Genomic DNA, 71,149 nt, shown 5'->3' on the forward strand with positions numbered 1-71,149 from the left:
AGGGCCACGCGCTTTTGAATAGAACCACGTTGAAAATGCTTCGTTTTTGATTGCTACATAAAAATATATATATTTGAAATCATGAATAACTCACATGTTGTATTGCGGGGCCTTAAAACTGAATTCCCGTTTTATTGTGTGCAACTGGGGGAAACCCTGCTATTGTGCGGCTATGGAAAGTCCTCCTCTTGTCACAGTGAACGCAGCACGTTGCGCGTCACAGCGTGTGCAAGCGACCTCAAACGCACCAAGTGACAGCAACGCTGTCACTTGTGCGTCGCTGTCACTTGTGTTTTGTTATGTTCGTTGTTGCACACAATTTGAATGTGTGTGTGTGGGGGGCGCTCATATGTCTGCTGAAGCCGCGCATGCGCACCGGGTGGGAAGCGCAATTGAAAACGAGCAGCTATGCCGCGCCAGGCAGAAACGATTCCGGAGGCTTTGAACAACAGCCGAGACAGCGGAGGACTGATCCGGGGACGGCTGCACCGCGAGGCGGCTGGTGGTCGTTAAGTGCTTCTCGTCCCCCACCCCACATGAGGTTAAGCGAACCTCCTCCTGAGAACGCAGTGTGGGCTGTTGACTGTACTCGCTGCTTGTCCTCCACCATCCCTTCCGCGATGCATCAACAATGTTGCCGCTCGCCGTCTGAGGATTGATGACTCCCACCTCCGGCTTGTTCGTGGGGACTGCGAGTCAAACTTGAACCGAGAGACAAAGAGCGACAAGCAGCGGCGCTCACTATGGTTTTATTGACTGTGCGCAGAAGGAGATGTGTGCGGAGCTGCTGGATGGGGACGATATGCCTTCAGTTGTTGCTGTGGATTTTATGTGCCGTGAACGGAGAGGAGCAGCCGTTCAGCGTGGAGGTAAGAAACGGGACATCACCTGATGTCAAAAGAAAAATGTAGTCTTGTCAAAAAGGATCATGTCAACAGCACCGTCCTTATTCAATCCCCCCGGTCCAAATCGGGAACTTTTGTCTGCCCTGACGTCGAACAAACACGCTTCATTGTGTTTGTTTCAACAATGGGCTCGTTGTGCGAGAGCTCATCCTATTTTTTGCACTTCTGAGTTGAGTAATTGGCATTTATTGTCGACCAAAAATTATCTTACCGTTACTCAGTCCTAAATTATAAGAGCTTTTTATAGAATAGCAACATGCAGTCTTTATCCACAATCCATATCCCGGCGTAATGATTATTCAAAGTAGAAATTGATATTAAACTCAACTGAACAGTGGGAATTCACGGTGGGAATCTCAAATGACATTTAATATGATTGTCATAACAGGCTTTGAGCGGCATAGTGATGACATCAGAGCAACCTAAATGCATGCCTCGTAAGTGCTCTCATCTTTCATTGGTACCTCAAGTCTGTTGCCTTCCTGTCCACTATTTCAGATGTTGAGGGATGCAAAAATCCAACATTTGCAAACTGACCAGCGTTGAAGGCACACGGTTAACGAGTGATTTGTATGTCTGCCTCGGGTTAAGATCGTGCATGGATTATTTTAGGTGCCCCATGATCCTAATTGAAGTCTCTACTGCAGTGGTTCTTAACCTTGTTAGAGGTACCGAACCCAACCGGTTCATATGCACATTCACCAAACCCTTCATTAGTGAAGAAAAAAAAAAACAAGTATGATTTTTTACAAATTGGTCGGTTTCCCACAATATCTGAGGACCGTTCAAAAGTGTCAGTCAGAAGAAGGACACAAAATAATTTCCAAGTTGTTGAATATACCTTAGAACACAAGTAAAGACATCATCAAGTGGCAAGCGATGGCACAACCGTGACATTCGCAAGAGCTGGCCAGTACTCCCAAATCGCTCAAAAACATCACAAAACTGGTCCAGGAGGTGGTCAAGGGACGGAGAGCAACATTGAATGAGCTGCACGAATTTCTGAAATGACCCAAATGCAAATGCACTTGAAAGGAGTTTTGTCAGAGTTCATATGGCGTGACTCCTCGTGACTCTCTTCAATGATGAGCTCATTCACAAAGAATTGACTTGGTCCTGACAATTTTGGATTCTGTTCTTTGAAAAACATTTACTTGAGCGGAAATGATTTTTTTTTTCTCCCATTCACCTCTCATCACGATATCCTCAGTCATCGTTCCAGGTGTCTCTCAGCTGCTGTCTTAAAAGATGCAAAGTGTGCCCGGGTGGATAAATCACATTGCGCGTGCTAAATGAGTCTTTTTGCATCGACGCCACCCAGCATTTTCTCTGTTTGCGTAGAAACACATCAAATGAATTGCGTGGCGTTATTGCTCGTTTCGGCTGAGGCAAACCTGAGTGCGCCCAGTCGGTCGCTCAGCTTCCACATCTTGTTGGTCGCGTGTGCTAATTTTGGGATGTACCAGCCAAACCCGGTCATCTTCAGGAAGAGCTTTGCCCCTCACTTGTCTCACAGCAGAAGGCCCCATTGAGGGCCCGCATTGCTGCAATCAGAAAGCCTTTTACGGCCACAAAGAGGATGACTGACTGATGCTTCTGGAAAGCTCTCGGAGTGGAATTTGGCTGTAACCGTGCTCTCCCTCTAGTCAAAGACACTCCTATATTGTTGTAAAATAGTCTTTGCAATTGCATTTGATTGTTATTGAGATGTCAGATTTAAATCTTACCTAATTCTGACATGTTTTTTTTTTTGTCAGTGCTGTGTGTCATTTGGCTTGTGTAAGAGCAGATTATGTCGCCACTGGGGTGTCTACGTCAGTCTGTTGTCCACGTATGTCTCGCCTCGAGACGTATACAACACCTGTGTAGATTCATAGCGTGAGTCCGACACACAGATCAACTCATTGTTGGTGTGGTGTTTCTCTTCCATCTGCGGCTGAACGGAGTACGACACTCATCCTTTTTGCAGAGGCTTTGAAAATATAGATCATATTTCAAACTTGGTTTCGTTCAAATCCTGAAGAAGACCCCAGAAGAATACGCTCCTTCCCAAAAGGCGCTAACCACTGATCAGTATGTTGGATCAGACTGTGACATTTGTGGGTGACATTTTTGTGACATTTTGTCCTAATGGGGCCACTGAGGTAAGCATGGCATGCATTAAGTATTGTGTGCGTGCGTGTGTGTGTGTGTCCTTGTCCAGATGCGTATTGGCTCACAAGAAGGTGATTATGTACCCTTTAAAAATTTGGAGTGCCCGCAGTGCATCACATGGCAAATCTCAGCTTGTAGTTTTGTCCAACTTCCGTTTGCGCTTCGGAAGGGATTTCGGGAGGAACGGAGCAGTTAGATTCCGTGTTTACGTGTGGGTTTGCGGTCACTGGTGTGGGCAGGAAGGCTGTGGTTTCCTTGACAACCCTGGCACACTCGCCAGTGGTTGTTGGTGTGATGAATAATTTAGAGTGGTCAGATCTGGCATGCTTTGAGAGTGGACCTTGGCGAAGTTCCAATGCCTCACCTGTACCAAGAGCCCACTTACCTCCTCGTATCTGTAAATATTGCAGTTTGCACTGTTGCATGGGTAGTTACCCGTTTTACCTAGCAACAGATGTTTAACCAGCTCAAAGCGGCCTCATCTGCATTTTACACATGTGAAGGGACCGCGGTCAATAAAGGCTTTCCCACCCAGCACAAGTGAACTCTTGGCCTGTGTGTCCATTCTTTTTCCTCTTTCAAAGTCACTTTCATCCTCCCATCTTTTCTGCGAAGTTCATCTGTCATGTCTCGAGCTCAGACGCACATGTGGGCTGAAGCAAAACATGGCTTGCTGTCCCCGTGACCCGAGGGACCAGACTCATGTCAGCTAATCTGTCGGCAGTGGCAACATCAACAGTCGCCACATGCTCCGAATGTGCTGCGATGCCAGCTGGGCTCCCTGACGTACACCTCATCCATAATGGAGTAATTCCGTCGCCTTACGCGTTGGCCTTTTGATGGCACCCATGGTCGTGATTAGGCCACCTTCTGCTTGTCCGCTGCGGTCTGAGCTTAAGAGGGAGAGTTGGCCTGGGGTTCACATCAGCTCCCTCTCTTTGTCAAGCTCGTGGAAGGGGCTGGAAGGGGGAGTGATCATTGACGAAAGGAGGCTGTCGAGCTGGCGCTGACTTTCAAGGATCCTCAAATCGCCACGGAAAGTGAATCGATAACAGGGGAAATAGTTAAACAGAACAGAACAAACTAATGAAGGAAACGGATGGTGATAAAGGCAGAAAGACGCAAAGCAACCTTGGACTCGATGAAGCCGGATAGCTTTGGAATTGACGTCTGATTCTTAACAAAAGTTGGGCCACGACTAACAGACTGGCAGACAGCCAAAGCAGCCCCATAAAGTTATTTTGTGTAGGCTTTGACTTTCTCTCGACTTGCATTTTCACGTTCGCCATTTGCCGATGTGCTATTAAAGCCGCATTTCCATGGGTTAACTTGACACTACCCGAACAAGCCTTGGCTGCTCCTGCAAAGTACCTTCAAAGAACATTAAAATACCGTATCACATTTGTTTCACCGGCATGGGATTTCATATTCTTCCATTTGCCGTTGTGCAGTAGTACACATGCTGACTTTCCTGCTGTCATTGTGGGATAGATTTCCCCTCGCCCATCTACAATTCGGCTAAAAGTGACACGAGCACATTGAAAACCTATTGCCAAAGTTAACTGGGATAAACTCCAGCACTCATCGAAACACTGAACAGGGTTGAAAATGTTGGAATGAATTTATTATTTAAAAAATGGCATAAGAAAAAGAGCCTTGTGTGTTTCTTTTTTTTTTCTTTTTCTTTTTTTAATGCACCATGCCTTTTTTCTGATCATCTCACTGAGGCAGTGGTCAGGGGCAAAGCCAAATAAGGCTGTGATTTCAAAGAGGAGACGCCAAGGAAGAACAGATGATTACAGGACATGAAAAGGGAGAGCATGCATTAGAAGTAAAAAATATAGCAGTAGAGACGAGAGTGATGTTACAAAATGAGATCTGAGAGCACTGGAAACAATTTCGGATATTCTTTGAGATGCCGTCGAGCTATGTGAAAGCTCTCAGTGCTTTTGGACCACGCGAATAAATTGGAGGACAAATTGGTCTTGAAATGAACCTTTTCTCTTTAATGCGCAAATTACCAAACTCCTTTTGGAATAGAGGAATTGTCCTCATCAAAAAGTGATACTTTTTGCCGTTTTCATGTGACTTGTGCCGTTTAAATGAAACCATTTTCCTTGTGTGTTGGGCATTTTCTGTCTTATGATGTGACACAAAGCGGATGTTACTGTTTATGCAGTCATGACCTCACATTTGCTCCGCTGAGTGACGGTTTAGCCTTCACTGGATACTGCTTTCACACTGCCCAGGCCACGCATTCATGCCTGTTTGGGAAATGTCATCGTATGTATAACACTCCACATACCTGTAAACGGCCTAACGATACTCTAGTATATGGTAGAATAATACTCACGTTTTGCTAGCGAGCTCAGCAGCATGAAGGCTAATTGGGGGAAGCTTGCTGCCAGGCAGTTTTATGAGGCTTTGGATTCCCAGTCTCACTTGGCGTGTTTATGTTTCCGTGTCGTCGTACACATTGCAAATGCGTACAATGCATTGGTTCTTTTTATTGGTAGGTTTTATTTGTGTCACAAAAATGCAGACGTCGGCTGTTCTGTTTACCGTTTTGATGATGAGGAATACAGAGCGTCTGGGACGAGCCAAATCCCAAAAGCTCTTCCGTGGGAAAGCCCGACCGACACCCCCCCCCCCCCCCCCCTCCCCCCTCCCAAGATCTGAGCAGTGATTCCCTTTGGCAGGATTTTATAGCGACACCGCAAGCTCTATTTTGGCAATTTCTTTTCCTGACAAGCCAAACGACACGATAAAAGACTCCATTCTGCTCTCTACACCTGACATAGATTCTATTTTTTTCCTGCCGATTTCCCCTTCATGAGGAACATTTCCTCCAAAACTGCTAACTCGTCTGTGCTTTTCGGATCTTATAACAATGAGATGTGGAACAGAAACTCAACACTTATTTATTCATAAAGGTTACTGAACTCTTCGTTTGAAATGTTTCAAAGCTATGGCACGAGTCCACAGTAAATGATGATGACAGTTAACCGGTCTTAATCTGTTCATTAGAAATTCTTGGACAAATCTTCCAATCATTGTTTACAGTGAGCACAATTCTGCCATATTCACCTAAAGCAAAGACAACAACTTGATTGTTCAAGGCATTCTGTTTTTGCTCTACACGCATGATAACAATTCTTTGATCTTACTGTCCGCACAGGAGTGAATAAGACTATTACTCAAAAACCAACCTATATAAAAAAAACAACCCCCCCCCCCCCCCCCCCAAAACCCTTCACCAGACTATGATGTGTCTCACTCTCTCTACCCTCCCTAATTTGTGTTTCTTTGTCCGTAGACATGGCTCCAAAGGTATGGCTACCTCCCTCCTGCAGACCCCAGAATGTCAGTGCTACGTTCTTCCAGAGTCATGCAGTCCGCTATCGCTGCCATGCAGCGCCGCTACGGCCTCAATGTTACAGGAGCTCTGGACAGCACCACCATCGAGTGAGTTACACATGCTTAGCAAATTCTGTGTGTGTGGGGGTGGGGGGGGGGGGGGGTGACAAAGGGTGGAACATTTCCTGGTCAATTCCCAGAAATGTTCTGATCAGTTTCCATGGGACCTTAAACTTGGGAATTTTCTGAGAGCATTACTGTATTATCATTGTATATACTTAAAAAAAAAGAAAAATCATTTTGGTGGTGGGCGTGTCAGTAAATTTGTCAGTAAATGGTCGGTCATTCATCACTCTCCAGCAGGTGAAGTGGCACTTTATAAACTGGATGAACATCTGATTGACAGTAAAAGACTATGCTGTACTTTTTAGTAGTTTACTAACATCTACAAAAAAAACCCCTCTTTGCAACAAAACACTGTCTGGAAAAAGATACATAAACACAATCGCGTGTATCGTTAGAAATTCAAGTGCTGGTAAATCTTTTGAAAGTTGTCATCGATCCCTGACACATTGTAAGAAGACTTTTTACCTAGCACGTAACTAAAACGGTGTTGGCTGACATTTGTCCCCAGCGACGCTGAAATGCCATCCGTGCTACCAAACGGCAATGAGCTCAATTTGGTCGCTGAACTGTAACGTGGTAATGTGTCCGCCAGCCGAGTGACTGCTATCTAAGCGGTGGACTGAAACCGGGTGAAATGTGACCAGCTAACGGTGTGCCTGTTTTTCTATTTCCCCATTGCTTCTCTCTGTGCAGCAGTAACACACTAAGGTGAGGTGCCCTTTGAGCGTAATGTGTCTTTTGATTAGATAACGCCTACTGGGGAAATGTGTGAATTGAGAAAGATGTGCATGTTGTGTTTAGCCCTCCGAATAAAAGCTTTTTGTGTCGTGTATTCATGCATGTTGTACTTATTGTTTGTCTATGCTCCGTATTTTTTTTTGGGGGGGGGGGGGGTGGATAGATACAGCTCCGTAAAACTTCTGCCATATCATCATTGAGAATGTTGCCAGTTATAACAACACCGCTCGACTGTCTCTTGCAGGTGGATGAAGAAGCCCAGATGTGGCGTTCCGGACCAGATAGCAGGCGTCTCAAAATTCAACGTCAGGAAACGGCGGTACGCCCTCACGGGGCAAAAGTGGCAACACAAGCATATCACGTACAGGTGAGGGCCTCCGACATCTCGCAATGCAAAAATTCCCTTGCGCATTCTTGCCCGTAGCACGAAAGAACGTCTGATTGGAGCGGATCATGATGTGAACGTCTGTCACGGCAAAGAAGGTGGGAAACGTGCTGGTCATCATAAACTCTGTGTTGCTTTCAGCTGAGATTGAAGTTTGTAATGTGTAAAATCGCTTCTATCTGTCATGTGGCTTGCTCTCTGACTTTATGGCTCATGGGACAATCCTTAAATGCTTTCTTTTTGTCTACTTTGGCGTGGCGAATATGAAATTAGACGCGCAGCTGTTTTGGGACTTAAGCTAATACCACGCAAACAAGGATGTTTTCACATTCACAGGACGGGGAGTGGAAAACCCGAGTAAAGCCTCGGATTTAAAAAATGGCTGCCATTTACTGTACTTTAAGATCAGATGTGAGCATCGAGCAGGACAAATTTGACAAAACTGCAGTTCAGTAAGATGCCTGGGAGGCACATGGCCAGGCTCAGTATAGGTCGGCGTTATGCGGAGATGAGAGGGAAGAAGGAAGGAGAACCGGCAGCAGAAAGAAATGAGTTGCACGTAGAGGAGAGGAACCCCCAGTGGAAAGTTGGGGATAGATTGTGGTTACGTAATGGGATCGAAGGATTTTGGGAGTGCATTTGCTCTTGTGCGCATATTGGTGAAGAGGTCTACATGGTGGTGGGCTTGGCTTATGCTGCAATGGTACTCGTGGATGCGGTGAATTGCATTTCGACTTCTCCCGTCAGTGGGAAATGCTTTGCCGCCAAGCAGGACAGTCCCGTCGTCTCACATAAAGTTATCATAACCAGGCTCGCCTGCTAATAAGGCCACAAAAGAAAGGTGACACATTAAATAATAGACAACTGAATATTGTAAAGTGAACATTCTTTTTTTTTTTTTTCTTACTATTGGGCTGCTGACGACGAAACCAGGAAATATGCTTTTCTGCAACTGAATCTTTCATGTCTTTTCAGCTGTCTCAATCTGGATTCCAGCTTTGGTCATGGTCTCGTCACCCCCTTAAAATTTCCATCTTTTATTTTGAAATTCGTTAGATAGTCATTAATAAACAAAGCTGGGGTTTGAGAAAGCATAATTAATGCAAGGCCGCCCAGTGTGTGCTCGCTTCCACATAGCCGCATAGAGTCGGTGCTGTTGGGAGGCCCTAATTAGCTTTGGCATCCCGACTGTTTTCCCCGCGTGCAAGTACTATCATAGCGCATGGGATGCATCCAGAGTAATTATCACCTCACACCATGCAGTTCAATATTTGATATGGCCTGAGAAGGACTTGCATTCTTCCATTTGTCAATTAGCAGCTGCTTGTGTCTTAGAAATGGCTCGAAATGAGGCGCACGTGTGGGTTTGCAATCGGCCGAGCCAACTTATTCTGCCATTTGTCGCTCTACGGTAATCTTTGCCCATACCGCTACTCTCAAAATATTAACAAAAAGTCATGTTCGTAGTACAACAGCGGGCGGACATCTCTTCTCACAAGCTGCTGGCAACAAACCCGAAGTGAAACCAAATTTGAATACCGTGACAAATATTTTCAGAGTTATAGCGAGCAGAGAGGTTTTCCTTCCATGACTAACCAGACTTGGGCTTTCAGAAGGCAGTGGGCTGTTGATAAGCTTTAATTAGAAAGTCGATTTGCGAGGTCGAAAATTGTCCAATCCTCCCCACACCTGCAACATATTAGAGCTGGCAGGATGGAATCGGCTGCCCTCGTTCACAAATCGCGCAGTGGACTGTGGAAGCACGCCTCAATAAACATAAATGGCAGAATCTTATTTTTGACTTTGTATTATTGTAGTGCGGGCTCTCTGTGTACTTCAATCATGCAGCCGAGGGATTGAAGTTGACCACGTTTACCAATTCATGGCAAGAATACTCCAGAAAAAAAGCAAAATAAGTGCATCCTTAATTTTGGCTGTCTTTTCAACGTTTTGCCTTCATAAGATACATGCTGGGCGGTGTGGTGGGCGAGTGGTCAGTACCTCCACTTCAGAGTTCGGAGGTTGGGGGATTTGAATCCAGGCTACGGCTTCCCTGAATGCGGTTCTCTCCATATACAACAACTTCAACAAAGTCTACAGAGAAAGTGCCCAAAATACAATAGAAAGACTCCAATGTCACATTTTATGGTGCGGATTCAGCAAAAGTTGAGGTTATAAAAACATAAAAGGAAGGTAATGGAGAGAGCCAGAAAGACGGACAGCGACGAACAGACAACCGTTTCCTATTCAATGTTGCCAAAGTGAATTTGTGTGTGTGTGTGTGTATTACACAAACCCACTTTAACACACATTTAAAGAATGCTGTTATTTCCCCTCTCGAGGGCATCCAAGTAGCTTGAAATACGTGGAAACTGCAAACTCCTTCACCGCCTCAACCTTCCATCGGAAATTTGGAATGCGTTCGGTGTGACTAGTTGGTTGCTGACAAGTCGAGGGTGTACCTCGCCTCTTGCCCAAAGGCTCCAGCGCACCCCGTGACTAGAATATGCATAAGCCGCATATGAAGGCTGCTTTAAGAACCTCGTTTAACGCCTCCATTTTGCGTTGTATCCGTACAGCATAAAGAACGTGACACCCAAAGTCGGCGCCGAGGAGACCCACGATGCCATCCGACGAGCCTTTGATGTTTGGCAAAACGTGACGCCGCTGCGCTTCGAAGCTGTGCCGTACAGTGAACTGGAACGAACCAAGAAAGACGTGGACATCACAATCATCTTTGCCTCGGGTTTCCACGGCGACAGCTCACCGTTTGACGGCGAAGGTGGCTTCCTAGCCCACGCCTACTTCCCAGGGCCAGGAATTGGAGGAGACACACACTTTGACTCGGATGAGCCGTGGACACTGGGCAACCCCAACCATGATGGTAAGTCTTGCTTTGGGCTTCTTATGGTTTGAGCCATCTGGAGGTATGCGCGTGTCAGTCAATCGGTGGAAAGCAGGGGCCCTCCAAATGCGCAGGCTCTTCCTGGGCGATCAAAGGGCTTTCTTAATCTTTGTTTACAGTCGATGAACAGGTATGATTGAAAAAGTTAGATCAAGTTCAAATCTCTTTTGAACAGCGAGATCTGTTTTTCTCATTAAATCCAAAGGGCCAAGTCTTCCCTGTGGTCCACAGAGACAACTCGAAGGCAGAATCATCATTCTGGTTACTGAGTCATGAGTCAAAACAATGACACAGATGACGGAGCCGCAGAGTGCCCAAGTCAAATTCAATTTAAATAAAAAAATAAAAATAAAATAAAATAATAATAATAATAAGCAAGAACGTGCCAATGACTAGAAGGCATCAGAGGTAAGAGGTGGTGAAGAGGTAGGGAGGATAACGGAGAATGGCACAATTTCTCAAGACAAATATTCTAGCTTCACGAGCTCACCAAAGAGAGAGGGAGAGCCCGAGGAAGCCCCATAGCAAAAGGTAAAGACAATTCCCAGAGGAAATGGCTGAGAAGTGAGAACAGGAGATGAGTTGAGCGCAATGCGATTGAAGAAGCGGCGACGTTTCTGTTTAAAACAGGATTCTGGAAGCCGCGTAACCTTGCAGGCTCAGGTGTCGCTGGCTATATTTCAACAATCCATGCGTGCACTTTGATGGAATTAGCTCGCTCAGGTTGAGTATCGCAATGGCAGACAAGGGCCCAAAAGTGATACGACTGTTTGCTGTTTACTTTCCTGAAGGGCAGTAGGCGGTACCAGGAAATGGACAGAAATAATCTTTTAGCTTTGTTTTTACACGCACACGCACACACACACACACACACACACAAGCACACACACACGCACACTGGCTAATGAGTTGCTGTCCAGTAAGCTGCCAGTCTGTCATAGCTAATCCCTCGCACCGTTGACGAGAAGGACCAGTTGGCGCTGTGGTTGTTGGCACCAGAGGACTGTGGATGTAACTGTTGTTATTGTTTTGGATGACGAGGCCACCAGTGAACACCAGAGAATTAATCCTTGGTCTGCTGAGAGATAAACGCATGCATGCATGCGACTTAAGTGCGCACACAGCTATTCCATCTTCGACGTTTACACGTGACGTTACGTCTGAACCTTTACCCGGCAACACAGACACGTGTGAACAGATTACTCAAACATAACATCCAATGAGGAACCCTCTGCTACATGATGTAGTACGTAAATATTCGTATACTCCAAGCTGACACTACTTTGCATACATGTTTACCAGCACTCGATTATGCTCTTGCTTCAGACATCCGTTTTATCAACGGGCATATGGCTGTCTGATGTTAGTCCAGTGACTATGCTCAGCTTGATGGCGCAACGGCTGGACGACCTTCAAAAGACGATACACAATTCACAAAAGTTGTAGAGTTCATTCACACTCCTCAACCTCAATCCGTGAGTCTTTGGAAACTGTATTTTGGCAAAGGAACATAAACAAGAATATGGTACACGGTGTCCTGCGATTGCAATGATTGTGGACACGCCAGCCTGGGCTGTTCGCATACGCTTCAGTTCGCCCTAAGTGAGTCTGTACTGAACCAAATGAGCATAATGATGACTTTCCTTTAGTGTGGTCAGTGATGCACTTTTTTCAACTTAGACTTTTGTCAGAACTAAGCATTTTTTTGTAATGACCAGTTACTAGGTTGGCAACACCTAGTTGTTCCTCCTACTCGCTTCTATCGCCAATATGTGCATATCTAAATACAAGCAATCTTTTCAAAATAAAAGTACTGTGTATTTAACGCTTGATTTCATAAAGACACTGGACTCGCCGGCGACTGCGGCTAAGGCAGATGTGGCCTGCAGGGCTGTACTTTGCGCAGGTCTGACTCGTTTTTGGATGCATTCCCTTTTTTGTGTCTGCTTTCATTGCGGAGGCTGCTGTGATTTCTTGGAGTGGGGGGGCAGGGGGGGGGATGAAAAACCAAAATGAAACAAGCAACAACACAAGAGAAATGCCATTTTGACTTTCAGTCACACAGAAACGATTGCGTTGTTGCACCAATGGGGCAAAATCAACCACGAACACAGCTCATACAGTTTGATGCAAAGACAATCAGACTCACTCGAGAGTGACTCATAACTCCCACTATGTGCTCAAAGACCTCCATAAATTTCAACGTCCCATAGCGCCGCACTTGAATAGGTGAACACACAGGAAATAAGACGTTTTTGCTCTTCTGCAGAGGTGACGGACTGGAGTAACGGCTGGCCCGAACGCTGATGAATGACAAGTGACGGAATGGTCAAATTTACTGACCCGCTCACCTCTGCTATACAGTGTTGGCGTCACATATTGGTTTTCTGTGTGTGTGTTTTATTTTATTATATTTTATTTTTTGTGCGTGTGAAAATGTCTCTGTGGGTTATACGGTCTTATCCAATTACGAATGTCACAACCTGTAGCTTTGCATTCACGACACTTGGGAGGAAAATAATGTCACGAAAGGAAGCAGAAATGTTACCACGTGTTTCTGCCCACCAGGCTCTTACTCGAAATAGACAGCCACCTACTGACAGCAGCATCAACTTCCACATGGGCGGTGGGGCTCACTTCCGCCCACGCACGTGTGAGAGCGCGCGCACGCGCACGCACACACATACACATGCAGAGCGCACCGGAGGAGGCGTCCTTCTCTCACGAGTCAGCCATATGTCCTAATAAGATCATACCCATAATGCTTAACAAACAAATTAATTAATGCTGTGTTGGTGGTTGCCATTTTTCTCAGGACATCGTTATAGACGGATATGATTCATCCAATCAGATTGATTCTTCCAGATCTTCCCGCATTTTTCCTCATTGCTATTATATATTCACATTCGCATCAACAATGAAGGCACAAGTACATTCTTCACTGAGATCTCGGTTGGGCGATTTGAGACCCTTGAGTGATTCTTTTTCTGTTCACGACACCAGCAACCTAATTGCCGATGATGCGCAAAGCATCTGTGTGTCCATTCTCCTTCCCTGGCGTCGACAGGGTTTTCACAAACAATGTGATGCTTTTGGGTTTCCAAGGGCACCTCTGCAAACACCCTCGCTTGGAAATGTATTATTAATGATAAATGATCACAATAAAAATGTACACCAATACCCTGTCTTGCTCACAGGTGCTGCGCTGAGATAAACATGACAAGAATAAAGGATGTCCTTTCCTCGGCAGCATTAATTCCATGCTCTGTGCTGGTTTATTTACCTCAAGTCCGCGGGAGCCGCTGATATCCGAGTCCTTGGCAAGATTCCAAATTCCGAATTTCGCTCAGTTGCAGTTTCTGGAAATAGATAATGACCCCCGCCGCAGATTACGCGCTACGTTGCTATGTTGGAGTTCAGTTCTCAAAAGTTGGTGAATAGTCCATTCAATGACAATTTTATATATACCTGCATATGCACACGTTTGCATGGTGCTGGTCTCGACTGGAGCAGGTTGTCAGCAGAGTTTGAAATGCAATGCCACGCAGATGCCCACCATTCCCACACATTTGGGGTAAGGTCAATCAAGCAAACATTTATGCAGTGGCTGGCTTCCCCAAATTTATAAAGTGATACGTTTCTCTTGCACCCAATTTTTTTTTGCCGTCTTCCACTAACTGTTTCTATTCCATCTCTTTAAACCTGATTTTGTGCTTAAAAATTCTCTCACCAATTTTCCATTGTGAAAGCCATCCATCCGTTTCCTATCGTGTAAAACCTGCCATTAAAATCCTGCACCCCTCACCCCACCCACTGCATTTACACCTGTTGCCAACAGCGCACGCAATCTGTTCAAATGAGTTAGCACACAATTTAGCGCCCGCCATTTGGGATCTTCGTAAATTAGGCCCACAGTGTTTGTTTCCGTCAAGAAGCTATTGTATAGCTTCACTGTCCTGCGGGGCACAACTTTTTAATGACACAAAACAACACGGGAATGCAATTACCCGCCTTTGGTGCTTATAGAGTTGTTTTCAAGACCAATTCTAAACCCAAATTGTCAGTCACTTCGGGGAATTGTTGAAGCCTAACACCGGGAAACAATTTAGCACCCACACCCCCTAACTTTGGGCTTTGTGTTCGATCAACTGACATTTCTCCACATCGAAGACGCAATTGCGATTCCCTCAAACACTTTCAGTTACATGAAGTGCGATCTTATATATTACCTATGAGAGCAAAAAGGTCTTGCTATATGGTTGCAGATATGCGGCGTGACACCAAAAATCATTGAGGAGACTGTCGGCTCTTATTTACAACCGAGGATTACAGGCTGACCATCTTAATTGCTGACTTGGTCAGGCTGCATCGCCGCGGCCCCACTATCTAATTTGGAGACCCGTGGGTGTTTTTCTTGTCCGTGTTTATGTCAGGACCTTGTATTCCCACGTCAGCAGATGGGCTGCGGCATGTGTAGGGACCTCGTAAATTACGGCAAAAGAGCAAGCAGAGGACTCACAACCTGTTGACTTTCCTGCAACCACTGGGAGGGAAGACAGAACATTTTGCCTGCTCATCAGTCTATTCATGAACTCCCCATAGGTGTTGCCTATTCTGCTTTTTTTGTTTGGTTTTACTTAAAACATATCTAGATACTTTTAAGTGCAGCCATGGTATGGATGTCTTTGCATTATTGATAAAATGCTCCGCTGGGAGCTGCTTCTGCTTCTACGATCAAATTTCTGTCTATTTTTTGTTTGTTTAGACTTATCTACGACAGTAAAGCCCCAACATTAAAAATAAATAAATAAACGGAGTAATTGATGCCACTCGTAAAAATGTTTACAAATGTCTACATTAATAGTCAAAACTGTATCCTGTAATGTACCACAAAACTATGATCAATAGCACTTTAATATCATTTCAAACTCATCCTTCAAAATAAATAGCTGACAGAGCTTTTCAATCGCCACTCATCTGTGAATTTGTGAAGCGCAAACCATGAATAGACGGGGTTCACTTCAGCCTTTTTTGGGGGGTTTTTTATGTCGCTGAAAGTGTTTTTTTCTTGTCACCTTATTTCTTTTTCACCTTTCACACAACCCTCTTTTTCTCCATCCGTCTCACAGCTGTCTTGTATCTTTACCGTTGGCGAGGCTGGAACCAAGTCGCCTTTGCTTTGTTTATGTCTCAACGCAAAGCCAACGGGACATCGCTGTCTTGCGCGGCGTGAATTAAAGGGGACACCACTCACCTCAAATGCCCCCGAGAGGTCAAAGAGTTGAGGGTTGAGAATGAGGGATTGCAAAAATCCCATTTTGTAGTTATCCAAGTAGGAGGACTAAATGGTGGTATAAGCAAACTATATAAGTTGCTTATGTTGTCTCCAGGATGGAAATGGTGGACTTGCTCTCCTCTCATCTGATTAAGTGTTACAATTGACTTTTGATTGCCTAGCAACACACTGGGGGAAAAAAAAGTATTCTCTAAGAAATCAAACATTTCCATGACACTAATAATCTTATATTTGTTTCTCTTTAGGTTTGCAGGTAAAAATTTGGGATGAGGATTATTGTAACGGCATTTGTCGTGCGTCAGAGTAAGCATCTTGCGAAAGGGCCTTCAGAATTGTCTTTGGCTGCTGAGCAGTGTAGCATTTCCTGCAAAGCTAATTCTAAAATCAATGAGCCATTTTGCTTTCTTCTTTATCTCCTTTTCTCTCCCTGTCTTTCTTTATTTGCTTTAAACTTAATCCCTGGACACTTGTTCCGTGTTACAAGCTTGAATAAAATTTCCTCTGATCTCGCTGTAAAAATCTCAACTTTTAAAAGCCTTGACTTTGTTTGAAAGAATGCCAAGCCTTTTTAGTGAATCATTTTGGAGAATGCAGGCAGCGTTGGGCGTGACATTCATCTTACAAAGAGGCTGCTGACATTTCGATCACCGCAATCAGTCTGTGACTCTCTAAATAGGATTTGTCAGTGATGGTCTGCTTTGTACAATAAATTCTTAAACATGATACGCTTCTTTAGCTGCTAAGCGTGACCTTCATTGCCGTCTGGATTTGCGGAGCAATAAGTCATGAGACAGACACCCTTTAAACCATAGAAGTATATCTTGTGGAATTTTACTGTCAGGATAGTGGCATGTACCTATATATATATATATATATATATATATATATATATATATACTTTTTTTTTTAATAAGACTGAAATAACAACAACAAAAAAAAAGAGTTTGCTGTTAGACTGCGAGACCGAATCAGTTGCTCTAAGATGTTTGAATCACACAATGTCTGATTTCTCTGTCCTGCTTTTCTCCATTAAATTTTCAGGGAATGATTTGTTCCTGGTGGCAGTCCACGAGCTGGGCCACGCACTTGGGCTGGAACACTCCAACGACCCCACAGCGATCATGGCTCCTTTCTATCAATACATGGACACTGAGAACTTCAAACTGCCCGTGGACGATCTGCTGGGCATCCAAAAGATTTATGGTGAGGCTGCTTCTTTGATAGCAGCACTTTTGTCCTCTCTTAAAGCTGGTGTAACCTTAGGGTGGCCGTATCAAATACATACTGAACATAAAATGTACAGGAACCTTGATGAAAAGCGCCATTTTCTGAATACTCTTTTGAAACCCCCCCCCCCCCCCCCCCCATCAGATCTAAGTCACCCTGTTGATTGACAGGTGATGTATTTGGGTGGAAACCCTTAAATGACACATTTTTACAGTTTTTGTCATCTCGTCCTCAGTTTCTCATCCGAGTTGGTGGGAAGTAACTGTTGAGACTGTAAGCCAGTTACACTCCAACGCGATGACAGCGGGCTGTCACACGAATGGATGCACTCTCTCTCTCTCTCTCTCTCTCTCTCTCTTACACACACACGCACACACCCGTTACCTACCATCTGTTTACATGACTTGGGTATGTACCTTTGGGAGTGACAAACCTGGGCAAGGGATCAAATCTCTCTTCATGCCTCTTGTGTTTTACTCCTCTGCCTCCACCTCTCTCTTATACTCAGAGTTGAAGGGCAGGACAAATGGCAGCAGCTCCTCTCACGAATAACCCTCCTCTGTTCTCCCAGAAATTGCCCCCCCCACCCCCCCCCCCCCCCCCAACACTCAGTAACACTCAGTGTTGAATCTAAATACGGTTGGTGGTGCGACCTTCAGAGTTTAGATCAATGGGAAGTTGAGACAGAGTTGGAAAATTGGTCAAACAAAAGTAATGAGGCATGGGCAGTCGGGAGAAGAAGAATGGCTGGGTATGGAAATCCGTGACTCAGACGGAAGGAACATGGGGAGAAATTGCGCAAAATTGCATTTTGTGAAATTGCGTTGGGGTTACTGGAATCAGATTTGGCTGGCGAACAGTCCAGGTTGTACTCTGCACTCACCCAGTCCTCTGTGTTAAGCTCCAGCAACTCAGCCGTGACTCTAATGAGGCTTAGTGATATAGAAAGTGCCTAATGGATGGATAGTTCAATCAGATTTGGGTCAATTAGCCTGCCATGCATGTTTTTGGAATATGGGAGGAATCCGGAATACCCAGAGAAAACCCACGCAGGCCCGAGGAGGCCATGCAAAGTCCACACAGGAAGGCCAGGGCTAGAATCAAACGCCACACCTCTGCACTGTGAGGCGGACGTGCTAACCGGTCGTCCACTGTGCCGGGTTACGCCTGTCACCTAATCGAGTGTTAGCGTGGGCTCAATAATGATGAAGAACACATTTTAATATCATGTTGGACTTATGAAGCCGATGTCATTAGGCAGCGAACATATCGAGAAGCAGACTACAGTACATGTTCATAGCAAATGTAATTAAGACGTAAGCGCTTTTGTCACACACAGCGTTGAGATAACAAATTGTGGCCTCTGGCTTGGCGCTCATTTCCATCTTCCACCCACCAAGTGAGCAGTACAAAAACCTTGTTGAAAAAAAAAATGTCACCGCTCCCCTCAACCAGCCAATGACTATATTTATGTTATAGCCAACAAAAATAGTTGCGTATAACACATGTTGGAGTCATGTCTGATTTAATTTGCAAAACGAGCCCTTCAGGCTCTTTCCACACGACGAGGGTTTCTGTTTATTTCTGTTTGACTGCCATGAGCGACGTGTATTCATGCGTTCGTCTCGCTAAACAGTTGTGTCTTATCTTGATCGCGAGAAAATACACCTCGAGACTTGCCTTTTGGCATATGTTGCTAAAACCAAGCTTGGACTGATAGCATTTTTTTTTGTTGTTGTTGTTCTTCGGGGAAACAAAACAAAACAAAACCGACTCAGCCTCAGTTGCCTCAGGGTGTACTTAATCACATGAGTGAAAATTTGCTTTCTGGTGTATTCTTCCCTTGTGGTTTTGTTTATGATACGAATACACGGCGGACCAAAAATTCCATCTCGTATTTAGCTTGGTGCAGTTTTTACCTTGTCGTGGCGCAGTGATGTTGCCTGTTTATGGCTTGGAGCGTCCAGCTGACCGTGATCTCCGCCCCCTTGCTTACATAACTGCAGAGCGCTTTGCCGCCACTAATCTGGGATGTATTTCACAGGATTGAATTCAGTCAGTGAAAGGAATCCCTCTCATGTAAAAACTCGATCATCAGTTCTGTGGACTGCAAGATGCCTGCGCGCGCCTCTTAATCCTCTGATCGGCCTGCCATTCAATTACTTTGAGATATACTGTAGATACATATAGATATCTGTATCGATCTATCTATATATACAGTATATGTAGATAGATAGATAGATGCACGTACACGTCCATTCCCTGTGGACTGCCTCCTTCCCTTAGACAGTTTCTCTTTCAGTTCCTGAATCTGCTTTTCGGTCTTTCATTCCAATTTGAATCATCCGATCTGTCTTACATTCACTTGAAAGGTCGACGGTAACTTTATCGGCAATTTCTCATGGTTCAGTGGACGGAAGGGGATATTTCTAGTTCTATTTGCTTCTGCCATATTAATAATATCGTCAACGGCCACTTCTTTTGAACCCGGGTCAACGTCATCTCCTCTTCTTCACATTCGCAGGGAATGTTATCTCTGCACCACCATGTGATCAATTATTTACGCTTGCAACCCACTCACGGGCCTCCTTTCTACCGCTCTCTTTGTACTCTGCGGATTTATGTTCTTCAGTCGACTCATGTTATTCATGAATATTAAGTGCAAGTGTGAGAGATAGCGAGAGGAATGTGCACACTGTGCCTGCTCTTGTTCCGTTCGGGTTTTCCCAGTGTCATTTTTTTGCCGTTGAATATATGTTTAGGAGAGGCAGTCGTCGTGAACAGTTTTGCACACGTGCCGCATCTCATCTTTTTGTTGACATTTACACCATTGCGGTCAAATAAAAATCTCCTGACAATTTGACTTTCTTATTTTCTGTAGGGCCTCCTGACAAGCTCCCACAGCCCACCAAGCCTTTGCCAACGGTGCCGCCCGCTCGCTCCAACCCGCCGTCGGATCCGCGCAAACCGGACCGGCAGACCAGACCTCCGAGGCTGCCTCCCGGTGACAGACCGTCCCATCCCAATTCTAAGCCCAACATCTGCGACGGAAGTTTCAACACCTTGGCAATACTAAGGAGAGAGATGTTTGTGTTTAAGGTAAACGAGAGTGACTGTTGATTTGAACCTCGGGTCAGTTTTTATGCCCCCTCTTGCATTGAACAATACTGACCCGGTTGTACTTGAGTCGAAGACGTGCTAACAGCAACAACGGAGGAGAACAAGGGTCTTCCGTATTCACTTACGATATTGTCATGTGGCCAATTACATTTCTGCACCTCATCCACATCGTGATGATTTTGCTCACCCGAAAAAAAAACCCAAATCCAAATTCGTATCATTTAAACCTCTAATGCCAACGTAAACAAGCTATTTTTCAGATGACTTGGATCCACTTGACAAAGCCCTTGACAAAATCGGCACTTTTGACGAGATGCCCACCTTAGTCAAAAGGAGCACTTGCGTGCGCTCGAGCGGCGAGGTTTTAACCCCAGCGCGAGAGAAAAAACACCCGTCCCCGAATGCGTCCTTCTCCCTTGGCCGAAGCTGGTGAGCACAAGACCGCAGCGCCGAGCAGCAAAACCTTGGGGCGGCACACAAAGCGGCCCTGTGTTCTGCACACAGAGGATAAAGCGCGCCTCTCATGCTTTATGTGTGACAGTTTTTTTGAGGGGTGGTTATAAATAGTATTAACGGGTTCAATAAGAGTCTTGTGGCGTTGAGGGGAGAAGAGAAGACGTTGTTTTCCCATCTCCCTCCTCACCCCGCCTCATTTTTTTATGCCCCAAAGATCAATCTGTTTTTGAAGCTAGAGGATATTACAATGGCTGAATGCACACAGGCGGTCCGAAGTGATCATCTTCATACACTGCATTATAAATTTCGAGGGCAGCTGCTTGCTTTGATTGGGTGATGAGAATCGCGGGACTTAGGCGGCCCTCCGATGATTTCGGGAAAGAAAAGCCGAGTGAATCTGATGGAACAAAAAAAAACAAAAAAACATTGGTTTCTGCAAAACGAGAAGATTTTTAATTCATGTGCTCATGAGATGTACAGTATTGGGATTTTACCAAAATGAGCCAATCTCTATTTTCTTAATTGTTCCAAATGTACTCTGACTTCAGCTTTGAGTGAATAATCCTCCACTAACAAACTGGCTGATGAAATGGTTTGCGGCTTTCTTGACTGAGCCTCCTTTTCCTAGCGGGAGTATAGGATGTTTGGGTGGGGAAAAGCCCTTTTTTTTTCTCTCTTTTATGAAGTCAAACGGATTGAGAAAGGTTCAGATTTCAGAGTTAAATCTGTTTTCGCTTATTTTTCTGTTCCTTATATAAAAGAAAATGCGAAGCGGTTGCCATGTCGACTGTGAGGGGGGGGGGGGGGGTTAAAGCGACTGAAGCGAAGCAACTGAGAAGGTTAGGGAGAAAGGGGAGAATTGTCCAGACCGGCGGAGTGCAGAATCCAAGGAAACAATTGGATTACATGCTGAGAGAAAAAGAGGAGCAGAGACACTTGGTTTAATCAGCTATTGACAGAGCCCTGATTGTGTGTGTGTGTATCCACCTCCAAATCTCTTTTTGTCCCCAATGTACGTATCATGTGTGCAGAAGATGTGATGGAGTGTTTTCTGCCAAAGGGTGGGACTTCTCGAGCGAGTCCAAATGGCTTTCAGAGCGAGGTCTCTCTCTCCCCCCGGCTCTCGATTTGGCATCAAATTTCCAATCCCTCATCAAAAAGACGCACCTTCCTTTCCTTGAGGACATTTGAGATGTTGAAATTCCAAACACACCCGACATGCACATGCGACATGTGACTCGATGCCCCCGCCCCTCCCGCCATACGTTTGTCAACTTCTGCGCGCGTTGCAACAGATGTTCTCGCTCTCCAGGAAATCTCAGAATGCATGTGAAGGATCCAAAGTGGACTTTGATGTTGCAAGTGAAACAATCGGGCCTAATACAAAACCCTCACGGAACATCAGATCAGATTTTTTTTTTTTAATGTGGAAATGAAGTTGCACCCCCCCGCCCCCCCAAAAAAGTCATGCAAAAGAGCATAACTTTCTGCTTTTAAATATTTGTCTTTTAGGACCACTGGTTTTGGCGAGTAAGAGATAACGCAGTGATGCCTGGATACCCCATGCTCATCAGTGTTTTCTGGAGGGGGCTGCCACCTAAAATTGATGCGGTCTATGAGAACAGTGAGGGCAAGTTTGTTTTCTTCAAAGGTAAGGCATTTTTTTTTGTTTGATTTCTTGACTACCACCACTGTTTTCATCTCTAGCGTGTGTGTGTGTGTGTGTCTTGTTTACGTCAAGGGCCCCATGTTGTCCAAACGGAGTTTTCATATGACTTTGGGGAGATTTTGGTCTTTGGAACTTCATGGCGGTCCATATGTGTCTCTTAAAAAAAAAAAAAAAAACCCTTGTCTGCTTTTTTTTGTATGCACCTTTGATCTTTGTTATCACTGAGGAAACTCCCTTAATCTGATGGAACTGTAAATCTGAAAGCACTAAAGTAAGGTTTTGCTCACTTGGTTGGAAAATCCAACTTAATCCTCGAGCTTTGACTTTTAATAATGTTGATACTGAATTTAGTGCGAGCGGTATTAATGTCTCGCTCAACAGTAAATCTTGAACTGTAGATCAAATGAATGCCGTCTTGGAAACGTTAGACGTATATATTTGGTTTTTTTTTTGTTTTTGTTTTTTTGTCTGTATCGATATGTAGGCATTGAAAGCACACTGGCAAACAAACAAAAACCCTACAAATCTTCACTCAACCTCATTTCTGTTTTCAAAACCCAACAATTCCTGGAAGCGCACACTTCTTAGGCAGTGTGCGCCAAAAGCGCGTGTGCCTTTTCTCCACCCTGCTATCTTCCCTGACTTTCTAACGCCAGGATTGCTACATTTACTCTAATGCGTGGTCTTGATTCACTTGAAACACACGAGTGATTTCCCAGGAGTCCTTCTTCCGCTGAGGAAAAGCTCATCCAGAATGCCAAATGCAACCCTGCGATTCCTCACGTTGACAAATATTGAAAATGAACTTGTGTTGTGAAGTCTCGAATGTGCACCATCGCACCTTAAATGCAACGATGCAGCCTTTATTCTATTCTTCTACTGCTTACGTCTGGCCTTGAACTGGCAAAACATTTTGGGGGCGGGGGTAATGAATTTAATCTTAGGGTGCGGTGTGGTTTTTTTTTTTATTTGTGTCAGGGTCAGAGGAAGTGAGACATGGATGGAGTGGGTCTTTGTCAGGGAAGGAGGTTAAATGGATTTCCTCTCCGCAAAGAGGCCACCGCTGCTCTCTCTGTGTCTCGCAAATACCACTCGTTCATTTACTCTTTTGGGGTTGTAATCATTGCAGCCAACATTTTATCGCGGATAGTCATCCGGTATACTACAAGTAAGATACAAAATACGTCATTTGTTAATTCCTCCCGCTACCGCGATCAATTTTGTATCCAATTTTCCGCTCCCACTTCCTCCTGTTCAACCCGCCACCTCCACGAGTGACGAAGAAAAGCACTTCTTGGGGTCGCGTTGCCAGAAGTGTGCAGTTTCATCTAATTACTCCCCAGGAAGGAGAGTTCACAACAGAGAGAAGAGGGTCAAAAGGAGGGGAATAGAAAATTGAAGAGAAAACAAGTCCATGTCACGTGTGTAAATCAGCGAGCATTTAACTGGCGCGTAGTTTTCTCAATGCCATAAGTCTATGCAAGATGAATGGACAGATGCTGCTGTCGGATTATTTCTTTCTTTCTTTTTCAAAATCGGGCCATCGTTTAGAATGTGCTGCTGATTTTATTTTGGGGTATATTAGCAAATAGTTCAAACAAAAAAGCAAACTAATGAACTGAGAGTTATTTCTTTCATCAATTTGAAAGTCTGTCATCGACATGCCGTCTATACTGTATGAGAACATCCATCCATCCATTTTCCGAACCGCTTGATCCTCACTAGGGTCGCGGGGGGTGCTGGAGCCTATCCCAGCCATCTCCGGGCAGTAGGCGGGGGACACCCTGAATCAGTTGCCAGCCAATCGCAGGGCACACAGAGACGAACAACCATCCACGCCCACACTCACACCTAGGGACAATTTAGAGCGTCCAATCAGCCTGACATGCATGTTTTTGGAATGTGGGAGGAAACCGGAGCACCCGGAGAAAACCCACGCAGGCCCAGGGAGAACATGCAAACTCCACACAGGGAGGCCGGAGCTGGAATCGAACCCGGTACCTCTGCACTGTGAAGCCGACGTGCTAACCACTGGACTACCGGGCCGCCTGTATGAGAACATATGGCACATAATTGAGCTTTTCACAGCGGATTCTCATTCATGTCGTCGTTATTCCAACTCTGAACACATCTGGGCTGTTGATTTCTTGATTTTTTTTCTTTTTTTTTAATCTCCTCACACTTTTTTTTTTACCAGCAATTCCCATAGTATCTCAAAGCAACGGCAGGAGGAACTTTCTATTTCAAATGAGGGAAACATCGAATACACAAGGGCAACAGGTTTACTGCTTGGTATTTACGCCAAAGCTTGTTCTCGCTGTCCTTGTAAATTTGCCCTCCTGCTGTATCGCACCTGGCGGGTAAACCCGCACATTTACTTGTCCCTCAATATGTTTCTTCTTTTATTTTTTTCTTTTGCAGGGAAGCAATTCTGGGTGTTTAAGGACACGGTGTTGCAGGCCGGATACCCGAAAGACATCACCCAGTATGGCCACGGCATGCCGGCTCAGAGCATAGAGACGGCCGTGTGGTGGGAGGATGTGGCGAAGACCTACTTCTTCAAAGGCGACAGGTAACCAGTCCCCGTGGACGTCCTTGAAATACGTAGAAAAGCATTTTGGGCAATCGTATGCTGTGCGTGTGTGTCAACGGTTGTGCAGCTTGAATTTCAGTCTGGACATTTTCTGGGTAGTATGCTCGTGCAGCCGCTGCGTTCCGCTTCCTTCCACATTTCAAAACCGTTCATGCTACTTTCATGAAGAGTGGTGGGTCTACTGTTGAGATGAAAGGTTGTTTTTCGACGATTGTGTGTGAATGATTCAAGCTTTGAGCAGAAGGTACCATCTGTTGTTGTCAGCTTTAAAATGTGACCGTCAACGCAACACACCTTCCCGCTTTTGTTCATTTCTTCATCTTTTGCTCGTTTTCAGGTACTGGCGCTACAACGAGGAAATGAGGACCATGGACCCCGGCTATCCCAAACCCATCACCGTGTGGAGAGGTGTGCCTGAATCGCCACAGGGGGCCTTTGTGGATAAAGCCAACGGTAGGATTTGTCCTCGCCGGCACTCGAATTGTGACAGCAGCCGTGACTGTTGCTGTGCCAGCTTGTATTGATTTCAGCTGGTCACCGCAGGCAGCAAATCGGGGCGGTATGAATTTGAGATTTGCCCCCGTTATTTTTACATCGCTCTACATGGTGTTGTTATGGGTGTCCTCGCATTTGACAAGAAGAAACTTTTTTTGCAGGGGCATGCAAAGCAAGCATTGAGAATATTGCTCGTGGCATATGAAAATAGGTCACCTACTCAAGATTTTTTTTTTTTTATCCCCCGAATTCATTTGTTCGCCAATCTGGACCGCTTTGCTCAGTTGGAGCAGGAGGAACAAGACCACCACTGGGATCTTCCAGTTTTAGCCGGATGGCCCGAATCACGTACGGGGAGGTGATGCATAACTTTCAAAGTGGTCACCTGTCGAGGCGCTGGATTGTGAAAATCTTTCCTCGTCGAGCTTATCCCGCCAGGTGGGCTCGGGCCCGGATTTGGCAAGCACCTTGGTCGGAAAAAGCGGGGCAGGTGGTGCCGAACGCTCGGGCCATCTGTCCTGTGGGTCGGCCGCCAGATCCGTAGCCCAATATTTTTCCGCCACCGAGGCCGGGAGGAGCGTGAAGGGTGGGCGGCGTGGCTGATTGAGACCCACACTCATCACGTGCGCCGTAGGTTCGCTTTTGACGCAGGTTGGTGTGCGGTCACGCGCGTCTGAGATCGACCCAGATAAAGTGGCATCGTTTGCCGTGCGTCCGCGCGTGCGTGTCTGCGCACATAAGAGTGTGAGAGGAGGTTTCATATCATGGCGGCCTGGAGTCATCCAATCCTGACACGAAGTTTGTCTGGGAGTCGATCGCGACGGCATGTTTGCTGCGCAGGTTGCAGATGCGGTAGTAAGTTGAAAGAGAAACTGTGTCACCTGTCCACCATTTTTACGAAATCTCGCGTCCAATCTCGCTCATTCTCTTGACATTTCGAGTATTTCAGTGCTCATTTTCCCCCGAAAACAGCAGGCATGAATAATGAACAGCAAGCCAAGCTGTCCCATGCCGGGGAAGAGCCCAGTTTTACATGACACATTTTCAGGGATGTCCTGGAGTCACCCTAAAAATACATGAAAATGAATTCTATCGGGCATCAAAACCTCCCCATCGCTCATTTGGACCAAACCTGATTTGGCATTAAAACAATTCTAGTCATATTCAAATGTGCGCTGTAATGCATATCCTCTATGTGCGGTGTCCACAGAAAGAAATGTCCCTTTTATCTTCACTCAACATTTGCATCGCTGTCTTCACAAATAATCCCACAGAGGGGCAAGTGTTTCCAAGTGAATTGTTCCTCCAGGGGCTTGGAATCAAAGATGAACACTGACTTGTTGTGACAATGTTTGCGTGACACCCAGGACAATTGCCCACTCATTCTTGAAAAAAAAAAAAAACAACAACAAAATTGCAAAACACCAGAGAAGCTTGTTCTGGGTGACATTTATCGTGCTTCGGTGTGATATTAGCTTTGGGGTTTGACTGTTTTTTTTATTTTTTTTAATGAGCTTTTTTAATTAATCTCCCGAGACAATCCTGCTTAACTACGCTGCTGACAAGTGCACTGTGGCTCAGCTGCAAAATCACACACAATTCACTTTTTGGTGAAATTTAACTTTAATTATTTTTAAATACTGAGAAAATAGTGCAGGACAAATTTGGACACATGACTTAAAAACTCATGACTGCTGTGAATTTCACATCAGGAAATTCTGACGGGCGCTCGTTTCTCTGCCGACTGAGAGAAACGCGCACGGCGTGTCTCCTGCATGTTTGTTGGCCTTGGGTGAATACATTTCATGAGGTCCGAAGTTCGAATCTCAGTTCAGGCTTTGTTCTGGGAAATGCACGTTTTGAGATTCTCTCATGACCATCCGGCGTTCATGTTTGTGCAGGAAGGTGTGCGTATGTGGCGGAAAAACACACTCAGTTCAACGGTGATTCAAGCGCCCTCCGCACTTTTGACACGTGTGGTTCTTCTCGCCGCCTCAGGTTTCACCTACTTCTACAAGGGGAAGGAGTACTGGAAGTTCAATAACCAGTTCCTCAGAGTGGAGCCGGGCTACCCGCGTTCCATCCTCAAAGACTTCATGGGCTGCGACTTGATGCCGGTGGACCCGGGGCGCCCGCCCGCCGGCGACGGCAACACGGACGTGGTCATCGAGCTGGACAACGAGGCCAACACGGTGAAAGCGGTCGCCATCGTCATCCCGTGCGTGCTGGCACTCTGTCTGCTGGTGCTGGTCTATACGGTCGTGCAGTTCAAGAGGAAGGGTACGCCGCGCCACATACTTTACTGCAAACGCTCCATGCAGGAATGGGTTTGAAACATGAAAGGAAGAGACGGCACGCTATCACTTGAAGGACGACGTGGACGTTTGAGGCCACGTCCTCTTTTGTCGGGCGATCTGAACCACCAATGGGCCTTGACGATTGGCCCGTAAAACTCAAGGCATGACCTTTTCGGGACAAGATGATTTCTGAATCAGCCTTTATCACCAACAAGGGGAGCAAAGGGACACTTTGCGGGGAATGTTTCCTCTAAAATGACCTTCAGAAAGTTAGGAGAAAAAAACAAAACAAAACAACAACAACAACTTGAGGTCCGTTTTCTTTTGTATCTCTTTTGCCGGACTGCTCTTAATCACAATCAGGGGAGGACTTTCAGCGGGACACACTCTTCCCACAGGCAAGTCATTGTCATCTGTCATATCAGGTGTTAGGACCCCCCCAAAAAAATTATGTGCCCCCCCGCCCCCCCACCAAAAGATAATCACACTTCTTTTTGTTTTAGTTTTCCAATTTCGTTTGGATTCTTTAAGGAGGTTGGCACTGTTCCCTTTAAAATATTCCCGAGGAAGAGACCAAACTAAACCAAATAAAATCTCTCCAAAGAGGATCACTTATCCTTTTTTTTATTTTTATTTTATTTTTTGGGGGATATTCATTCACTTCAACATCAATTGATCCGTCCCCTGGATCCATGCAGCGATTAAGAGTGGGAGCTCTGACTGTTGTGGCAGTCTGTTTGAGACACAGGGGCCAAAACATTTTGCAATATTTTAACTCGCCTTAATTCTACTTAATATTTCTTGTGCTTGGTTTTACTCTGCTGTTGTGTTGTTTTTTGTTAGTTTTTTTTCTATACTGCTCTTTGGTTTTTGTTTATTTTGTATGAGAAGCAGCTTTAAAAGCTTCTTGTAATTTGGTATTTCTGAATTTTATTACATGACCCAGAATGCTCAGCACTGGCTTGCTGAGCCCTTCTGGGCAATAAGAGTCGGCTTGTAATGTTATTCTATGGAGGAGGTTCCAGGAGTAAAGCCACTATTTTGTGTTTTACATTTGTTGCTGTTAAAGTTTTATTTCCCTGTGGCAGATTTATCGTGTCTTGAACATCTTTGGATTTATTGGTTATGTATTTCTTTTATTGCCTGATGTCTTAATGACCTTTTTTTTGTCCATCTAAATATCCGTCTCTGTGGTTTTTGTGAATGGATTTCTTTTTTTTTTTTTTTTGAAAGAAATCCTGTCTACTGCCTTTTTTTTTTTTTTTTTTTGCGAACTCTCACACATCCCAGAATACTGTTTTCTTTCTGTCCGAGGACCTGAAAAGTCAAGCTCAGTGCCTGTGTCAGCATGCACACAAGGTTTTACAACCGCACCTCTGCTCAACGTGGCTTTCTTTTCCTTAAAAGCTCGGGGGCCTTTTTTTTAACCTTTGTTTATAATGCCGAACTCCCACCCGAAAGGTACACCCGCCATCCAATAGGATCAAATAGGTACATCTGAGAAAATATTGGACAGTCTATCCAGTCGGTCTCATCGGCAGATCAACTTTTTAATGTCCTCTCTGAATGTCGTTTTTCATCAGAGCAGTCTTCTTTTCTTGTTGAAAGAAATGAATCATCTCACATTTGTTTTTCGTGTAAGACGTCAGGACAATGAAGAAAAAATGTCCCGACACAATGAATAAATTGATCAATACATGATGAGAAGCTTGCCTTGAAACTGGTCATCTTCTTTTAATGGTATCAAACGTATCACTATAAAGGGGGTCCTTGATTTTTAGGGTTACCGCTCGATTACTGAGACTTGTTTGCGCAGCTTCGTAAGAGACGTAAGTCACCATCCAGCACAAGAAGGTATGCTGTATTTTCCATTGGAATATTAATATTTTGAATCTAGAAGTATTGTGTAATCTGAAAATGTACAATAATGCGTACTAATATGTACATATGTCTCGTTGTCTCATCGTCCATCTAGCCCTTTTGATTGTCCTTAACGATGACTCCGGCTGGAGGGAATGTGTGTGTGTGGGGGGGGGGGGGGGGGGGGACACACGCAGCATCCAAATGTATATTCTATTTGTAACATAGATGCTGCAACATGTTTCCAGCTTCATTTCTGCTCCATTACAAACTAGCCTAACATTTTCATAAATTCCTGTAAATCCATTCACCTATCAGTGGTTTATCACACTTTGCAAGTATATACAGCAAGGGACTGGAATCTGGGCTAAAAATGACATACTTCCCCGTCAATACTTTCCTGTGTATCAACGCGTGTCGTTCTGTGTATCCTGTTGTGTTGCATTTCGACCGAGTTTGTGCATGTAAGGCGCAATGCAGGGCCCAGCTGCTTGCGCTGACTCACACTGGCCAGGCATGTTATTCTATGGTGCTATTTTGGTCAGACCTCCTCCTTCTGCTCTTCCTCCTGCTGCCGCCATTGGCCTAGAAATTGAGTGATTACACCAGGAACCGAAGGAATACATTTTCATTTAACCCAAGTCCTTCCGACGCCCTGCTGAATGTCCCCTCTTAGGTTAAGCACCATTTATCCCAGGGTGGCTATTAGCGCCGCTCAGTGCAGCCCCTCGGAGAGTCTGGTTGAAGGTTAGCTGGGGTCAAGCTGTCGCCGCGGCCTGTCAGAAGAAGAAGAAAATACACAATGCGGAGAGATGAATTATTGTTTAACTCATTCAGTACCAGCCAATTCTAGACCAAGTCTGAAAAGACGTTTAAAAACGTCTTTGGGAGTGAATGAGTTAAGTGCGCTGTGTCAGTAGCTGGAAAACTCGGAGATCATCATTCTTCATGTATGACGTCATCAGGTCGCTTCCGACAAATGCTTGTCTTTTTCACATCGAGTGAGACGACTCTCACTGTCAACGTGTCTCAGCACACACATGTGTACAGGTCACAAGAGACGTGTTTTGCTTGTTGACTGGAACCGAGCCCTATTTTTTTCCATGACCAGCCAATCACAGGAAGGGGAAAATGATGATGTCATGAAGCACTTGTGCTTGTGACATCGGATGAATTGAAAATGCGATTGGTTAAAGAAGCCGTCTCCCCAGCATCACCATTAGATCAGCGGCAGACATTTCATTTTTTGTTCAATTTGTCAACATGGCAGTGTTTTGGACGGGGTTTGGTGATATGTGTCCGGCTGTCCGCTATACCGGCTGCACCACATGCGCACGTTCGCACGGGAATTGACAAATTGAATTTGCCGCTTGCTTCTTCCTGCACAAGGGACAAAAGAATTTCTTGTCGACTGCTTATTTTACATTCGGGGCTCATGTTTTACGGGTCCGACCTTGTAAACTTCAAGTAGGATATTTGCGACTTCCCCGTTTCTCTGAATGCAGCAGAAGTGCATAAATCTACTCTCTGCTCGACTCCTGACTCCCTCTTTTTATGTTGTTGATTCACACGGTTGCTTTGTTTGCCAATTTTTCCCGCTGCGCACTGCATTGTCCTTTGCGATTGCTTCCACATCCGCATTCTAATGCTTAAAGATTTAATATCGATAGCATAGGATATTCGTGACACGTAACCAAACGTCACCTTTCACATCATCCCTTCGTTTCAGCTCGAGAGAGATCATTCTGTATCTTTTCTTCTTTTGTGTACAGAAATGGCGTGTGACGGATGAAATTCATCTTCCCATCTCCCCAAGTTGCATCCATTGGCTCCCAGCTTACCTCCTCACCGCACATAATAGACGGCATTCATGCAGCTGTAAAGCACCTTTGAAGAGACCCAAGAATGAAACGCTGCACTATCCGTGTTGAATGAGAGGGAGCGAACAAATACACGAGGCCACGGCGCACCCCCCCTTCTAATAGTTTTGTACAATGAGCTGTTAGCATCGGACATGTGAGAAAAAAGCCTTTCCAATTCGACCGTTTTTTCAGCGGCCTGCGCATGCACCTTCTTGCTTAAAAATCGGCTTCGACTGAACCGTCAGTGCATATAAAAACACACCAAGGGTGTGCGTCCTGCATTCCAGACACATTTTGCTTTTGTTGAACATATTTCTGCACAAGCAGCACTGCCCCCCCCCCACCCCCCATCTACGATTTCTCCAATTGCCGACACTTTGTTTAACCTTGCTGCCATGTTTTGACTGAAAGCTTTCTCCTTTCATTTCCCCGGCTTTCTCCTGCAGAGCTGTTATGTGTCCTTTGTTCACGCCACGAGCGGTCTGGCGCTGATGAATCCAGACAGAATGTAACGGCGGTCTAATGCAGAACAGACCCAAATGAATTCAATTAAAAACGCTCTTCAAAGCGTGCGCGCTCCTGGCAAACGTGTTTTGACAATCTCCAATCAGGATGATGGAGTCGGAGGTGTAGGGATTTTTATTTTAGGTTGAGGCTGAATGAAAAGGAAAGGTCGCGCTCCCAAACACTCGAGCGCTTCTTGAAACACTTCTACGACCCGTCGACGGAAAGCATAACCTTCACGTGAAGGTGTTTAGTTTGAGACGTAAACGCAAATCTATCAGCTCATGTGAGCGCTGCAGTTCTCAGCGATGAAATGGCACCGCTTTGCCACTACAAAGAGTCGTAATGGCCGCGGTATTTACGCGCAATGTACTTTATTGTAATCGTTTCCGTATCTTCGCTTTTACTTTCTAGGCTTCGAAGAGTCATGTCGCATGTCTGTTGGGTGACTGGATCAACGCTGCACAAAAGTGCCTTTTGTGGCCAGCTCAAGGTTGAAATACTGGGAGGCGCCCATCAAAGGTAAATACCGCACTCTTTGGGAAGTGTAAAAATGTGGTGGCTCAGCGGTTAATGGTGAGAACTGACGCCGCCGCAAAATTATCCTAAGCGCCCCAGTGGGCCTTTTTTTTTTGTTTTCTTTTTTTCTTTCTTGAAATGGTCAAAAGTTCAGATTTTGTCAGGGTCGTACCGAGACAAACATTCCTCCTGAGGGTTCTAGTGTGATCTTTTTGTTTCAGTTCAAGGTGAAGGACAACAAAAACATTGGGTGGTAATTACGAACTGAGGTTAAGCTCTAGCGAGTCCCGTGTTTTGATTTCCATAGGTGTAAATTTGCCACGATCACGTTTTCGAATGCCTGACTTCCGCGCAGGCTGCCCGGGTTGGGTTTCCCACTCTGATTGTGAGCGGCCGCCTGTCTCGATATGCGTTCTAGGACACACTGCTGCTTGCTTATTTACGGAGGAAAAGAAAAAAAAAAACGGAAATATTTGTCCAGCAGTATAGCGCAGTCTTTCACATAGCAGACACGGCGCTGAAGGACACTGTGTGTATGTTGTGAGATGCAGATAGCATCTCTGCAGTCCGCGATGCCTATTCTTACCTTCCTCTGTCCCCTGTGTCTGTGTGAGCTTCTCATTAGATGGCTGAACACAGTGTCCACTTTCCACAAACTCCGCGCTCGCTTCCACCTGGACAGGATAAAGGAGGAGATGATGAGAGGGAAGTAATGATCCACGGCGTCCAGGTAAAATTAGCTCCATTCATCACATCATTGATTGGTACTCCCTGTTGTTTGTGTGCTAGTTATGGAAAAAAAAATATGTGTGGAAAAATATGTGTTCATCTGGGGACGCTTGTTTTATTTGGAGTGACGGTTCCTGGAAATAAGCACGGAAAAGTCCTCGTCTCACTCAAAGAAGTCATTCAATTTGCAACTTCCCCAAGCAATTAAAGTATTGGACATATGATCTTGTCTTACCAGGCATTTGTTTGTGTCTCTGAAGAAAATATAATCATAATATAATTCTAGAACATTGCTCCAGACACTGAATATTGTGGGTGAACATTCATATTCATATGGGGGAATTTTGGGGAGGAACATTTCGATCTCCTGCTTCGATATGCTTGAATGCTAATACTTGCCTGGATTCTTTCAGTCTTTCTCCAGCAAATGTAAGTGCCTGCACTTTCATGCTTGAAATCACATTGAATTTTCTGATTGAGTGGACGTCAGCCCCCGCTGGTTGAAGAAACAATGCGACTGATTTGCCAATCCGAGTGATTGCTTTCCTTGAGAAATTATCGTTCTCGATATTTTTATTGTTTAGAGCCAAGGTCTTTAAAAACACTTTGAAGGCTGATGTGTATTTTAATGATCTTGCATTTGGGTAAGTCGCATGGTTTCAGTCATGCACGATTATAATTTTGCGGCACGGCGGGCGACGGGTTAGCACGTCGGCCGTGCGGGGTTCGATTCCGGCTCTGGCCTTCCTGTGTGCAATTTGCGTGTTTTCCCCGTGCCTGTGTGGGTTTTTTCCGGGTACTCAAAAGTCACGTTGCTTTTTTTGTTAGTTTTTTTGAAACCAAAGCCTATGATATTTTATCGAGGGTGGGGCAAAAGTTGCCATGTTTATGGAGGACATTTTGTAAACGTGATGCCAAAACATTTCACGTGAACCAATACATGTAGGTGCTCATGTGATAATGTTCAATTCTGAGATACAAACCTGCTGGGGCACGCCTACTTTTGGCCCATCCTGTAGATCAACTGACAAATGTTAACAATTCCAGCACTCTTTTTGATGAATAGATATATGCTGGGACGTGTGAACTAGGATTGCAATGTTCCACTCATTGACTGGTTGAGCTTTTTTATCATGTCTCTTAGCATCCACACGCAATTGGCCTCACTGCTACTATCCAACCAAAACATGTCACTGTCCGGAACGGATGCTGACAGTTTGGAGTCTCAGTAGAATATGTAAACGACAGGAAGTGCGGAGGGGGTGATGGTTTCAAACAGATGACAGCGGGCCCTGTGAGACCAAGGGCTGTGAGAGCAAGTGAAGGCTCCATGAAGTCGTCAACTTGATGTAAATGGCCTTCTACACGCCGTGGCCTTGTAAAGCAAAGAGCGGGTTCCGTGCGATCATAAAGAGAGCAACTCCAAGGGCAATGGAGTGTATATCCACAAGTCTTCTCTCAGGCTGTGTGGTCAGTGGCCTGAATCGCATGAACATGTCTCATTGTGTAGTATTGCTGTGAAACATTTCTCAGTTTGCCCTTTTCCATGCTTGTTCGGCGCCAGGGCCACCGCTGTGCTTAGTTGGTGCTTACTAAGATCTTACGAAGAACGTGTTGGGGTGAGCCAAATAGGAGCGACGTCATTATGTCACCGTAAAGCGTTCAAATGTCACTGTTTACGTCGCGATTCATAATAATAATAATAATGCGCTGTTAGCATCTGCTAGGCAAATTAGCATAGCATTGATTATACTTGTTTGTGTACAGTTTAGTGAATCAGATTAGGATTCTGCGACCTTAATGTAGGTACCAGCGAACCATTAATGGCCCAGTGGATGTGATAAGCAAAAGCAGCCGTTTATTGAACCTCAAGTCCCCCTGCACACTACAATGTGGCAATTGGGACAAGTTCAGTGCAAACGTGCAGCCTTAACAGGCAGTCTATATTTATTGGATGTGGCGGTATTAGCGGTGAGTCGCTGTGATTCTCTGACAGTTACTTAGCGAAGCCCCTGTGGCCTCCCGCCTTTTTTTTTTCCACCCCCCCCTAGGAAAGTCATTATAGAAGTGGATTATACGCGACAGCAGAATCTCATTCCCGAACCGCTCAGGAAGCGAAGGCTGAAACATTTGGATTAAAAACACCCGGCCAAAGCTCGGTTCAAATATGCAACGTACATTTACACTCCTTTTGAAAATGCTGTGCTTGCGTTTGTTTAGCGCTCAGAATCTCCGATTCAATTGTAATCATAGTCATCTATGGAAAAAAAAACAACGACGCTACGTCACAGCATGCCATTGCATTTTACAACCTTTAACTTCTTTTGAAACTTTCAAGAATGCAGAAAGGGACATGCCAGTAGGGCATCCGTGATAAAACCTTCAGATTAGGCCCATGTCATTTGTGTGGCTTTCCGGTCGTTAATATACCACACCAGCTACTGAAGCGCTCTCACGCAAACTACACTGTGCAAAATTTCACCAGGAAGCAACACTGAGACTATATTTTTAGATTAATCACTGCACCATTATTTGTCCTCCCGCTTTGCTCCATCCGCCTTTCTTCCACTTTTCCTAATTGCAATTGTGTTCCGTGTGGCAGTAATGAAAGCGTCTCCATCTGAAGCAGGCCGTTTCTTCTCTTGAACGCTCCCCTGAGCTGTTCCCTCTCAGAGCTTGGGGAGGAAAAAAAAGTCCCTCACTCTCTCCGTCGCTTCATCAAATTCAGCTCCATATAAAGGGGATTAATTAAAAATGGTTCTAATTCTAACGCTTACTACGGGTCTTATCGGTGACAAATCTATGCCTTGCGTCAAAAGCAATTAAGGCTACCGAGTTGGCTTTTGTTCCCCAGTCGCTTCAAATAGCCGAATGAAGGTAGTATAAAAGAAAGAGAAAAGAATCGCTCGGCACACAACTCATAACTAGGAAAACGGCAATGTCTTGCTATCAAACCTGATACTGTAATTGTGTCTTTCCTACTTTGGAGTGCTGCTGCGCTTGGACTGTCAACATCATACCCAAGTGCCAAACATGATTGTCATTACGTCTTCTGAAGAAGAGAAGCTTTCACAAATAATCATCCAAGATGGTCTTTCTACTGTCCGATACTATTTTTAACGTAGCTCATCTTTACAGCCTTTGCATAATAATGCTGTATTGCTTCGAATAAATCTTATGTAGCATGCAGTGCCATGTGTTCTATGTAATTTGTATCATCTGCTCCATCTCTTAACAGCATGCTCACTCCCTTGCTCCCATTTGCTCCAAAGCCTTAATAATTCAGTGTTGGTTTTGGTCACTGTGGCCCAGAAGTGGTCCGTGATGATGATGATGATGATGATGATAATTCTTCTTCAACACTTCAAAACCCCTCGCGTGGTGGGATGCCTCCAAGTGGCGCGAGGGGGGAACGCCGGGGCTCTTGGGCCCCAGTTGCGGCTAAATGCCCATCAGCCGGCGGGGGAGGAGGTGGGGCCTCACCGGAAGGTGAGGCGCCCAGGGCTCACCCCGCTGGAACGGAGGGAAGTGGGAGTAGCCGCCCCACAACCCTCCTTAAACAAAAATCAGACGAGGGCCCTTCCGGGGCCCGCACTGAGTGTGAACCTCGCGGGGCACCAGCGAGAGTCGTACCGGGTGTGGGACCCGGGAGGGGGGGCAAGTCCCTGACGGGGGCCGATTGCCCAGGAAGGAAGGAAGGACACTTCAAAACTGCAGGCCGTGTCCAGATGGATTTCTTATGGGTGTGTCTGTATTTTGTCAAAGAGGAAGCCTTCCTTAAAGACACGAGAAATGTCAATGCGCAGAGTAGAAACAAAATTTGTTTTTGTCAAGCCGCAGCACCATTGATATGCGTGTCATGGAATGTTCTCCTCAAAGCTTTCTAGTGAAATGACTGTGAACAAGAAAATGTTTTCCACATTTGCATTTGATAGCCCAACTTTGTGCTTTGATTGCTGTTTGAGTTGCAATGGAATGTCAACGTTGGGGAATGTTTTCTTTGTGGATAATTTGTACTTTAAAGCTCAACATGGTAAGGAAGAAGTTAACAAGGTCAGAAAAAAAAATGATGAGGGAAAAATGATGGGTCATGTCAGACAAAAGAGAGAATGTGCGGAAAATGATAATAGGTCAGTGATTCTTAACCATGGGGCTGCGGCCCAGCCGCAGCTGTTGGGCCACAAAATGATTTCAATTTTGCGCTGTGGTCCATGGAGCAGCATATTTGACCAATTACATACAATGCAAATTAGCTGTCGCGTTTTCCGAGGAGATACTCGATGTTCCCAAACGAGAATGCACCGTACCAGTCGACTGTTCATGCTCACCCAAAGGGAATCATGCAGGAATGTTCAAATCGCACAGGATGTCTCCATCATAGTGCTGCTCAGCCTCTTGCAGTCAAATATCATGCGAGTTTTACATGTGAGGATGTTGCATTGTGGTCCCGCAATTTTTTTTTCTGATTTAGGAAACTTTGCAGTCAAGCCAAAATAGATTTTAAGGAAAGAAAACGCTCATGGATAAATGTCACCTTTGTTTTTTTTTTGCTCTGCTACATAAGGTCCTGAGAACACCTCCTCCTGTCCTACGTGGGTAGCAACATCTATTTTAGTCCCACTGCTAATGTTCTTGGAGCACTCCTGTTAAATGATGCAGCGTGCCCTAAAAATGAAAACCCACACTCAATGCTGTGAAACTCATCTTGCACTAAAGCGGTTTTCCTTCAAAAAAAGACATGAACACTCACAACACAATATATTGACTACTATCCCAATCGAATGAGATTTGATTCAGGTAATTGGGTCTTCTGCTGGTACCCCATCTTACTTGTTTAAACTGCTCCGTGATAAAGAATGCGTTTTTGGCCGAGACAAATAGAATGAATGTCCCATTTGTGTGTGCGCTCGCATCCAATCATTGGAACAATGCCGAGCTGACTATAAAGCGCAAGAAGGTAGATGTAGAAGTAGACACTTACAGTATGTGTGGTGACAGACAGCTGGCATTCTTCCCATGAGAGGATACAGCCCCCTTCCTGCTGTTCCAGCAAGCCTCGCCCACGAGGTCAACAACAATTTAAATTTCAATTAAAGTGGAAACCGTGGTTGATGGAGACCAAATGAATGTTGATGCATCTTCGTCTTTGGGTTCAGGTCTCAGCGGTCGATAAAGAGGGGGGGGGAAAGCATTTGACCAATTATTTCTTTATCACAAATCCCTCTGACTGCGAGCCAGGGTTGCCACTCTCTCCGAGATTAGTCGCAACCGCAATTATTCTCACAATTAGAAACCAGACAGCAGCGCTGTGGCCGGTGGGAGAGTGGGGGGGGGGGGGGGGGGGGGAAGAATGTCAATTTAAAGAGCATTATTAGAATGCTGAAGGTGAGAGAAAATTGGGGATATTGATAGGGACAGAGTGTGGGGATGTTTTCTATTCTGTTCGCAGGTGACAGCGTGCAATTAGTGCTTCAAGTCTCCAGACTGTTCCGTGGAAACTAGTTGCACTTTGAGAGAACTTTATTGACAGATTGACCTGGAATCGGTCGCTCGCTGAGCAACTGTGATGCCATCTTCATCCGAGAGCAAGTGGCAAAATGGCCGCCCCCTGAGGCAGATAAAACAGGAGGATTTTGCTGCTTTGCTCCACAAACACAATATTAATAGGAATGCAGTGTTTTGACTAGTGGGCCTGCATAGAACGTATTCTTGTGAAGAACATTTGTCAAGCTGCTTAAATAACGTCACTGATGGTATAACGGTTAACGGACTTGCTTGACTTCCGTGCAGGCAACGCGGCGTCAGTTCCCATGCAGTGACAGTGTGAAATAGGATCATCAATGGATTCCTTTTTTCAGCCTTGTAGCAGTCTCAGATAACACGTGAGAGGAAACTCACAGTGTTTGTGTACGCGCGTGTGGTCGGATGGAAATCCCCGGCAATTAACTTCAGGCTCTCCCGTTAATGTCTTACGTCCCATTCAGTGACACAGTTAAGGAGCTATTAGAGCAGACCTGCATGCACTAAAGGCTTTTTTAGAGGCAACATAATTGCACATGTGAAGAGGTGATCCCCGCTATTTGACTCCAGCGTGCAAGTGGATCCCAGTCGACAGTTTCTCTGCCGGTTCCCTTCTGCAGTGGGTAATATGTCAGTGTGAGACACTATGATGAGTGTGGAACTACATTCTGATGTGTCTCACAGCAAGGGACGACATGATATGAGATTCCTGACGTTTTTGTGGATGCATTTCCAGCAGGTATCATAATAACCATTCATCAGAAACACCAGCATCTAGGCATGCTAATGTTTGGTCGAGTAGCTTGAGAGCTAGCAAGCTTAGGTTTAATGCTATTATGGGAGCAATGAGCATCCTTTAAAGAGACTGGTTGGACGAGGGGCTTGCAGTTTTACCATAAATGGACAATTTCGTCAGAAGAGCATAGTGTGTGCCCATTGTTGTATCTCTTAAACATTGACGAATGCAAAAAGAAAGTATGTCTTAATTAAAATTAGCGATGGCCATCAATGGATGAACTGTTGTGCTTTTGATATATTTACATGTTTCTTTCAAATTGATGTGAGACTGATTCTAAATCAGGAGTTTCCAAACCAGACCGCTTACAGGGAAGACAAGGACACATCTGATCATCCTTATGCCAATGACACTTAACAACCATGTCGCAATTTAAACGTATTCGGTTTTCATTTTTAAAAAAAAATGGAAACATGAAAAATAAAAAAATACACAAATATTTGGTCAGACTTTTCATCACATAATCTGAAGAGTCCCCTTCTGAAGTTCTCCTGTTGCGTTTTAATTGGCAGTCAAACTCTGCATCAGCCATCTCACAGTCACAGCACAGCGTCAGGAAATAATCAGTCGGAGGCAATGCAGCAGGTCGACGGGCAATCAACTGCTGACTTCCTGGCTGTCTGACAGAATTGACCTTCAGCGGAAGATCTCATTTGCAGGATTTAGACATTTGTTGTTGTTGATTGAAATGCGGGGAAGAATTGATTGTGTTGAAAATAATCAACAAAAGTCGGCTCCTGGTCATAATTTTGACTTTGTGTTGATTATACAGTATGGCAGCACTTAGAGAGAAAAACATGTAGTTTATTTTTTATTTTTTTTTAACCGATCAGGCCCTTGAGATAAGTATGTCTTGCTTGTCGAACAACGGCTATTATGTGCCTAAACCTGATTGAAAATGATGCCTTCCAACTTCTCAAAGATTCATGAAGCCGTTGCGCCCCCCTAATATCGCCATCAGCCAGTTTTGAGGCCGTTGCCCAGGCTCATCACGCAAAGTGCCGCTGGCTGCAGCTGAATGCATCTCCGTGGGCTCGCACTGCAAGTCAGGAGACGGGCCGGAGGATACATCTGCCATGACACTAATGCACTGACTCAGTGCTCAGAGCTCAACACGGCATCCAGGACGAAAGCCAGAGGGGGTTTGACATTTATACTACAAGGATCCGCATCACGGTCCACTTTCAGCAAGCGCCTTGAATGCAACGCCTTCCCTCCACCTGACCTTGGCCAAAATGACATTCATTTCTTTTCCTTAGTATTTGCTTCAGACTTTCTCTCTTGTCATCATCGATAATAGCATCTTTTGTTTTACATGCGGCCTGAAACAGGAAAGCCACTCTCACTTGGGGGATTATGGGGAAAAAAGCGACGAGAGACTTCTGCGACTGCCATCCTAATAATGATGTATGGCTAAGAGGCAGGTTGAAGATGTCCTTGTCTTTGCGTGAGTGTGTCAACTGCCCCCCTGAGTATAGCGGTGCTAACACCTTTAATGGCTCAATCTCCATCATGTGCACAACAACATACACAAGTGTGTGTGCTAAAACACACCAGCCTAGTGCTCGTCAATATGCTTCAATTTCCCATGTTGCCTCCTGTGACATCCATCTCATTATTTCGACATCATCTTTGATGTCAAGGCCAACTTTAGAATCTCCCCCCCCCCCCCCCCCACCTTTCCCAGATGTTACTGTCCCAAAGCTCCATGGAAAGGGTGATGTCATGGATAAATAATCAGACGAGGTATCGAGTTAATTGAGTTGGGAACACACCCCTGGAAAGCCATGAGAACTGCAAGCCACTTGCTACCTTCAGTGCTAACAGGCTTCTCGGAGTCCTTCTCAGTTTAAATAATCTCCAAATTGGTATATTTTTGTTTCGAAGCAAATCTCTTCACTCACTTGACAGGCTGTTTAATAAAAAATAAAAAATAAAAGACGTTGCTGGTTTTCAGCTGACTATAGCTTAACTACATCACGTTCGTCTGCCATCGCAAAGACGACAGTTCCTGAAAGAAAAAAACTAGCCCCATTTAAACAACAAGAACAATGACCAAATACAATTTATATAAATGTCACAAAAAAACTGACTTTTTCTCTGATGTATACTGTGCTGTTCCACTGTGTTGTTGACACTGCTGGTGGGAAAGAAATTATTGAAAAAAGAAATAACCCATTAGAGAGTATGAGATGTAATGCAGGGGTTTTTTTTTTATGGCTCAAGAGTGGCAAACTATTCATGTGATTATTTTCTAAAATGTGCCCATAATGCATTCACTGCAGAAGCCAGGCCACCTTTAACACAAGGCCATAATGAGTCATTGCGGACCGATGGGGGAAACATGGGAACTCTGTGAAATGTGAGTGAAAGTCAATGGAATAGAATGAGTCCTATTGATCTCTGTTGAAATACACGGTGGGTGTGCAAACACGGCCTGCCAAACTGACCCCATTTAACTAGAATGTGTGTCTGCCCACTTACCGAATCCTCCCTTCCACACACAACCCCGTATTAGAGGTGCTTGATTGTTTTTGAAATACCATCTGTAAACGAGTAATACATGATTGGAATTCAGTATGAAAGGGGATGGTTTCGATGATCAAATAAAACAAATGGTATCATTATGCGGCGTTACATTCGCCACAGTGACAAATTGTTTGATTCCGGTCGTGCTCCAGTAGTTTCATTTACAGTGTATATTGGTGTCATCAACTCGTTCACACGTTGCAATTCTGGTGGTGTTTACTCAGAAATGCCGTGCATTCTTTTCCGTAGGCATTTCGTTGGCATTCTACAGTACAATTACAATGACAAGCATAGATGATGCTGGTGCAGTGATTTCAAGTTTGGATTATTACTATAGTGAAAACCCAACTCATCCACATAAATATATGAACTAGTCAATAAGTAGTAGAAATAGTCCCAAAACAACATGCAATCGTCAATCGAGATCTCTATAGCTTATATCATGCTTGCCCTTCATCCCAAACAAATAATCAAGCTGTCTGAAGACTGAAAATCGAATTTCATAGAAGGTGAAAAAACCCGTTTTTTTTTCTTCTTTTTTTGGGATTGGCACACAATCATCACACAGGTGTCTGTGCGCGCACACTCATGCTGAGATATGCTGGGTCCGTCGTTTCTCTTGCGGTGCCTTTGGGGGTCATGCTTGGCTGTCTTCGGTGACATATGTTTCTCTCTCGCAATGTCTGGTGCTGCAATCTGAAGCAGCAGGTCTGGTTACCTGAGGGGCCTCCCATGAGCTCTGAGTCCATATCAAAGTATACACTTGAACAGAGGGGTCAGGGCGGGGGGGGGGGGCGGGTTTCTCATCTCGGATGTCTGGGATGAGGGAAGAGGAGGGGTCGAGACTGCTTTACTTTATTTTGGATTCGGTCAATACAGGGCTAAGGCTTGTTCAAATAAAGAAACTTCAGTAAGTCATAAAAGATGTACGAGCAAAGAAAGGCGGGTGAGCCAAGGGGAACGCTACCGTTGGCTGAAGCTTACCGAACGGCCTTCGTGAAGAGTATAATGGGTGGAAATCAGCAGGTGTAGACGGTGGTCTGCCATTAATAAACAATGAAGAGGTGATTCATGGCCACATTCGATCACAGGCTGCAAACGAGGTTTATGTAGGGTGAACCTCTGAGGCGTATTTCTTCTTGGCATGTATCCATAGTGATCCCCTCACTATGTGCGACGGCCCTTCCTCATCGTGGCAAGACAAGAAAGGGGGGGAGGGGACAATTTAACAGAGACACCGTACCACGAAACTTCGCCGAACCACTCCCGAATCCCAACTGCCGTTAGTGCGATGAATAAACTCAGTGAATGAATTCAAGAGATTTATGGCAAAGATCCTCCCAAAGCAGCACTCTCTCAACCATGCGTGTAGTCCATTTAAACACACGCAACGGTTATTTTGTGTTCAATGAACACAGCACCCAGTTGCATTGTTTTTAACATTGTTTTTAATGTTATTAAATACACATGAAAAATAATGAAGTTATCAGAAGAATCAGAGGCAAAACTATTTTTTTTTTTTTTACTGCTACAAATGGCGTACACGTGAACTATCCCTTGAATTCATGTTCACACAGGTCTGCATATGCATTCTGACGAAATGTGGTGACCAGATGCTTTATTCTGTCGCTGCCGTCCATATTTTTTTCCCCTCATCTCCTGCTTCCTCTTTTTCATTTGTTCTGGTTTGATCCACATTGTGGTCTCTTAACATCATCGAGCTGCACCATCTGTGTGCGACTGAGCCACCGGAGGGTCATCAGAAGATCCAGACATGTTCCATTAAAAAAAAATGAAATAAAAATGTTTTAGAACAATTGGCCTTCAAGCAACCATGTTAGAAAGGATTTAGCTGAACGTCGTTGAGTGCTTTGCCACCAAAACACCAGCTGGTGTGCATTTCATAGCCCATTTGTTCTTGAGGTGTGTCTCAATTCCCTGAGCGATTAGGGTGGCGAGCAAAAGAAATAGCATCATTTGGAATGCATGGGAACAGACACCAACAACATTAAGACTAACTGAACGGTATCATGTAAAAGCGTAGACTCGCTCTGCTTTCCTCTGAAATTGCATTTGGTGTTTCACTAAAAGAGAGACAGAGAGGAGAATTTGCGGCATCAAGAAGATTGCTGTAATATGAGCATTTATAGCAAGAGGCCTGCGCCGATCCATTCCTCATCTCCCAGCAGGAATTGGAGGCATCTCGCAGACATGTATGTAATGTTGTGGAACAGACTCCTCGGTACACGCTAGCAAGCCATTTCATCTGCTCAATCTTGCAGTCAAATGCTGACAACGAGATGGATGAGGCAGCTATGGACTTTGGGTAAACAATGGGAGTTGATAAGTCGAAGGCAAATATAAGGAATAAACAAAACAAAAAAAACAACGGATATGCATCTGTGTCCAAAAAGCCCGCTGAAGGAGAATGTTTCAGCAAGATGCGTGAAAGAATAGAGACCTGTTAAATATGGTTTTGGGGGGGGGGACAGTTTGATAGCACACCTTTCAGGATGTTAGAGCAGCGTATAAAATGAGCACTCATTTCTCCTGCAGGAGCAATCCTTCTCAATTGTATTCGTTCGCCAGATGTGAAAGGACGGTCGCCGGCGTTTGACAAAGAACCAGCCGGAATGTGCATTAAAGGCGACCAGGTATTATTGAAAATGGGAGTTTGGAGAAAGAGGGATGAGAGAGAAGACTATCCTTCAGTTTAATTGCTTTAGAAAGAAAGCATTTTATTTTGGGGGGGCCACAACAATATTGAAAGGAAACAATGTCGTTATTAATGTCGTAGTAGCTATGCTGCTCTTTTCCGGATGACACCAGTCAATACTCCAGTGTCAAGTAAACGCGAGTAAGACGAAGCAAACATTTGCATCGACACCGTTTTTATTTTTATTTTCTTTAACTACCATTAAGCCGCGAATGGATGTTGACAGGATCTCGTTTGTTCATTTGCATTTAGATGCGGCAGAGCCAGAGCGACTCTAGCAAGTGAGGAATCATTTTATTTTCCTACTCAAGGCTCTTTCAGCTTTGATAATGAAAAGGGCTTCATTCTGAGAGAAGTATTGTGTTTCCCTTAACAAAATGTGAAGTTCAGCCATAGTTCATGGAATTGACTCCGTTTGTAAGCAGGTTTGCCATTAAGGCACTGACGTAGCGAGAAGAAGGTCTCAGTTTGACGTTTGACTCAAACTATAAAACAAAAGGGCCAAAGCAGGTGCATGGAATTTTTCATACTTTTTTTTTTTTTTACATGATGTCAGATTAAATTGTCGTGCAGGTTAAATTCAAGGGCCAGATCCATGAACTGTTTTGATTGAGATAAAAGTCCTTCTCCCGGGGAGAACCGAAATGAACAAAAGCGTAGTGCCTTGTACAATCAAGAAAGAAACATGTCAAGGTTGATATGATTGCAACAAGTCAGACTTTTATTTGCCTAGAGCTAAGGGGCAAGTGGCTGTTTTGGAAGCACAAAGACCATTGGGATTTGGTGGATTGACGGATTGATCAACAAAACGTCACATTGAAGAGGAATGAGGTTTGGGTCTCGTCCCCTGTCAAACACTTCGTTTTGACCTCATACGTGCAATTATAATGATCAAATTCCATACTAAAGTAGGATTTTTGACAGTTTGTCCACATATTTTTCCACGCCATCTTTCAGTGGATAAGACCATCTGGGCCATCCAAGAGCAGAACTGGGTCAGGGATATTATTTGGAGCCATTATTTCCCGAAGTGCTTAAAAGGTTCATGAGGTTCAAGTTAAGACAGCCTAATATGAATTCCCTGCTTGCTAATTATATCATGAATAATTTGTAGCGCCCCACACTGTGCATGTACTGTATGTGTAGGTGGAAAAGATAATGGAAGGGGGGGGGGCAGGTGGGGGGGGGGGGGGTTAAAGTAAAAAAAGAAAGATCAGTCTTTGAGACAGTGCCGACAAGGTTAGTGATGTTCCTGCAAGCTAAAAGGGGCCGTGAAAGATGGGCCAGTCGCTCGGCCGTACATGGTAATAAGACAAGATAATGCATAGCTTTCAAATGAAAGCTTTATGAATTTGAAACCATTCGGCCACTCGGTGCACACTTCTTTCCGTTTGTCATTTCAATTGAACTGACCAGAAAAGGACACTTTTTGAGTGAGCCCTCAAGTTGTTCTATGTTTGTACTTTGGATATTGCAAAGTATATTATTGTGCTCTGCGATGCAGCGGCGTTTAGCGTGGCACCGGTCACTTCGGCAAGCTGCCCACAAGGAACTAACTCTTCCACAGAGTGGTACAGTTCAGGGAGCCAATCGCTGAGGTTGAACACAACCCATGACGAGAGGATACACATTGACTTCTGATTTGCACGGCCAGCACAGAGAAGCTAAGATGTGAACATCCACATACTGCAAAATGCTGCTAAATGAAGAGAATACACGGTTGGGAAGAAATGACTACAATTTCAGTTGAATAGCATTTGTATAGTAAATGTGTTGGCCCTCTATTTTGCCTGCAAATTAGTTGAGGGACTAAATCGACTGAGAGCAGAATAATTTAGGAGGCAAACTGAGCTGTGAGGCAGCATCAACATTGTTGTCGTCCCTTTGGGTGTTTTTGACACGGTTGCGGACACAGTGCAATTTGTTCCCTTTCTGCCGCTATCATTTTGTCATCCATCAAATTGCATCAATGCATCCTTGCGCTTTCTTCCCTGCCACCAACATTTGACTTTAATTTTTTTTTCCTTCTCATCCTTTGGATGATTAATGGGAACTGTCTGCAAAAAAAAAATCCCTTCTTCAACTGTTGTAATGTGACATTAAATCGGTTTGGAGTTCAAAGCGACAACTTAGTCAAGTAGCTGGAGGGGTTTTGAGTTTGACTTGCAGTCCCAGTCAAACGGAAATAAAGTAGCAACATTTGAAGGATGCAATGGCTTGAGCTGACAAAATAAGAATATTATAGACAAAGGTACTGGACAAAAGGCCAACAGGAAAACGGGAGCTAAGAAATAGTGTGCCTCCACTTGTAGCCATAACAACTTCCACACCTCTGAAAAAGCACTGTACACGTTTTTAGAGTACGTCTGCCAGACCTGCCCTGACATTTTAGGCCAGTTTCATCAAGTGGCAAGCATGTGCTTGAACAATTGGGTGGTTGTCACACTTGGGTGAACATCTGCTTCATATCGCGCTGTTCAAATAGATGTTTCAGAGGAGGCTGAATGGAATGTTTTGCATTAGCGTCAAGCACAACAATAGGACTGTGACTTTGTACAAAAGGCCAAGCCAGTGTGTGGGACTGTAAGGAGGGGCCTTATTACCAAAACGTATCCTCGTTTTTTGTGCGTTTGCATGCTTTGGAGCATCCAATGTCTTCTCATGTCTCTGAGATTTGGTGGCTAAGTGACAGATCGATGCAGCGAGTAAAGGATGACAGAGGCAGATGACACCGAGGGCAAAAGACTGTGAAGTTAGCAATGGCGATGTAGCGGACAAAGCTGACAGCCCCCCCGAGGACACGCAGGCCATTGTGCCAATGAGAAGGAATATCGTGCTCACCATGAGACGAGTGGAGCGCATCAGTGACACTTGGGTAAAGAGAGATGTGGAAAAAGGAACGCATGCACGAAGAAAAGGCAGGCCTATTCTAGCGGATTAACGTAGACCGAGGAGATGATGTTGTCATCTGTCTGAGAATCGGATCAACAAAGCGAGTCCGAGGGTTGAAAGCATTTGAGGCTAGCGGATGAACACAGATTGTAACCACGCTTCTCCTACGTTAACGTTTGCGTTGGGGTCGGTCTGTCGACTTCCGTTGAGTTTATGTTCCCAAGACAGCATCACAATTTTTTTCCCAAGAAAAAAAACCAAAGCAACATGTATTTTAAGTTTTATTTCATAATCCCCCAACAAACAAAAGCAGTCCGATAGCTCAGCCTGTTTTCTGTCGGCCGGACTCCGGGATACAGTCATAAACACGCAACGGCAAAGCATTGACATCGGTCTCAGACATCACCTGCGGGTGTCACTCACCAGTCTTCACCCGCCTGGGATGTCTGCCAAATTAATCTGTGTCAAAGAGATGAGTTTGGGATGAATTCATTTTGGACGGATGATGAGCAGCTCCCATATGTTGGGCACCGTTGGGAACCTGAGAAGACGGATCCTTATTTCCCCCGAGGTGGTGGATGGTGGATCCTAGACCAAGAGAAGGCGAGGTGGAACTAAATGGAGTGGAGATAGGGAACATTGATCTGCGGAGACGGCCGAAGACACGAGCAGACGCGTGCATTATTCCCGCGCGAACACAGCTAGCAACAGTTCATATCTTTATCATGACCTATTCCTCCTCATGTTACCTGGTACTATGAAAGCTTCTTATCTTCAGTTTGCGAGGCGACGAGGAAGGCGAGGTCAGCCAAACTGAGGGAGATTACCTTGAGTTCAAACCAACAGGAGCAGAACAAAGCAGCAGACAATGTTTTCCCGCAGATGCTCCAGAAATGAAAAAAAAAAAAAAAAGAAATATGTGACATTCGATGAAGGGTTGCAAAAGTGCAAGTGCGTAGGCATCCAAGTTGCAAAAGTCTTACCACCCACCAACAAGCGACTTCACACGATAATGTGACCTTGCTCCACTTAGTTATGCATGGTCGCCCATTAGCATTACTATGAACGCAAAGTCATTTGCGACACAATAACCATCCAAAATGAACGCATCTTTATAAATGCAATTTGATACAATGAGATTGCATTACCGGGGGGCATCCATATAAACCTTTACAATGCCAATAAATGTATTCATTGATATATTTATTGCCGAAAATAATGGACTTGGAGCAGCAGACCGAGGCGCTTCCTTTCCAATTTCTCTTTACAGCTGTTTCCCAAAGACTTTGCTCACAAAGGGTGGGTGCGGATTGAGAGCTGCGCCGCAGCTGTTTACGACGACTGTATTTGTATTTTATATATCATTTCAAACATCCTGCAGCCATCAGTGACACTGACTCACGATGATATAAATAAGATGACTCTCGTCTGTTTGAGCAGGGCATGCTCAACGTCTCTGTACACTCCGAGGTTGGAAAACGGGAAAGGAATTGTATTCATCATTCAGCACTTCAAATACAGATGCGTTACTTTGCAATGGGAAAACCCCTTCACCTTTGCAAACAATAAAGCGTACCCCGTGCTCATGACAGGAGCTTTCCAATGGCAGTGCAATACATTCCGTTTTGGCTATTGCAATGTTACAGCCACGCAAAACGCTGGAAGTGAAATCATCCGCGCTTGGCTGCGAGTCACGTCTGCTTCTGCTCAGCATCTCAAAGCCATATGGAAGATATCACACATCTTCAGCCTGCATTGATGTGTGCGTGTTATTTCTTTCTTTCTTTTTTTTTTTTTTAATGAATTTTGTACTCCCCCAGCAATTAATCTTGCACTGAAAATGTGTTTCCTTGGCTCCAAAAAAATTTAGCTTTCACTATTTGGACAAAATTGCGACAACATTTCAAGGTAAATCTCATCAATGCAGTCGATCGCACAAGAACACCCAGAGGGTGCGCACGTGGGTGTGCGTGAGAGAGACTTCAACAAAATGATTTGATGGTACAGCTGGAGCGGCTCTTTGAACAATGCGTGCGAAATGTACAAAGGAAACTCACACGTATTGTTTGTTGAATGTACCATCAGATATAACGGTGAAATTTCGACCCCTTTACGAAAACAGGAAATAACGTACAGTATATGCCGCCCAAATAAAAGAACATGAAAATACTTGACAACTTTATCCAGGTTGAACTCTTATCTATCTTTCCGTATTCCGTAGCGCTTCTCCTCATTTACTTTGAGACAGCCCGTCGCAAGGAAGGTTGACTTGAAAACAGGAGAAGTATTTGTGTTGAAGATGACAGGGACTGTACTCATTTAATCAGCGGTCAAGTGGTTGCGCTTCATTTCGGTGAATGACAAACATGTGCCCGGCAGCTCTGTTCTGTTTGTCCTTTCAAGTCTCAAACGGTGTGGGAAACAAAGTCTGTCGTGGGGGGGGGGGTACCATGAAACATCCTTTCTCCAGCCAGACAAACACGACTACATTCTGTGGTGACTCGTCCGGCCGGCCCCTGAAAGTTAGCCGGTCAGCATCCAGATGATGGATTACCTGAAAAGCCGGGAAATTGATACGCTCTTGTGTTTCCTTCCATACGCTATGTTTATTATTGCACCCTGTGTGCACTCATCTGTCAGCACGCGGGCCTCAGGCTGGGTTACAGATGCAATGTGTCCACACTGGCAAGGTCCTGCTAATCTGCCTTGTAACGATACGATGTTATTTGACCTTGAAATAACAACAAGATCATTTGGATGGTAAATGGGAGTAAACCGGAGTAGCAGGAGAAACCCCACGCAGGCACGGGGACAACATGCAAATTCCACACCGGAAGGGCGAAGCTGTAATCGAACCCTGCAACTTTGCACTGTCAAGTGGACGTGCTGACGTACCGCCCACCTTACTTACATCCAAGCTAAACGTGAAGAAAAATGTCCTTTTAAAGGCAGTGTTACAACGGTGACAGTGTAAGATTGGAGCAGAATATTTCTATTTCCATCACTCTCCGTCAGCATTATGGATAGTCACAATTTGACTGTTTATAGGGAGTCTAAGATTCGGATAACGTCCCACCCTAGCTGCTCCTTACTTGTCGTTTTTGTTTTACTGACCAAAGTCGAAAGAACACATTCCCCTCACGTGACTGCAAACATTTTCATTGAGATTAATGGCTTTTGTGTGACGGGTCACGGAAACAGGGGGGGTTGCGGTAAGATGCAAACTGCCTTACGTTTGCCTTTGACTAATATCTGCCTTTCATCTACCATCTCTGCTGATTGGACCATTTCCCACCTCTGCATCAAAGCCATGACGAGAGCCGTAATTACTCGATCTTATCGGGAGGCAAAGCGCTGCTAAAACGAAACGGTGTTCACTCGCGCTGGACAGAGAAAGATAAGGGAGACGCACTTGGTTACATTTGCAGGGTATTGGGCGGTTAAAATGTCATTGTTTTGAAATGGATTTATGCGTCATCAAAACCAAGTCCGTGTGTTGCTTTAAAAAATTCTATTTTGAGTAGTGAAAAAAAAAACTGCAGATATGTTATCTATTATGGATAAAGTTCATCTTGTAGTCACCAACGATATTGAAAGATGAGACTTGATCAAATAGAGGAAAAGGCAAGCAGGTCAATCAACCTGATGGAAGAGTCACTGGCTTTGTTTTCAGTGATGGTGATGAAGGTGGATTTTTTTTTTTAATTACCCTTTCTGAGGATTGTAGGAAAAGTATCAAGTCACGGCATGGGTCAATGGGTCAAATGCCATAACGTGAACAACTGATTTTGTTCTTTAGGGTCAACGTACTCAATGAGGCACATTTCAATTGACTGGATTTTGTGTCATCGAAGCATGTTGACTCAATTTTGAGGAAGGGCTCAGTTGTTGTCAGGAGTGGGATTTGCGCCACTACACAGCAAATTAGGGTTTGGCAGGAAACCTTCCAATCCATCTGGCTTCCTTCTTGACTGAAGGCAGCATCTGTGAGACTATGTATCTAGCTATCGTCACAACTTTCGTTCCATGACGAGAGTTGAGCTGAAAATTTTACCACACGGAAGAAAATGCCCACTTCTCATTTTCAACATTGGTTTTGCCGCATGCACTGAGTTATTGTTGTGTTCAGATCGAGAGTTTAACATCTGCAAGCCTCGTGACGTTTACATTTTTTAATTCATTACAGGTGCTCAGGTACGCATTATATCTCACACTTCATCCCCTTTTCATTTTATAATATTTTTAGACTTAAATGTTAGTCTAAACACCTCACTATATATATATATATATATATATATATATATATATATATATATATATATATATATATATATATATATAAAACAACGCCTTTTAACCCATGAGTGTTATAGCCTTGCCATCTCTATGTAGAACATGAAGAATAAACAAAAAAAACGCATCGGGAGAATGCGAGAGAAAGCGGTGAGGCGATGTTACCTTAGCCATCTGTTGGGGACGTAGTTTGGATGAAAACAATAGGAAACAAATAAGCAATCATAGAGCGATTTGAAGACAGGCCACGGAGCCGCAATGATTGCGGGAATAAACAAAGGGATCAATGCGTATTACATGTTTATGAATGCAAGCGGCCTCGTCGCAGCGCCTTCAGATTGGAATCTTAGCATGCATGCCATGCCCCCATGACATGCCCAGCGCAAATAATTAGGCGGCATTGCAGGTGCACACAAATCATTATAATGACTGACAGGGGGCCCTTCAAGATACACTTCAACAGGAAGAGAAGCGGACCGTTTTGATGGGGTTCATTAGAATGAAATGAACATTATACAAGCTGTTACGAAACCTTTTCAGTTGAGCTGATCCAAATTATGTGGCTTGAAGGTAGGGATGAGTGTAATATTAGTGGGAAGAGAAAAGAATAAGCCGTTTATTAGTCCCACATTGGGTGGCTCGTGCATCAAAGACAACCATGTACTGTACTTCTTCTGTATTAGCCACTTAGGAAACCGCCCACACCCATTGCCATGTGGGCCCCACAAGCCGTAAAGTTATCCAGGTCGCGGACGGAGGACGGCAAAATAGGGTCAAGTGCCCACCTCTGTAAATATGAATGAAAAGGTCATTTTGCTCCTGTATGTCTTTTTCAGGAAACACGAGACCGAGTTTTCTGTTTTTGCTCACCAGTAATCAGTGATCTTTCCATGGGGGCGACACGAGTCATCTCGTTAATTACGATGACATCTCCCAAGTGTAGCGTGACCTCACACACTATTTACACCTGCTTTTTGGCAATTAGGTCTTTCCCATCCTTTCATCATCATTTTAATTGTCCTATCATATGAAATCACATGCAAATGGTCATCATTATTTCCTTCAGTTGTGGCCCGATGATACAGTATATGCATTCAGCAAAGTAGTCCTACCGTACATTCTGAAAATCACGATCAGGTTCGATTTTGCACATTCCGCACCATGCTGTGCGCATTCCGCTTTCTGTTTGCTTCGCATCCCCATTGCTAAAACTGCTTACTGGACAGAGAGAAACAACCGCCAACTTGCTTGATGCATTCAAATGGCTTCGGTAAATCGAATGAATAATAGATGGCGAGCGTACGTGTTTGTGTTTGGCGTGCTTGAATGACAGCAAACGTAAACTAGAAACGAGGCTGTCTGAGGCACTAGAATCCAAGCTTTCTGTTGCAGTAAAATCGGAAATGTCAAGAGACGTCACAGTGTCTGTTGACACGGCTGGACTTGAACTTGACTCCTCTGTTAACCTCATAATAAATATACAAGCTGTCCAATGAATACCAAAGCTGCAATATGGCTGCTGCGCTTGAGTTGAAATCCGAAAAAAAAAGGGCAGTTTACAGAGTCTGTGTATTCAGGAATCCATTTGTTAATATGATCCAATTGTACAGTACGGGCATAATTTTTTGGGAAAAGATCCTCAATGAAGCCTTTCCTGGAGACTGTTAGCCATTCATTTGTTTGTATCGAAGTCAAAGCGAGAGAATGACGTTATTGTCGACTTGTTGCGACTTGTTGCAGAATCGGCTGACTTAGTTGACAGACTGCAGACACCAGCAGAGTCTTCATCATATATTCACAAATAAAATCAGGCTGTAGCAAATTTTCATACAACACTTGGAAAGCAAACAATAGTTGTCCTTTGCTTTTCTCGCATTTATACTGATGGTAAATTCCACTCATTCGGGCAGAGATTTGTAATTATCGGGTGGAAAAGTTGATCTCTTTGTGAAAAGACTGAAATTATTCTGCAGTGTTCAGGATTGTTTTGAGTTGGCGGACGCATGGTCTCAAACACCCCCCCCCCCCACACACACACACACACAAACACTAAGGAGCTGAGCAAACAGAAAAGAGAATCGTGTAAGCAGTGGGGCAGATTCATTTGTTGGGTGCAACGAGTGCATGTACTGTATGGTGTGCGTGTGTGTGTTAATGTGCGAGTGGAAGAGAAAAAGTGGGGGTGTGAGCATCATTGAAGGACAGGGAGAGAGTACGTTTTGCCTGACGGGGTCGATTCTAGCTCAGTAGAGAGCTGCCTAGTGTCTTTAGATGATGTACCTCACACACACACACACACACACACACACACGCGCGTGCGCACACACACACACTCACTTACAAAACCTACAGTACGCTCAAAATCCATCATCTTCAAAGGAAAATCATGCCGGTAACGTGGTTGTCAGAAAATATTTTGATCTCCTCAATGGCCGTGTAGGTGTGGCTAATCTGTTGGCAAGTCATGATCCATCTGTCATCTTTAATCATCGCGGCGCTACCGGTTCCACCTCCACACATCCTGCTCCTCAAGCATGCTCACATGAAAGGTTCTGACGAGCGACTCTGCGGCCGTTGACTTGCTGCATATGTTCCAAATGTTGTAGAGCGGGATTATGTTCTGTCATGCTTTCGGATTCTCATTTTTCCTTGAGCAAGCCTGAGCATGCCTGGTGCGTGTGCATTGCTTTTCTTCTTGCGTCCGAGTTGGAATCCCAACATGTGTTACTCCTGCATCGGCGTCCTGTTTGTAGCTCCTGCGTGTCCGCTGGTACACAGGACGACGTGGCTGTTGACAGCAGAGGTGGGGTTCTCGTTCTGAGCCCTATAAATAAAAGCTTCTTCACATTCATAGTAACCACCTGAGTGCCTGGACCTACAATTCTTTCCGTCCACTTTGCTGATGAATATTTAACTCGTTCAAGAGCACCTGGGCATACAGAGATACGAGCAGTGCTGCTTCCTTTGTTGTGTTAATAACAAGTTTTGAAAAATAACGATAATGTTCTTCATGCAGTTATCATGTTCAGCATTCGTTTCTTAATAAGGTAGATGTGAGCGTAATGTAGTTATGTCTAACAAATACAATAGACCTGAATTCAACTACAATAAAAACGACCAGGAGAAGAGTTTGGGCGAGATTTATTAACATGTATGGAACGATGTTTAAAATGAACAACAGATTGCCCAACCCACCGTGGTTTGATTTGCAGCGAGTTCCTCTCACTATTTTTGTTTTAATCTTGGTTTCAAAAAACTGAACTAAGATGCGCCGTGTAATTTTTGATGCCCCAGGGAGCTTTCGGTCTCATCCGTGTTTCATTTGGACTGGAAACACTCCGTCGGCAGTTGTGGAGTGAGGAGTTAATGCATTTGTAATGAATGAGCTCCAAACTCCTTTGGCCTTCTGCAGAATCCTCAAATGACTCTCTAACCCAGAAAGCCCAAATAGTTTTTACAGTAAATAATATATTGTACACAGGATGTCTAGCGTGACAGTAAGTTGTGAAGGATTTCCACTTGTCCTTTCTGAGGAGGGGAAGCGAAGGTGTTCTACTCATTCCTTTGCAACGAACAACTTTGATCTGTGTTTCATTCTCATCACTTTCCTCGCTATCTGGAATTCAGGCCACGTAAATATGCTGCGGCTCCTGAGTTGGTTGCATCAATCAGGGAGACAGATGATCGAATCATTTTCACACGACACAAGGTGTCAGTCCCACCCGGAGTTCTGGCAACTCCTCTTTGTATATTTAGGAAATACTTTAATCTGCTTCAGCCAAGTGGGGCTCTGGTTTCTGGAAAACCCCAGGAAAGTTTATTGAGAAAACTGAAACTCTGGAGGGACTTGTGCTTTCGACTCCAATTTAGAGCCATTCGGTTCAGTTAGGACAGTGTGCAGAATCACATGCAAGATGCAAGGCTCTCACCCGGTGTAAAACACATTGAAATGTTTGCAATTGTCTACATTAATTGATCCAAACGCAAAGTCGCAGAAAGTTGAATTATTTCACCGGAGCATCCTCTCACTAATGAACCTGATACTGTGATTTAGTGGCTGCTCCAGTTTACTCAGACTTGTCCATCTGTTTGGCCTTACATTCGAGTCACAATCTCCAATACTTTGCGACTCTCAGCGTATCGATCACAGCTTCTGGTTCAATAGACGAGCACAGGCAAGAAGCCGGAGCAGCCGGGGTATCACGTTTTCAAATCCACTTTAACACGATGGTGCCTATCGACTGCGCTCATTCCAGTCGTAGTTGCTAATAAAGACATTGATGCTTCAGCTCCTGGTTGTGATGCAGGTCAGAGAACATGAATCGCGGCTGCAAAAACTCTCCCTTTTTGCCAGTACATAAAATAAACTTTTGATCCATGGCTCAATTCATGACACTACCAAAATCTGACAATGAGAAATGTTATGCACCAACCGCATGTCCGATTTTTTTTTAATCCATATTGAACGAGTCCTTGTTGATACACATGTTGGTGTTGGGGGTGGGGTGTTCTGATGTTCCATAGTCAAGCTGATGTCTTTTAGGTTGGTTCGATATTTAGCTCTGCTGATTGCATAAAACCACAGATAAAGCGCAAGGTGAGGCAGAAAGGACTCTGCCTCCTCACTGCGCAGCCTCCGCTGGCTGGCCCTCAGCCACACTGAAGTGGGAGTAGGAGACCGCACATGTTCACATTGGTGCCGTTCTTCTTCTTCTATGACTAGTTCGCAAGCCTGCTCTATGAACGGTGATTTCATCATAGCTCACCGATGGTGGGGAATGAAAGTATAACTCCCAGACAGCTTCTCATCGTTTTGGCTGGAAAGGATTTGATCTAAACTGTACCAGAGGGGACAAAGTTACTCCCATTTGTGTTCACTGTGACACTTAGAATGATGATTCCTTCCGAGTAGCTGGATTTTTTTTTTCCTGGCAATGTTTGCTTCCCTCATGCCGGGTACAACAATTCCTGGAAATAACATGAACGTCTGGCCAGGTCCAGGACAATCTTGCAGACGGCTTTGTGAATATATAATTCCCAGTTTTCAAGCCACCCCCCTACCCCCATCCCAAATCAATCCCTTCACAATTGGCCCAGATACATACGAAATCATTCCCCATTCTCTATCCAGGAGGCAGTCCCAAATCCCATTTTCAAGGGCTTCATTGTCAAGCCGATTAACGTATGTTGTTATTGGTATTATCTCTTAGAATCTCTTCTTCAGCAAACAGCAAGTCTTTTTCAAATTGTAGGTCAGTGACAGCCAACAGGAGTGGTCCAATCTATAGAAAAGTTGACTTGCGTGATTGTTGCTTCTCTATAGGCCATTGTTAGTTTGGTAGCTTTAGGGTCAAAATCCAATCAGGTAACATCAGAGAATGTATTTTTTTTATTTATACAACATCTCTTTTTAGACATTTGGCTTTCATTGCGGGTTATTCAGCATTTGTCCATCCTGCTTGATACGGCATGTTTTGACTCGGTGCTGTCATGTATCGCACCCATCCCCCATGCCTCGGAAACAAGCAACATCCAACATGCTTGAAGTTGGAGGGCGGGTGTCGCATCCCCTCAGGATGAAGCGGAGGGGGAGACAAAGTATGCAATTCCTGTTTGGCATGTCGTCAGTGCTGCCACGGAAAGAAGGCTCAGGAAGTGCGTGTGCGTGTGCCACGTGAATTGCTCCCTGTCGCTCTGCAAGTGAAAACCTGGTGCGGCAGTCGATGCAAGTGGAAAAGACTCCATTGTACTTGGATGTTAAATAAGGTCAGCAGCCATTTCAACACCGATTACACGTTCAATACTATTAACGATTCACCACGAGGCAGCTTTAAACTTTGATAGCTCCATAGGGCTCTTTGCATTTTATTAGCGGAGAGAGAGAATGTTCTTTTTGTTTGCTCACGTGAGCAAAAATATTTCGCTTACCTGGGACATTTTGAGGTCAGGTTTCAAAAACTTCAAGTGGTGTATTTTTATTTGACATTGCGCATACACCACGGTTAAGGAACTTTACTTGTTTTCTAGTGTTTCACTGTTCCTCGATCAAAATAAGTACTAAAGTGAAACCGGCGTTATTTATTTGTACATTGTTTTGTTCTAATATTGACAATATCGTTTGTATTGTAATATGCAGCTGTAATGGCCACTTGATGGCCAAGATCATTCAAGTTCCATCTCATCACATCAGCCTGTGCCAGTGCAGCTAATTCCGGAACTATATTGAGCCAGCCTGTAAAATTTTTTTTCAGCCACAATTTGACCTTTCGTCAGACGGAAAGTGTCGTAATGAGGTGACCTGCAGCTTAATGCTGGCTGGCAGGCTTGAACGTGTGACGTCTGATTGGTGCCAAGAGGCGTAGCTCACACAGCGGCATTAAAAAGGCCGAGTAAAAATGTGCCATTAGCATTAGTGAGAAATGATAACGGAGTCGGACGTCACACATCAATGTGTCATCATTGGCTTCTTCATCTCGTCTTTCTATTCTTGGCTTGACTCATTAATTCTTTCATGATTCCATTCCTTCCTTTCATTTCTTTTGTTCTCCTACCTGGTGAAGTGAACGGAAGATGGATGGCATATTCCTCCTTTTCCCCTTTCCCCTTTGTTTTGCCGTGCTCGATTTTCTTTTTGTCCACCCTTTATCCTTGATTCTTTTGATTCTCTAATCTGTTTGTTGTCTTCCTTTGTATACTTCCGCCTTGAATATTCATGTTCTAATTTCTTTTTCCTTTATTCCCCCCCCCCCTTTGCTTTTTTTGTTTTCTGGACAGTTAGCTTTCATTTTGTGCCCTCCCCCCTTTCTTTTCACTTTCCTCCTTTGCCTTGTCTTCGGTCATCCGCTGCTTGTCTGGTTCCCAATCAATCGAGTATTTTGCCCTTGATGCATTCGTTCCTTTTACAATTTGCCTCAATTTTTCTCCATTGCTTGTTATCTGCCTGTCAATCTAATCTGTCTTTCCTTTCCTACATTGTCTTCCGATGCATGCTCCCATATTTGTTCCACTCTTTCGCACTACCTTGACATTTATTCAAGTATCATTCACGATGCCAACTTAATATAAATGAACAGTGTCCAAATGGGAAGGCAACACAATATTTCATGCGACTCACTGATGCCTCAAGACGGTGAACACCTTTGCTATCGTGAATATGCTAAGTGTAAGAGGAGTAAAGTGCTGTTCGCGACCGGCAACCTGATCTGAGCTAACCGAGTCTGCTCCCGCAGCAAGTGTTGTGACAGTATCAAGCGTGCGGCTGTCAGCTTTAATAGGCAGGACTCCTTCAGATTCCCTTAATGTTCACACACCAGCCGGCCTGGCACGAATCCACATGATACACCTCAGCGCCGTGTGGCTCACAGAAATAGGCAGCATGAGGCACATAAAAGACACGCACACACCAACAGCAACAGGCAATACAAACAGCGGCATGGATGGAACAACTGAAATGACATCATGAGATTTTTCCTCCCCACGCCCCAAAACACACTGACCTCGCTTGCTGCTTCAATTCGCCATCACTCATCAGAAAGTGGCTGGGGCATACAAAATATTGTGTGTCTGCTGACAACTTTTGAGTGGGTTCCACGCAGTTTAGACTTTGGAGATACCCCTTTGTATTTACTGCCCAGCGTTTACAGTCAAAGCTGTCAAAAATTCAAATATGTTTTGAACCTGCAAACCGTACGAATATTCGGTCACTATACCACCGATGTCAGAGTTTGGTTCGCATTGCCGGCAGTAAGTCGGAATCGTTTCCAGTGAGGGTAGGACTCCGCCAAGGCTGCCCTTTGTCGCCGATTCTGTTCATAATCTTTATGGACAGAATTTCTAGGCGCAGCCGAAGCGTTGAGGGCGTCCGTTTTGGTGGCCTCAGTATTGCATCCCTGCTTTTTGCAGATGATGTGGTGCTGTTGGCTCCTTCAAACGGGGCTCTCCAACTCTCACTGGAGCGTTTCGCAGCCGAGTGTGAAGCGGTTGGGATGAAAATCAGCACCTCCAAATCTGAAACCATGGTCCTCAGTCGGAAAAGGGTGGAGTGCCCCCTCCGGGTCGGGGGAGAGATCTTGCCCCAAGTGGAGGAGTTTAAGTATCTTGGGGTCTTGTTCACGAGTGAGGGCAGGAGGGAGCGAGAGATCGACAGGCGGATCGGTGCAGCGTCTGCTGTGATGCGGACGTTGTATCGGTCTGTCGTGGTGAAGAAGGAGCTGAGCCAAAGGGCGAAGCTCTCAATTTACCGGTCGATCTACGTTCCAACCCTCATCTATGGTCACGAGCTATGGGTCGTGACCGAAAGAACGAGATCCCGGTTGCAAGCGGCCGAAATGAGTTTTCTCCGCAGGGTGTCCGGGCTCTCCCTTAGAGATAAGGTGAGAAGCTCGGTCATCCGGGAGGGGCTCAGAGTCGAGCCGCTTCTCCTCCACATCGAGAGGAGCCAGATGAGGTGGCTTGGGCATCTGATTCGGATGCCTCCTGAACGCCTCCCTGGTGAGGTGTTCCGGGCATGTCCCACCGGGAGGAGACCCCGAGGAAGACCCAGGACACGCTGGAGTGACTATGTCACCCAGCTGGCCTGGGAACGCCTCGGCATCCCCCGGGGAGAGCTGGAAGAAGTAGCTAGGGAGAGGGAAGTCTGGGCTTCCCTGCTAAAGCTGTTGCCCCCGCGACCCGGCCCCGGATAAGCGGTAGAAGATGGATGGATGGATGGATGGATGGATGGAACCGTACGAATACTATTTAGGACTGTGGGGTGTGATAATCACAAGGTCAGTAGTGGTCAGTTAATTGTTATTCATTGTTGATCTTGCCTACCCTGACCACATATTGCTGGTAACCGGGCCTTTTGACACAAAGAATATTCACAACTTCAGTCACTTCAGAAACAGACAATTATTTTAGTCTCTTGGAACAAATTGCATCATGGCACCAGCTCTCGATATCTTTTAATTTGTTTATAAATCAAACGAGCATGTTTTCTATTTTCGCTTGCCCTAAGCAGAGAATACATCTCAACATCTGCCTAATTGTGGTCTTAAAGGACCTGTTTTCCAGAAGGCGCAGGAAAAGAATGGAGGAGTGATGAAGGCATTTTCTGCCCCCATGTGGTCGCAGAGAGAAATGCATCAACTTGCTCTCTGATTGCCTTTTGTAATTACAGAGCAGCTCCCACATTGTTTGTATGGTCACCTTCATTTAACGAATTAATAATTCATTTGCTTCGGTGGCTTATGATAAACAGATAATTGGGCTGCATTAAATCTGCACAACGGAGTGTAAGAACCAGGATAAGGAATTCCTACTTTGTTTTGTATTTATTTACTAGTAATCGGTAATCCCCCCCCAAAAAACAAAACATGTTCACAACTCTTATTCAAGATAAGCCACAATATGCTGCAATTTGAAGGAAGACACCCAAATTTAAATTGTGTACAAATGCTTTTTTTTTTAAATGTACATGGCAAAAACATTGTCAAAGTATCTGCAGTAACTCCCTCAGGTTCTTTGTGAGTGGCCCGTGTGAGCTTTAGTGGTCAGCTATAATCCTCTTGGGCTCTTGTATGAGATGGTGATGGGCTTAGATGTCACTTGTGGTAGTGACGGGGGCTCGTCTCTCCGCAAGAGTATTAGTGATGCTAAAAGCAGCAACAGTGCTGCAATCGGCTAATTCAGACAGAAAGAAGAAGGCAGCGTGTTTTTGGAAATCAACACGTTTCTTGCAGGGCCGCTTATAGACAGAAAGGCAGATGAATCTTGAGGCGCGTGGATATGTTTGCCAAATTTAAAGGCATTCTGGGTGGCCCGCAGCCACCGGTCACCAGCGGTGCTTCTGACCCACCAGCACCTCCTGCTCCTCCAGCTGCAGCGGAAAACAAGGTAAAAAAGACATTTAAAACGACTTGTCAAAGAATTGCAGACCTCATACAATAATACAACACAATAACCGTATCCACACCCACTCACACAAAAAAATATATACATTTCTCATCTAATTTGCCATCTGACTTTGTTTTGTAGGATGATAAATCTCCTGAAAAGGAAAAGGAAAATATGAACAAACCTCAGGGTAAGTCTTGTTATTTGATATGAAGTCATGCATTCACAAAAGGAAAGCTGCTGTGTGATTTGCATTGCGTCAAAGTGACTGTGTCTGCGAATTTTTACTTCTTTGAACAAAATTCAACCTACATTTTCAAACAGATTTCTATGACACGAGTACTTAGAGAAGGTGGGGGGTCTAGGAAAAAAACAAGACCCAACCCAAAACAGTTGTGTGTGTTATTAATGACATATTTTTGTGTCTGTGCACACTGCACCCTTAGCATCCCACCAGTTTAATTTTCACAAAAAATAATTTTAAAAAGGCATTCTCGACAAAGGGTGGCAGTTTTTTCCTTTTCTCAAACTCACCAACTCTCGCGTCTACTTTATTTGTCAGTTTCGTTCATCTTAGGGGCCGTTGTCGCTGTTGCTCATTATGGCATGCGTGTGTAAGTGCGTGCTTATGCGTGTGTGTTCGGTGACGGGTCCATTGCAGGAGGTTGGTTGATCGAGAAGTAGTTCTTTGGTCAAAAAAGGTTGGGCACCCCTGACTTAGAGGATAGGATCATGCATAGTCAATGATTAGTACTGCAAATATTACTGCCCTAGCCCACTGGTTAGAATATACTGTAAATTAATCAATCAAATAAATCAATCCCAGCTCCAGCGCCAGCTCCAGCACCTGCACCCGCACCCGCACCCGCACCCGCACCCGCTCCAGCTCCAGCTCCAACATCAGCGGCTATAGTAAACCCTGATCAAATTGGACCAGAGGGGTAAGAAATACAAATACCGTCTTCAGCTTTGAAGCTCAACACATGATCTGATTTCAGCAGGTATTGCTTTTTTTCTCCTCCGATATTTCATTTCAACATTAGAATATTATGCAGTATGAAATAAGCAATGACAGGGACACATTTGTTGTATATTTTGAATTATCCTCTCACCAGTTGCAGAGAGTATACAAAAAACACTCGCCTGCTGTTTCGATCAAGAAAAAAAAAACAGTATCAAATTAATCACTCAGAGTGTAGTTAATTAATCAGATTCCCGGGCAAGATGACAAGGTAGATGGAGAAAGCCCTCAGAGAAAAACACAGCATGTGCGATCTTGATGCCCTGGAGCAGAATGCATATTAACGAGAGGATGAACCCAAAGTAGATTAAAAGCTTTTCAGCTTTTGTGATTTAAGGAGCTCACCATGGCCTCTTCGGGCCCTGCAATATAAATCATTGGGTGACAGGTAAAGACAGATAAAGCTGATCCTTGCACTTTTAAACACTTCTTGACAGGAGTGGACCTGTTGTTCAATTTGAATTAGATGACATGGATAGGTTCACCGATATGTTGTTGCCAGCTTTGGAGTAACAGGTGAAATTCTGATCACATTTAATTTTATTCATTCATTGAATTTAGAAACACAAACGGGTGACTTCCACTACAGTCCCATTCCATTCCACTTGGTACGCTCAGCTTAGTGAAGTTCCTTTAGGGTTGAAAATTTCACACCGTGCTGTTGTTGTTTTCGTGCATCGTGCATGTAATGTGTGAAAGGGAGATCGTGTTTTATTTATTCAGAAAAAAGGAAGCCCCCCCTGTGCCAGTCGTCATCAACCCGTATTCAGATGAGCAGCTTCGCTCCATAGTGAAGCGTATGAGAGAGAGACTTAATATCTACAAGGAGAAAGTGACCGATCAATATGCTTCATCGCCCGAGATCACACCCCCTGTCAGTGAGTACCAAGCCCACATATTCAACGGTGATCAGCTTTGTGTCTCATAAAGCATCAAGTCATTCCGGTGTTGCATGCTCCTCGAATGCAAAGTTGCACTTTGCTGGTTTAACCTTTTGCGCTCTCAGCACCGCTGCTGCACAAAGTCCGCTACGCTGAGGTCGTGGAGGAGAGGAAAAGGCAAGCGGAGGAGGAGCGGATAAAAAAAGAGGAGGCTGAGAAGAAGAAGAAGGAAGAGCAGGAGAAGAAAAAGAAAGAGAATGAGCAAAAGAAGAAGGAAGAGGAGGAGAAAAAGAAACTGCAGGCAAAAGAGGAGAAAGCGAAGGCTCCAGACTTCAAGGCTGTGTTGAAGGACAAAATGTGGACGGCCGTGGATGTCTTTCTGAAGCCCTTGGAGGACAGCATGGACTCTGTGCTCGGAAACACCATTGATCCTTTTACAGGTGAACACAGCTTGCGTTTCGAGCAAGAGCTCAAAGACTCTTTGTTAGCATTCGGCTCGATTGCTTTCAGATCGTCGCTACATTGCCTGGCTGAGTGTGGTGACTCTCGCCTTCAACTACAACACGTGGTTCGTCACCGCCCGTCTCTGTTTCCCTTACCACTCCGACTGGGCCATCCCTTACTGGTTCGCCGTGGACCTGCTGGCTGACTTCATCTACCTCACAGACAGCATCATCTTCCAGTCGCGCAAGCAGTTTGTCAAAGCGGGAGACATCATAGTAAGTTGGAAATGTCTCACCCGAGGGAAGACGCTGCGTTCTTGCGCAACTGAAAATGCAACTTTGTTTTCCCAGAAAGATAGAAAGATGGCAAAGAAGAATTACAGAGAAACAGAGAGATTTATGGTAGGGATGGTATTGATGGAAGGAAATGTTATCTTCATCATGCCTATCGAACGCTCAACCGAGCTGTCGTCTCGTTGATCTCAATAGGCCGACATCGTGTCGGTCGTACCCTTGGACTTACTCTACTTCCAGTTTGGTTTCAAATCCATTTTCAGAGCCAACCGCTTGCTGAAGGTGACTATGAACCTTTTTTTACAGTTTTTTTTTAGTTGCTCAATTGCTGCTGCCGTTAACATTTCGCAAACAATTCCAAGGTAGATACGTTTTTCGAGTTCAGCGACCGCCTAGAAAGTATCATGGCAAAGGCCTACATCTGGAGGTAAGTTGTAAGACAACCATTGATGGATGGATGAACGGATGGCTAGATGTCAGGAAAGTCCTTATTTCCTGTTCCGTCAGGGTCATTCGCACCATCGGCTATCTCCTCTTCATGCTCCACATCAATGCCTGCTTGTACTACGTCGCTTCAGACTACCAGGGCATCGGTAAAACCAAGTGGGTCTACTCCGGACTCGGAAGTGCGTGAGTATTTCTGCATTTCAACCTGCACCAGCACCCGCTTTCTTTTGGGTTTATATTGTCTTGAGTGTCTGTCAGTCCACAGAAACAATTCGGTGGGCCAAAAGAAGGAAATTTAAAGCTGCGGTCGAAAATTGATAATGAAATAACATGCTCTCAGAAAATCTGCACAAAGTCTATCAAAGAAAATCTCTCAATTGAAAACATGCTGTATGTTCTATGTTTGCTGCGGTGGCTGCAGTTACCCCGCCTGATTCTTCTATGCGGAGAAATCCTTGCTGATGATCGCTGAGTTGCCTTTTCCTGGCACCATGTTTGGAATGATGTTTCAGATGACAAATTACCTTTTTGGGGCTTTGTTTATGTCCGTCATTCTTGGCCAGGTAGATTATTTATTGAAAAATGTTGAACTTTCTTTCTTTATACTACAAGGCCTGTCAGAACGGTTCCAGGACCGGCGTCACAAAAAAAGGACTGCGCAGTAACACGGTTTCCCTGCTTTCTCGAACTTGCTTTCATTCGCACCCCGAGGGATCCTTCCAGGTTCCTCCACAGCATCGCTGTCATGACTGTCTTGCTGTATTCAAAACGGGTGCCCTTGATGACCCACTTGAGCTTGAGAATCAATTGGAACAAGGTCGGTGTGTTTGGAAGCCGCTCAAGGATGGCACTGGTCTTTTCCGCTAGGAATTGTCGCATTTGCAAACAGGCACATTGACTTAGTGAAGAAGCCACGAGTTGTCCAGCCGCTCGCCTCGTAGTGTGCGCTGAAGGAAGCAAACGCTACAAGATCTCGTTTCGCATGTGCGGATTGACCATCTGAACCACAGTGAAGGGCAAAAGTTGCAATCTTTATCTTGGGATTGAAATCAGTTTTTTGTGACACCAGCTGCGGACCTTCTCTGACACGCCTTGTGTTTTTTGGTCGTTCCCATAAAGCAACTTGATCAAATAGGGTTAGGGCCAACATGCAGGTTTGTTTTGTTAGGTCTGTTTGGATCGCTAATATCAGTGCCAAACAGGTTTGACTACCTTCCGATCATTTTGATTTACTCCAGGAGGTTGTTGCATATTATTAAGGAAGTCACAATGGACGATTGGCGTATGCATTCATTCAAAGAACCGCCTGGTACGGTCCACGGGCGGGCCCTTTAACCCCCTCACCCTCTCTACAGGTACCTGCGTTGTTACTACCACGCCGTCCGCAGTCTGATCAACATCGGCGGTCTTAATGAACCCCACACCGTCTTTGAGATAACGTTTCAGATGACAAACTTTTTCACGGGCGTCTTTGTATTCTCCAGTTTGATCGGCCAGGTAAAATAGAAACACATTTTCCCTGTAGTGTGGACAAATTTCACCTCGTTCGAGTAGTAGTAGACAAAACAAACCAACCCATTTAGGAGTGACATTTGGCTAGCCCCGTTACTACCCTGTTATCCATCCATCAGTTAGCGGTTTCCCGCTTGACTGCCAAAGACCGTTTCAAAAAGCTAAATGTTCGCGACGAGAAAATGGATGTTTTGTTTTTTCTCACTAATTATTCTGCTCATTGCAGATGAGAGATGTCATTGGTGCAGCCACAGCGGGACAAACGTACTTCCGCTCGTCCATGGACAGCACCGTGTCCTACATGGTCACCAACCGCATTCCCTCCTTAGTTCAGAACAGAGTCCGCACCTGGTATACGTACACCTGGGATGCTCAGGGCATGCTGGGTAGGTGCCATTTCATTTGTATTAAGGAATCGATGCAAAAAAAAAAGAGCAGTGATGACCTTCAACGTCCCTCCTGGTGTCTCTAGATGAGTCTGAGCTGCTGGATAAGATGCCGTTGGTGATGAGAACCGCCATCGCCGTGGACATCAACTTGACCACTTTTCAAAAGATTGATCTCTTCAAGGTGGATGCGTGTCGAAGTATTTGGAAAGCACACAATCATTTACCGGGATATTTCTGACTCCTGAGACTAATGGCGCATATTTCCCCGCAGGGCTGTGACCAGCAGATGTTGGTGGATATGTTACTGAGACTCAAGTCCATCATCTATTTGCCGGGGGATTTTGTTGTCAAGAAGGTATGTTTGAGGTCTTTTTATGGATGACCAGTCTTTTGCTCCATACATCATTTTCACCATCCATATGTACCCCGCCACTTTTTCCGCAGGGTGACATCGGTAAAGAGATGTACATCATCAAGAGCGGAGCGGTGCAGGTGGTGGGAGGACCTGACAACAGTATTGTCTTTGTCACGCTGAAGGCCGGCTGTGTGTTTGGAGAGATCAGGTGAGTGCGCTTGCATGGAGGGACAAACAAAGATACATTTCTGATGAAATAAAGCATGCAAATAAATAATAACAAAAAAGCAATGTTTCATAATCATCGTGGCAAGAATCCTTCCTTTGTTTCTTTTCCCAGTCTGCTGCAGTCATCCAAAGATGGAGGAAACAGGCGGACAGCAAATGTCAAAGCCTACGGTTTTGCTAATCTTTTTGTCCTTGAGAAGAAAGATTTGTTTGATATTCTCGTCCACTACCCAGAGTCTCAGAAAGTGCTGGCCCGAAAGGGAAGGTGAGACAAAGGCGTGCCGTCCTATTCCAACTGTATGCTTACATCCTCAATGTTGTTTGTGACTTTGGTGATCATACTTTCACGTGAACCACACATCAATCAGTTGTTCGAATATTTCTTGACATGAAATATAAAAATGCGTGTATAGGAAACTCATGAAGGCCAAGGGTCCGGCAGCAGCTAAAGCGGAAGAGGAAAAGAAGAAAGGTCTGGCACTTTTTGGAGCCAAGCCGCCAACACCCAAATTGCTGCGAGCCATCGGTGGAGGCTTTAACAAGAAAATCATTGAAAAACTCAAGGTAGGGTCACTTAACAGTTTGTTCAAATTCCATCTTGTGAACGTCATTGTATCTTTGCTGATCCAAATATTTGTGTTCTTTTGTCTCTAGTCTTCCGCTGCCACTTGAGAGACACTTCTGTGGATTCAAACTCCGTTTTGGGAGTGGATTTTTTTATTTATATGAAGAGACAATACCAACTTTGTACTTTATTGTCAATGCATTGGTTGCATTTACACAAAACGATCCTGAGATCCCAGTCTTCCTGTGTGATCCAGCCTCCATTTTAAAGTCTAATTGTACTCGAACGCAGCCATCTGTTTACCTTTGTCTGCATTCGTTTTCTGTCAGTGCTCACTGGTTGTAAAATCCTGACAGAGACTCTGTCACAATTGCTGCATTAAATGATTCCAATATTTAACGACAACTTTGCAAACTCTGTTTTTTTGAGTGTGTGCCTGTCATGGTTTTGGTGAGAGAGAGAGAGAGACAGAGAGAGAGACAGAGAGAGAGAGAGACAGAGTGCTGACCGTAATCCCATTATCCAGACTGGGACCTCTTCTGACATAGCGAACCAAAATAAATTCAGGGAGTGCATTCTGACTCCACTAAGTAAAGTTGAAACGACTTAATACAATGTTCTTGTCCATGAAGTTTCTTGGTTATGTTAGGACTTTTGATGGAAATGTTAAAATAAGTGCTAACTCAACCAAAAGAAGTTAAGCTTTCTTGGGACTGACCGATGTTAGTGACGACTGATCTGGTGATGACTGTGCCAAGAGAAGGCCAGCCTCAGCGGGGGTTATTTGGGCTAAAGGAATTAATTGCGTCAGTCCCTTGTTTGTCAATGTGAGAGGCAAGCAAAACCAAAGTCTCCCAGCCGGGATTCATCGACCCACAAAAAAAGATTCTGTAAAGAGGTGGAGAACATCAGCAGATCTTTTGACAGCAGTCCGTAAGCCATTCTGCCATGTTCACCAAGTTAAAGGCCTTAGTGGGGGCTCCTGAGCCTCCACCTGCCCAGGCTGCTCCCGTACCTTCTCCAGCTGCTTCACCGACGAAGGTAAGCCTTGGATGCCTTTGAAAATTATTTTGGAATATGGTCCTAAACAGATTTGTCATGCCTTTCCACCTCGGTTGCGACCATTTTCAGTGAGATTTGACAAAGAGCAGCTTTTTTTCAAATGCAATGCTAAACTCCACTTGATGGCGGCGACTCTGCTTACATTGGCTAATTGCTTTTTTTTTTTTTAATTAGCCTCCTGAAAAGGAGGAGACTGCCCAACCAAAGGCAGATGCAAAGCAAGAGGAGAAAGGGAAAGAGGAACCAGTAAAAGGAGAGAAGAAAAAAGATGAGGAAGAAGCCGTAAAAGAGCAACCAAAGCCAGGTACAATAAGACTAAATCCAACTTGAACTTGTTTTATTCCATTTGAATATTATTCATTTTGAAGGTAAATTGTGTCCATTTGTAGTATGTCAACAAACTATCATGACTGAATGCTTTTACAATTTACAAAGGAGAAAGCAGAGATTTTATCTTGGGAAAGACGAATGGTGGTGATGTTTTTTTTTTTTTTTTGCAGTTCCCGCCCCAGCAGCTCCTGTTGAGCCTGTCAATCCGGAGGGAGAAGAAGGGTAAGAAGACGATCTTTGTAAATAACACCTGTGCTCCAGTGACGGCGTGAGGAGAAGCTGATTAGAAAAAGGATGGACGGATAGTATTTTGCGATTTGTGTATTAGTGAGTCTGCGACTGTCTAACTGCAGGAGAGATTATCAGCTACTGGCTGCTTTTGGCCACGTATGATGAAACCTTTGTCACTTCTCAATCACATTTTCAGTGAAGAGAATGCACCTCCTGTGGTCTACTTCCGTGACACAGACGAGACCCTCAGATGGTTGGTCAAAACGTTTAGGGAACGAACGGCGACGTTCAAAGAGAAAGTCGCTGATCCGTATGCCAGTTCTCCTGAAATCACCCCGCCTGTCAGTAAGTATGGACAAAAACAATCAACACGCACACACAGAGGGCTACAGCGTCATTGAACTCAGCGCTTCTCACCCTCCCCAGCGCCAATTCTGAAGAAGGAGGAATACCACAGACTGAAGCAAGAGGAGCGGATAGCGAGAGAGGAAGCGGAAAAGAAGGCGGCGGAGGAGGCGGCGGAGGAGGCGGCCAAGAAGGCGGAGGAGAAGAAAAAGAAGGATGAGGAGAAAAGGCTGGAGGCAGAGAAAAAAGCAGAGGAGGCCAGAATAGCACAAGAGGCCCAGAAGAAAGAGAAGCGCTTCGTGGGTATGGGCTTCACCTGCTTGGATGTGCTCTTCCGACCTATCGAAGACAAACTGGATACTGTCCTGGGATGCACCATAGATCCTTTCACAGGTGGGTGAGGAGATCCACAGACGGCGCGCTCACCAAAGAAACGCAGTCAAATAGCGACATAACAACACCTTTGGCTCCTCAGATCGGCGTTACATCTCTTGGTTGACCATTGTGGCGGTGGCGTACAACTACAATATTTGGTTCTGCTCCGCCCGCTTGGCCTTCCCCTTCCACAATGACACGGCAAACCGATACTGGATGATTTTGGACATCCTGAGCGACCTGGTGTATGTTTTGGACATGATGGTTTGGCAGCCTCGGCTTCAGTTTGTGAAAGCGGGCGATATTATTGTGAGTGAAAGGATACGGCGCTGATGGCGATGCAATCTGAAGAGACGGCAACTTGAGAAGGGTATGTTTCTCTTGCAGAAAGACAGGGCCGTGACAAAAGAGCATTATCGCAATTCACCTCGTTTTAAGGTATTGTGAGAAAGTACTTGAATCGCACGAGCTTTTGTCCTTTGCCTTTTCCAGCTGATTCTCGTTCCCGCTTTTTCTTTCGCCCTGCGTAGACTGACGTCATCTGCATCATCCCCTTTGACCTTCTCTGCCTGTACTTTCAATTCTCAACTATTTACAGACTCAACCGCTTCATGAAGGTATGCAGGCCACCGATTCGTCTTCTTCTGCCGACCATTGTTGCGCATGTCTCCATTCTCGTTTGTCTCTTTGTGTCACAGATTGAGTCTTTCTTTGAATTTAGTGATCGACTTGAGAGCATCATGGCCAAAGCCTACATCTGGAGGTAAGAGCGGCGGCCATTTTTTTCCCATTGTCAGTCATTCTGGTCAGTTCACTCCAAGTGCTTTCCATACAAGTACTGACTGTAGCTTT

General features: G+C 44.8%; 3 protein-coding genes across 5 annotated transcripts in view; all 3 read left to right on the forward strand.

Annotated features, from left to right (window-relative positions):
* The first annotated feature begins 306 nt into the window (after positions 1-306).
* Positions 307-29,430, forward strand: mmp16a (matrix metallopeptidase 16a (membrane-inserted)). Of its 2 annotated transcripts, XM_086101957.1 has the most exons (11): positions 307-869; positions 6,376-6,524; positions 7,236-7,250; positions 7,525-7,647; positions 10,245-10,549; positions 16,908-17,069; positions 19,975-20,192; positions 22,182-22,320; positions 24,760-24,910; positions 25,269-25,384; positions 27,425-29,430. In XM_086101957.1, the coding sequence occupies exons 1-11, from the start codon at positions 744-746 to the stop codon at positions 27,757-27,759; spliced, it is 1,839 nt and encodes a 612-aa protein (XP_085958083.1). In that variant the 5' UTR covers positions 307-743; the 3' UTR covers positions 27,760-29,430. The 2 variants fall into 2 exon arrangements, with proteins under 2 accessions (XP_085958083.1, XP_085958084.1); XM_086101958.1 differs by lacking the exon at positions 7,236-7,250.
* A 31,135-nt stretch (positions 29,431-60,565) lies between these two features.
* On the forward strand, positions 60,566-68,330 carry LOC147186802 (cyclic nucleotide-gated channel beta-3-like). The gene is made up of 18 exons (XM_086102605.1): positions 60,566-61,819; positions 61,961-62,009; positions 62,646-62,760; positions 63,564-63,718; positions 63,847-64,161; positions 64,232-64,440; positions 64,516-64,566; positions 64,654-64,740; positions 64,821-64,885; positions 64,966-65,088; positions 66,261-66,402; positions 66,644-66,803; positions 66,890-66,987; positions 67,078-67,161; positions 67,251-67,369; positions 67,502-67,654; positions 67,803-67,953; positions 68,044-68,330. The coding sequence occupies exons 1-18, from the start codon at positions 61,712-61,714 to the stop codon at positions 68,059-68,061; spliced, it is 2,202 nt and encodes a 733-aa protein (XP_085958731.1). The 5' UTR covers positions 60,566-61,711; the 3' UTR covers positions 68,062-68,330.
* Positions 68,331-68,504: 174 nt separating this feature from the next.
* Positions 68,505-71,149, forward strand: part of LOC147186803 (cyclic nucleotide-gated channel beta-3-like) — a 5,599-nt gene continuing 2,954 nt past the window's right edge. For both annotated transcript variants that reach the window (XM_086102117.1, XM_086102118.1), the window contains exons 1-9: positions 68,505-68,995; positions 69,191-69,320; positions 69,517-69,568; positions 69,774-69,922; positions 70,004-70,315; positions 70,398-70,606; positions 70,685-70,735; positions 70,828-70,914; positions 70,996-71,060. In XM_086102117.1, the coding sequence (XP_085958243.1) occupies positions 68,903-68,995; positions 69,191-69,320; positions 69,517-69,568; positions 69,774-69,922; positions 70,004-70,315; positions 70,398-70,606; positions 70,685-70,735; positions 70,828-70,914; positions 70,996-71,060 (1,148 nt within the window). In that variant the 5' untranslated portion in view covers positions 68,505-68,902. The remainder of the gene's footprint in view (positions 68,996-69,190; positions 69,321-69,516; positions 69,569-69,773; positions 69,923-70,003; positions 70,316-70,397; positions 70,607-70,684; positions 70,736-70,827; positions 70,915-70,995; positions 71,061-71,149) is intronic.

The sequence above is a fragment of the Hippocampus guttulatus genome, chromosome 21 (genome assembly GCF_054856545.1).
Source record: "Hippocampus guttulatus isolate MCC_2025c chromosome 21, RoL_Hgut_1.0, whole genome shotgun sequence".
NCBI lineage: Eukaryota > Metazoa > Chordata > Actinopteri > Syngnathiformes > Syngnathidae > Hippocampus > Hippocampus guttulatus.

Bases quoted from the DNA above. Each gene is read 5' to 3' on its own strand.
- mmp16a (XM_086101957.1), top strand. From the start codon at position 744: ATGGTTTTATTGACTGTGCGCAGAAGGAGATGTGTGCGGAGCTGCTGG. The intron at 7,648-10,244 runs GTGAGGGCCTCC...GTATCCGTACAG, and splicing joins CACAAGCATATCACGTACAG to CATAAAGAACGTGACACCCA. The intron at 25,385-27,424 runs GTAGGATTTGTC...TCGCCGCCTCAG, and splicing joins CTTTGTGGATAAAGCCAACG to GTTTCACCTACTTCTACAAG.
- LOC147186802 (XM_086102605.1), top strand. From the start codon at position 61,712: ATGTTTGCCAAATTTAAAGGCATTCTGGGTGGCCCGCAGCCACCGGTC. The intron at 64,162-64,231 runs GTGAACACAGCT...GATTGCTTTCAG, and splicing joins CACCATTGATCCTTTTACAG to ATCGTCGCTACATTGCCTGG. The intron at 67,162-67,250 runs GTATGTTTGAGG...CTTTTTCCGCAG, and splicing joins GGGATTTTGTTGTCAAGAAG to GGTGACATCGGTAAAGAGAT.